Source organism: Phyllostomus discolor, chromosome 5 (genome assembly GCF_004126475.2).
Source record: "Phyllostomus discolor isolate MPI-MPIP mPhyDis1 chromosome 5, mPhyDis1.pri.v3, whole genome shotgun sequence".
Taxonomy (NCBI): domain Eukaryota; kingdom Metazoa; phylum Chordata; class Mammalia; order Chiroptera; family Phyllostomidae; genus Phyllostomus; species Phyllostomus discolor.
This window is the reverse complement of record NC_040907.2, coordinates 42,223,413-42,288,032: the sequence shown is the minus strand read 5'-3', so window position 1 is coordinate 42,288,032 and position 64,620 is coordinate 42,223,413. Positions and strand designations below refer to the sequence as shown.

The window sequence follows — 64,620 nt, the reverse complement described above, 5'->3', positions numbered from 1 at the left end:
GGGTTATTTGGGGGAAATTTAATGAAAGGACCACCATTCAAGCATGCATGAAGCAAACCAATATGGAATAATACAAAGGAACCCTTGGGGCTTGAGACAGAAAGGAGCTACCACCATCACTAGGTGTTAAAGGGGCAAGAAGAGGGAGCAGTTACTGGAACAAAAAGAGGATAGCTGCAGGGAGCAGGCTTCCTGAGAAGAGGCCACCTTTGATAGAGGAAATCAGCCAAGCTCCAGAAACCCTGAAAGGTGGGAGCTGGGGAGTACAAATACCCCAATCTTACTCTCCTTTCATTCCCCAGGTCTCCCATAGGCTGGACTCAGTTGGAAACTGGAGGGAAAGGGAGCTCATTGTCTAGTCCATGCAGACTAGCCTCTTGGGATGCAGGGTGCAGAAGGGTAAGAGTGATCTGAAGGGACGTGGATACTTACAATGGTTATGGCTGGTTGAGAATAACTACATATAGAGCGGCAATTTTGGTAGGTAGCTGCCATTGACTACTGGGTATACACCTGGCCCTTTGAAAGCATGTATGTGGACTAGCATACATTTGACCCACACAGCAAGCCCATGATATAAGCATCACTCTGGTCCTACTTTACAAGTTGGGATTATAGAGGTTAAATACTAGCTGAAAAATGGACGAGTGTGGACTTGAACCCAGATGGCCACGATTACATATCCAAAGTTCTCTGTCTACTGGATCACCTCATCTTACCAAAAATAAAATTTGATGAGTTAGATCATAAAGCATTGCTAAAATGGAGGGAGTGTCTAAAACATAACTTGAGAGACAAGGACAAGATATTCCCATAAGCATCAGCTTTATTTGCATAACTGAGATTGAACCAACATATTCCATTTAAAAAAATATTAAAGTGTAAACCTACACACACACACACACACAGAGAGAGAGAGAGAGAGAGAGAGAGAGAGAAAGAGAGAGAGAGAGAGAGAGAGGGGAGAAAAGAGAGAGAGAACCAACTGCATATAGATGACAAGCCAAATATCTAATCATAGCTGATAAGGCCCCTATGATCTGTACCTTGACCAACTCATCTTTCCCCATTCCCCATGGGGCACTATGCCTCAGCCAAACTAATTTTATTTAGGTCTCTAAATAGTCCTCAGGTCCTTGCCCATACTGTCCCTTCTGTCCAGAACACTTTCCCCTGCTTTCTGTTCACCCAGCTTAAATCTTATTTATCTATCAGACCCTAGTTTTGACCTTTCTTTTAACTTTCTTTCCTCCTTCCCTCCTTCACATATGTATTAGGAACCCAGTAGATGTTGCTGACACTGGTCAGCTTTTGTTCCTGCCTTCATGGAGTTTCCATAAAGAAACCTTCCTTTCATGCCTAAGGCTGGGTGGAGGGTTTCTCCTGGGTGTTTGCTCAGCAGTCTGGACTACTTCTATAGCATTCCAGCACCTGTTCCTGTGTCTGTCTCCTCTACTATGCCACAGGCTCTATGGCAGTGGGACTATATCAGTCTCTGTGGGTATTAGTTTCCTATTACTGCTGAAACAAATTACCACACACAGTGACTTAAAACAACCCAAATGAATGACCTTACAGGTTCTAGAAGTCAGAAGTCTGACACTGGTCTCATTGGTCAAAAATCAAGGTATGGGAAGGCTTCATTCCTTTCTGGAGTCTTCTATCCAAAAGGCAAAAATCCATTTGGCTGCCTTTTCCTACTACAGGCTGCCTGTGTTCCATGTCTGGTGGTCCCTTTCTTCATCTTCAAAGCCATAATGGCTGGTGGAATCTTTCTCATATTGTATCCCTTTGACAATGACACTTTTGCCTCCTCTTCCATGTTCTAAGGGCCCTTGCGATTATATGGGCCCACCTGGATGGTCCAGGCTACCATTCCCATGTTAATGTCAGTTAATTAGCAACCTTAATTCCCTTTGCCATGGAACACAATGTGCTCACAGGTTCTAGGGATTAATACATGGACACCTTTAGAGGTCCATTATCCTGCCAACTACACTGTGCCTAATAGCAAAAATAGAATATCTGAATATGCAACACACATAGATTTATATGTATGTAGAACATATAACATCTCTATAGGTATATAAAGCATATGTCTCTATGTGCGACACATATATGCATGCTGGATGTCCACATGGGTGAATGTGTTTATGTGTGGTTTAGGGGTCATATACCCCTGATCAAATTAGCTGTATGCACGTATATATTGGGAGGTGGAAGGACTCCCCAAAGGAGGAAATATAAATATGAACTAGGCAACCAAGTGCTATGTCACTGACAATTCAAGTTCTGGAATATTTAGTTTATCCCCCATGCGGATACTTATGCTTCAGAGACCTCGATTTCTGTGCTCTACATTTACATGTGCTTATTACCACATTTAACGTGAAGGTGACATCCTGCCTGGCCCAGGCAGCCCTTCTAGAAGGGCCTGCATGAATTAGCATACAGCTCAGAGGCACATTCATGGTTGCCAGAAGTAAGCATATCAATCAAATAATAGTTTTCCATTTTTCCTGCGAGTGTAAAAGCTTCTGACTGGGAATTCTGCTCAAATGCCCAGGCCATCCCTTACCTAATTTTATAAATGCAAGAACAGCAGAGCCTAACAGAGCCCTTGGGGATCATCTGGTTCACACCCTTCACATTAGGAGCAAGCAACTTGTGCAGGTTCACACAGCCATCCTGAGACAGGACAGGGATGGGAACCCCTACTACAATTAAGATCTTTATGTGGTGACTGTCAGCTCCTTGAGAGCAGGGACTCTACATGAGATGCTCCTGTAGCATCAGACTTTGTTAGGGCTTTTTGTTCCCAGATCCCCATTATTGTAAGAGATAAAACACAGGGATGTTTCTAGACATGGCCTCTTTACCCCTAAGGGATTTGTCTCAGAATCTGTCAGATTTCTCATGTAAGAAACTACATAAAAATCTCAAACAATGTTTTCCTGTTTTTTCGCTTAAAGCTTAGGCTAAAACCAGACTGTAGCTTCCTTGTTCAGGGTTTACAGGTCCGGTCCTGACCCTTCTCAGCCTTCCCAAACAAATGTGCATTCTTCATCTGTTTAATCAACAATATTTGGGGGATCCTACTGTGCATAGTCACTATACTACCTCTCAGTTACCCTGTGGTGAACAAACAGATATGGATCTCTGTCCCGAAAGGGCATATGATCATAGAACTTCCAGGTTAAAAGCAAACTCAGTCAATCCCAAAGTTACTTTGTTTTGAAAAAAGAGAGGAAAGGGAGAGAGAGAGAGCGCACCATCTCCAATCAGAGTCGGGATGGACAGAGAGAAAAGAGATCATAACAGCAAGAAAAGGCAGTCCGAGGCACACCAAGATCCTGAGGGAGAACAGTGTGGTAGAGGACCTAGAAACTTAGATCTTTAGAACATACAATATAATCCCCATGTGTCTCCCTGATATGCTCAAAAAGAAGGAGGCTAAGATGAGATGAGACCCTCATTGGAAGCTCCATTGTCCTCCAAAGAGTCTGGAGAGAGATTCAAGAGTGTATGGTGCAGCTCTCATGAGCAACCCTCACCATGCCACTCCCAAAAGCAGCCCTGGCAGAGGCAGTGGGCAAGCAGTACTGCCACACCTGCTCCTGTAATCCCACCAGAGCCGGCAGGCATGCACAGCACCAGGGGACACTCCTTGAGCACCAGCCTTTGGTAGCTGAAGGGATTGTGTTTCTAGGCCCTACAAATCTAAAATAATTGAACAAACAGTTTCAAAGACAACCAAGAATTAGGGAAAGGTTAAATTATAAGGTTTATTTGCTACACAGAGCTACTCCTTCAAAACTGGGAGAGATGGCTGTTTTGCTTAATACATAGAAGCAAACACAGAGTCAAGCAAAATAGGATAAAAGTAATACATTCCAAATGAAAAAAAATAAGCTAAACCCTAGAAAAGTACCTTAATGAAATGGAGTTAAGTAACTTACCTGATAAAAAGTTCAAAGTAGATGTCATAAAGATGCTCACTGAACTAGGAAAAAGAATGCATAAACACAGTGAGAACTTTAACAAAGAAATTAAAAAATATAAGAAAGTACCAAACAAAAGTCATAGAGCCAAAAACACACAAACTGAACTAAAAAATACATTGGAGGGGGGGAGTTCAACAGCAGACTAGATAAAGCAGAAGAGAAAATTGGTGATCTGGAAAACAAGGCAGCGGAATTTGCCCACATACAGCAGAAAAAAAGAAAAAAAGTTCAAAAAGTAAAGATAGCTTAATGGACCTACAGGATAACATTAAGCAGAATAACATTTGCATTTTAGGGATTCTAAAAGGAGAAAAGAGAGAGAAAGTTCAGAAAACTTATTTGAAGAAACAATGGCTGAAAATTTTCCTAACTGGCTAAGTAAGAAACAGATGTTCAGATCCAGGAAGCCCATAGAGATCCAAGCCAAAGGAACCCAAAGAGATACACATTGAGACACAATATAATTAAAATGTCAAAAGTTAAAAACACAGTCTTAAAAGCAGCAAGAGAAAAACAATTTGTTACATTAAATGTATCCCCATAAAACCATCAGCAGATTTCTCAGCAGAAACCTTGTAGGCCAGTATGGAATAGCATAATACTACTCAAAGTGCTGAAAGGAAAAAACTTTCAACCAAGAATACTCTATTTGCATGGTTGTCATTAAGAATTGAGGATGAGATAGTTTTTCAGATAAGCAAAATCTAAAGGAAGTTCATCATCACTAAGCCTGTCTTATAAGAGATATTAAACGTTAAATGTATCTTTAAGCTGAAAAGGCACTAACTAGTAACTAGAAAAAATATAAAAATAAACAGCTCACTGGTAAAGGTAAAGATATAGTAAATCAAGTAGATTAATCACCTATAAAGCTAGTATGAAGGTTAAAAGACAAATATAAATAATTGTAAGTACAGTAATTAGTTAAGGGATATACAAAATAAAAAGATTATTACAATACATGATATCAAAAATATGAAATGTGGGAGGGGGAGTTAAGATGTAAAGTTTTAAAATGTATTAGAATGTAATGTGCTCTAAATTTAAAAATGGATTGTGATACACACACACTCACATAGGCATACATAAGTCTCAAGATAACCACAAAGCAAAACCTACAATACCCAGTTTTTCAGCTGAAACTGCCATCTTCCAGTAATTTGTCAAAATGACTAACACAAAGGAGAAGAGGAGAGGTACCCACTCTATGTTCTCTACGCCTTTTAGGAAACATGAAGTTGTTCCTTTAGCCACATACATGTGAATCTACAAGAAAGGTAACATTGCAGACATTCAGAAGGGAATGCCCCAGGATTGTTCCCATGGTAAAACTAGAAGAGTCTACAGTGTCACTCGGCATGCAGTAGACATTGTTGTGAATAAACAAGTTCAGGTCAAGATTCTTGCCAAGGGAATTAATGTACTTATTGAACATATTAAGCACTCTACTAGCCAAGATAGCTTCCTGAAATGTGTGAAGGAAAGTGATCAAAACAGAAGGAAGCAAAAGAGAAAGGTACCTGGGTTCAACTGAGGCGTCAGCCTGCCCCACCCAGAGAAGCACACTGTGTGAGAACTAACGGAAAGGAGCCTGAGCTGCTGGAAGCCTTTCCCTATGAATTTATGGCATGGTAAATATAATAAAAAAAGCAAAAGATCTCATTACTGATAAAAAAACCCTATGACACCCAAAAGATAATGAGAAAGGAATCTAAGCAACATTACAGAAAGTCATCAAACCTCAAGGGAGAAAAGCAAGAAAAGAAAAAAGGAAAAGCGAAACTACAAAAGATCCAGAAAACAATTCACAACATGGAAATAAATATATACCTATTAGTAATTACCTTAAATGTAAATGAACTGAATTCTCCCATCAAAAGACTTACAGTGGCTAAATGAATAAATAAGACACATTTATATGCTCTGTATAGGAGACTGTTCTGCATGGCGTGAGCCCAGACAGGACCCATGCCCATGGACAGGTTCCCCCGTGGGGAATCAGGCCTGCATTGTACCTAGACTGCCATGAGACTTGCTTTTGCTAAAACTTCCTTACCCTGAATTGAGGCTGAAAATGTTTACTGCATATCTTTAAAGTAACTCCCATAATGAGGTGAATCCAACAAGAAAATACAACACTTGTAAATATCTATAAAACCAACATATACATGCACATGTAAAACTAACAGAATATTGTATGTCAATTATACTTCAATAATATTAGTAAAAGAGTATATGGTCCAACATTTCCTAAGCTCTCTCTGAGCTCTCTTTCTCCAGCATCCCTGAACAGAAACCACTTTCCCTCAGTGGAGATGAAAAGCAAACCACCTGCCCCACAGCAGCCTCAGCTCATGTTACATAGTCCTGTTCGCTGTGGTTGTATATGCCATGTTGTGATACAGGTAAAGTACAGCCGGCACTGTAGAAATTGCCTATGCCTATAAGGCTGGAGCAGAACCATTCATTTATTCTCATTTATTCAACCAATACTTATTGAGCACCTATAATATGATAGACATTATATTGAGTGAATGTCTGCATCCCTAGCCTTGACCTAGGGCTCCACATAGCAGGTGCTCATAGCCAAGAGAATGAGAATCACTACTTTAAAGAGAGGGGAATGGAGAACCAGAGGAAGTAAAGACCCTGGATAATGGCAAGATTTCTTTGGGATTAACCTTTAGCTGTCTCTCTTCCCTATCCCAGCCCAGCCCTACCCATCCTGTAGGTGTACCCTGACTTTGAGCACAGGAGATTTCCTGGCCCTCAGGGTGGGGCTTAGACCAGCAGACCCCAGAGGGGAACCTCCCATACTGAATCAAGAGTTCTTCTAAAACAAGAATACTGTTTTAGTTCATCTTTGTATCTTCATCACCTAGCTCTAATCCCTGGGATACAGTAGGTTTTCTGAAAAGTGAGTTGAATAGGTGAATATAGCTCTGTAGTTTAGGCCTCAGATCTAGAGTCTTTCCTGTGTTATTCAAGTCTTAGCAGAGGGGACGCTGCCCTTTTGCTGCCCTATTCCTGCATAAAACGTGCCAATAGGCAAAAGAAAGATCATCCTTCAGGCATGCTGGGATGTCCTCATGTGCAACAGCAGCTGGGGCAGAGGGGTACCAGAGCTGAGGGAGGAAGGACCCTGAGTGAGGTGGCCCCCAGTTCAATTCCTAAACTCAAGCTTGGAACCTGGGTGGAGGGACCAAGATGGTAGAGGGCACGACAGCAGGAGGTTACAGGCAGTGCATGGAACCTGAAGTTAGATGAGGTCCAAGACTACTTCTCCTTTATTCTGACAGAAGGACTCCAAAGGGGGCATATTGTAGCCTATGACAGCAGCCTCTGGCCCATGCCAGTCAGAGTTTCGGTCTCCCCTAGACTTGGATCAAAGCATTGTGAATGGTCATCCAAACCAGGATGAAAGCCATGTTTCCCCCCTACTCATCACAGGCACATCCCAGGGTGTGGGGGTGAGGGGAGGTCTCTAGATATAGACATGGTAACATTTGCTGTCTTAGGCAGCTTGGACTGCCATGACAGAATACCGTAGACTGAGTGGCTTAAACAGCAGGCATTATTTCTCACAGTTCTGATAACTAGGAGTCTAAGATCAAAGTGCTGGCTGATTTGGTTCCCCGGTGAGGACTTGCTTCCTGGCTTGCAGACAGCTGTCTTCTCCCTATGTCCTCGTGTGTTGGGAAAAAAAGAGTGCAAGCAAGCTTTCTTGTGTCTTCTCTTAAAAGCATACTAATCCTCTCACGAGGGCCCCATCATTATGACCTCGTTTAAATTTCATTACGTTCCAATGGCCCCATCTTCAGTACTATCACATTGTGGGGCTAGGGCTTTAGCATATAAGTTTGAATGAGTAGAACATAATTCAGTCCATAGTCCCTCCCAAAGGCCAGACTCTGCTATATAGAGGGGAGATCAAGGTAAGAACCGAATCCTGTACTCCTTACTTTGGGTAAGGATAGGCCAAGGCAAAAGAGTAAAGACACGTACAAGCTGCTTTGGAAACACAGAGAGCAAAAGACACGACTTAGGGGGATTTGGAAAAGTTACATAGTTACGTAGAGGAGCTAATTTTTGATGTGGGCCTTCAGGATTAAGCGGATTTTTTCCAGCTGTAGAAGGGACAGAAGAGCACTCCATGTCAAGGAGCAGCATGAAGCATGGAAGGGCATGGTGTGTACTGGGGGAGAATTGTCAGCCACGGGATGTGTGTGTGTAGGTGTGTATTGAGCAGCAGAACAGGCCTGGAGGGAAGGCTGAAACTGGCTCACATAGAGCACTGAATGCCATGCTCCAGGGCCTGGGCCAGCCTGTGTGGACAATGGGGCAAGAGGGACATAAGTGATCTCTAAGCAGGGAAGTAATGAATGATCCTATGCTCTGAAAATTCTTAAAGTTCAGGAGGTGATCCTCATAATGGAGGTTTGGGGGTGGGATTTTCAGGCAGACTGTCTTAGTCCATTTGAACTGCTATAAAAAAACATGCCACAGACAGGGTAGCTGATAAACAACAAAGTTTATTCCTCATGTTTCTAGAGGCTGGAAACCCAAGATCAAGGTGGCAACATGACAGGATTCTGGTGACGGCGCTCCAGGAAGCAGACTGTGGGCTTCTTACTGTGTCTTCAGGTGATGGAAGGTGCTATGGAGCTCTCTGGAGCCCTTTCTGTAAAGGCACTAATCCCATTCATGAGGGTTCTTCTTCCTAATACTATCACATTGTGTGTTAGGGTTTCAACATATGCTTTTGAGAGGACACAAATGTTTAGACCATAATAGACACCAACAAGGAGGTTGTAGCAGTGGTCTAGGTGTGAGGCACTAAAAGTCTGAATGAGGCAAGTGCCTGTGGAAAAGGAGAGACGTGAACTAATGCAAGAGCTATTGAGGAAGTAGAATGGACGGAACTCAAGGCCTAATCTGATAAGAGAGAGAGAATTCTGGATGACTCCAGGCTTCCTGCAAGTCACCTTAGTGGATGCCAGTACCCCTCACTGAGGTGGAGGATTTGAAGGGGAGTGCAATTGAGGGAAAGATCACAAGTTCCATTTCAGACCGTTGGGTTTGAGGTCCTTGTCATATATGACAGCTGACTAAACAGGTGGACCTGGGACTTTGGGGCCATAGGCAGTAATGTTATCGGGGGAGAATGAAAGTGAGAGGTTGCACTGAAACAAGCAAGACACTGAAGGTTGCATAGGATGGGAGAAACAAAAAGTACACCATCCTTTTGAGCCTCAATTTCACCTAGAACCAACAACTGATATTGTTAGAAAAAAAATTCATTCTTCAGACTGAATATGGAAACATCAAGATTAGACTTACACCTTTTGGCTAGAACAAGCCAGTACCTATCCCATAATCCAAGATTTTGCTGGGATATAATGAAAATTCAGTCATCAAGGCAGCCTTTTTTTTCTCAGCTGAGTCTTGCATATACAGTGTTGTCCAATGCTCCTTGTACAAGATTAGCACAATTTCCTTGTTTTACCAGTTTCCATATCCCGCCCCCCCACCCCCAGCCCCAGCCATCCACAGAAGCACTTCAGGATGTTCGATTTTCCTTCTGACATGTTACACAATAAGAAAAGGCAACATGGCCCCTAGTCACCGTGGCTCCCGTGTGCCTAGGAGAAAATGTTTACCGGTACAATTTAGCCCAGAGCAAATCCACCATCAGCATTTTTATAAACCTCTGAGAAGGAAGAAGAAACAAAAGCTGTTGAAATGTGAAAATAATTAGAGAAGAGACTTTCCCAGGGAACAAACATGGCCCGCTCTGTACGGAGGGAAGAACAAACAAACTCTGAGGAGGTTATGGAGCTGTAAAATCCTTGTTTACTTCTGAAGAAAGAAATAAAGTTGGAGGAAAGCCACCGGGTCTGCACGATAATAAATCAAGTTCTAGGGGGTGGGGAAGGAGGGTTGGACTGTAAATCCAAAGTCCAAAACAAAGCAGCATTCCAGCAGTCCCTCGGGGCGTGTGAACCTGTGTGGTTCAGTTTCTGAGGAGACCTGGCTGCTGCCCAGTGTCACTGTCTTCGAGAAGTCAAAACGCCCTGTGCACCCCACAGAGTGGGTCCCCTGTCAGAAACGCATGTGGTTTGGGTTAAGATTTCTGAAATCAAGTCTAAGGATGTTTGATGTTCAAAAAGAAAGGGAGAAATAATCAACACACCCCAGTTCCCTCTTCTTCTCAAGCTGAACTTTCCGCAGCAGTTTCAGCGACAACAGAAACCACGGGGGCTCAGTCAAGCACGGCCAGGGCCAGCCCAGGAAGGCCAGGGAGGAAATTCCCACCGTGCTGGGCTCCTAGGAAGGGGGGCTCCCAGGCCTCTTCCCACCCAGGTTTGGGGTAAATTTGCCTGTAAAAGGTCACGGCTTTACAGCTTCCTGGCAAAGGGATTTTTCTCTAGGCTAACACCTCAGGTTTCTGGGAGAGAGAACCCTAGGCCTTTTCATGTGACTCAAATGCCAGGTGTTTGAAGCTGCCTGCAGTTCTCACATTCCATTAACAGCCTGATAACATTCATTGCCTCAGACCCTCAGATCTGTGTTTTCCTCTATTTTAAAATGGAAATTAAATCAAGGGGATTTAATTCATTGAATATTAAGTGCCTGCTATATGCCAGCTATGCTGAGCCCTTTAAATGCATTGTCCTGTATAACCCTCATAAGAATTCTATGAGAAAAATACCACTATCACTTCATATTATACAGGAGAAAAGTGAGGGTCAGAAAGTTCACGACTGGCTCAATATCACACAGCCAGTGATATGAACAGGATGCAAACTTCGGTCTACCTCTAACTTTATCCCTCTCCCTTACTAAGTTCTCCTGTTCTGATGACACAAGGTTCCTGCTTATTGGAGATGTAGCTAGTTGGTTAAAGAATACAGGACACTAAATTTTACTAAAGTTAATTAGCTCAATTAAGAGCTAGGTAACAATAATAACAAATAATAATACCACTTAAGGAGACACCAATTATTGAGCCCTTACCATTCCCTGACAAGGCACTTTACACAGATGATTTCAACCACTCTGCAAACATGGCCTTTCAGGAAGGTGTTAGCCCTACTTTACAGAGGAAGCAACTGAGTCAGAGGCAGGGGAGGAGCTTCCCTCAGGGCCCTAGAAGTAAGTGGAAGAATGACCTCAGGGGATCAGCGAGCTGTGTTGTAGCAGTGGTTCAAAGACTGGCTCTGATGTAGAGTCTCAGGGTCTTGGTGATCTTGGCAGAATACCAAGAATACTACCTAAAGACAGAATGTATTTTTTATGCCTTAAAATGACTAAATGTATAATCTGCACTGTCTGATGCCATTTTAACTAACATTGGGTATGGGCAAGGACCAAAGGCCTAAATGAAAGTATGGGAACAAAACATAACATTAATAGAAATATCCCTTTGTTTCCCTGTAATATGAGTAAAGGGGGCTCCCATTCAACTTCATCCACACTTTGCATCAGTCTAGCTCTTGTGTTCCATGAAAGCAGAGTTGGAACCTACTGCCACCACTTAGCCATGGAATTTTATCATTCTTTAATATTAAGTTAATAGCAGCTGCCCTTTATGAGCATCTGCATGTGACAGGTAGGTTGTCCCATTTTCCAGACAAGGAAATCTGGGACTCAAAGAGGTTAAGTGGTGTGCCCAAGCTTGAAGAGCCATATGATGAAAACAACTGGACGAGCACTCAAGTCTTTTGACATTTTCTGAAGGGCTATTTCAAGCACTCCACATTAGTTCCACACCTCATCCTTTTTACTTTATTTCTGCTCCTTCTTTCTCCTACTTGCTACATGTTTCCTATTGCTGCTATAACAAATTACTACAAATTTGGTGGCCTAAAACAACACACATCGAGTCTCTTACAGTTCTCCAGGCCAGAAGTTGGAAATCAGTATCACTGGCTGAAATCAAGGTGTTGGCAGCATCATGCTCCCTCCAGAAGCTCGAAGAGAGAATCCATTTTCTTGCCTTTTCCAGCATCTGCAGCTGCTTGCCCATATTCCTTGGCTCACGACTGCTTCCTAATCTTCAGGGCCAGTAGTGCAGCATCTTCTCTCTGATTCTGCTCCCCTCTCCTTCCAACACATGGCTCTTCTCTTCTGTTGTAGTCAGATCTCCTTCCCCATTTCCATCCACACAAGTCCTTCTTTTTCTTCTTTTTTGCCTCTGTCAAATCTCCCTCTGCCTCTCTCCTTATGAAACTTGGGACTCCATTTAGTGCCCACCAGGATTATCCAAGATAATCTCTCCAACACAAGATCCTTACCTTAACTACATCTTTCTCCATGTCAGGAGTAGTCACAGCTTCTGGGAATTAGGACCTGATATCTTTGGGGAACATCTTTCAGCCCACTTTGCTTGCTTATCCTCTGAAAATTTGCACTTTGCATTATTTTTCCAGGAGTGGAAGTGGGGTTGAGTTTGATCATCCAAACCCTCTTGCCTGGTCTCCTTGGTGACCATAAACACTGTATATTTGCTTTGTTCTTTCCAGTCTTCCAACTTTGTGTGCCAGCTGCCCCGTTAGAGTATCTAGTCCATGGGGCTCTTGTCCTTATGCAGTTGTTATGAGAAAGCATGGCACATGGCAGTGCCTAGTCAAAGGTAAAGGGCAAGGAATCAAGCTTGTGAAAAGGACAAAAGAAGTGTTTGGGGGCATTGATGGTCAAACTGAAGCACAGCATCATGTACATATAAAAAGTTACCTGGTAATTGCCAAGAATTGTCATTACCAGGTATTGACAGATGTCCTATAAACAGGAGAGGTCATAAAAGCCTTTCTGGAATAGTTGTACTCTGCGATGAGTTTTGAACATTAGCTAAGATTTGTAAGAAGAGAAAGGAGATACCATACTCGAGCCCCTTCTGTGGGCTAAGCCTTTCATACCTGCCATCCTCACTTACTCCTTTCACAACATAGGTGTGGTGGGTATAGACATTTACAAATGAGAAAACTGAAGCTTGATAAGAGAGATCATGTCCCTTACTCAGCTAGCTGGCAGATGACAGAGCTGAGATCCAACCTTAGGTCACCTGCCTGGAGACTGCACATTCCACACTCTGACGCCCTTGGCCAGCAACCTGGCCTCAGGTGCAAGTAATGGCAACAGGATCGTGGTGACCAGTTGCGTTGGAGAAGAAGATGCCCATATTACAATAAGCAGAGGAACGGAAACCACACAACATTAACCTGAACCAGCAGAGGTTATACTCTGGTGGTCCGCATCTGGTTTTAGTCTCACAGATATATTTTTTGAAGGACTCAACCAAGGTTAAAAAATATCTGAAGCCTATCCCTAAAGCTAAATGTAAAAAAATAGCCATCAGCATGGTGAAGGGGATAAATTTTCATTCCTACCTGGCAAAAATTAGCTAGCATTAGAAAGGACAGGAGCTCATCACCTACTTTAAGGCAGTAATATCCAGAATTCTAAGGGCAAGTGTGTTTGAGAATCTTGGTAGAACAGTATCTTTCACCATCTCACCATTCACAAACATTTTTTTTATCCTCTACCTGAGGACATTCTGTCATTGCTTTGAGAGAGAGAGAGAAACATCGATGTGAGAAGGAAGAGTCGGTTGGTTGTTTCCTGTACATGCGTACTGAGGATCATAGGAGCTGAAACTGGGGATCAAACCCACCACCTTTTGGTTATGGGATGATGCTCCAACCAGCTGAGCCATACTGATCAGGGCTCACAAACACATTTGAGAAACAAAATCAGATACTGTCTACCTTCAAATGATAATTACAATTTCTAAGTGATGCCAATATGCTAACTGAAAACAAATCAAAGCTCAATTATGTATTCAAGCAAGACCTCCCCAGAAGCCCCAATCACATACTGAAGGCGGCATCTTAGAATGACTTTATCTGTGATTAGTGATAAGTCTGGTTGAATGCATGCTGCTTTGGTGCATAAACATCCTCGTATTCCTCAATTATTATTACCCTCAGAAAAATGCTGTGGGTTAACAGATACTATTCCTGTATGCAGATAATTCTTTAAAGTGGCAGTAAGACCTATTGGGAAAAGCACTAATGTGTGGGCTCAAGTGCTTGTGAGGCTCAACCCAGGACCTCCCTTCCTTGGACCTGAATCTCTGTACCAGGAGGGGCTTCTCAGATAAGATGGCTGGTATGGACCCATCTACTCTGAAATTCTGTGAAAGAAGAGCAGAATTTTACAACTCTAAATACATGCACTATTCTTTGTAATGACTTAAAAATACCAAAATTTAAAATAAACTGAATTTTTAGCATACACTGTGTTCTTCAGCACCAGTTCCATCTCATGTCTCTGTGGGCCCAGAACCCTGGGCGGGGTGTCCTCACAGTCAGTCAGATTTTTGGAAGGAATGAACTGACTGCGAAAAATGAAATCAGCCTTCTGAGGAAAGCAAGCCTCAGAGAGGTTCAGTGACTTGCTTGGGGACACACAGAGAGTGAGTGGCAGTAAATCAAGAGTGCAAGGTGCCAGGCACACAGGACAGCAAGAATGTGTGGAGAGGTGTTCCAGGCAAGAGGTTTTTCTCTAGTTCTGATTCCTCTTGGGCTTGGATGTGAGTAAATTTAGATCTATCTTAGAGACTGGACTATTTTATATCAGATTCAAGCATTACCACCCATCGGTAGACGGAGATCTGAGGCCTCTACTTTAAAACTGTATGTAAGAACTGATGGTATCACAAGGCACAGCTGTGGATATATCTGATCATATGTAGGGGCTGGTTTGGGTCTGAAATGTAAGTTTGTGATTGGCTGATATGGCCCAGAAGGTGGTGGTCGGTGCATCCTAACTGCTGGTACCCAGGAACCACTGCCATGTGCCTGCGGGCAAGGGCCTGCCTGGGAGGCATCCTAGTTTTGCCCTCAGTCCAAGTTCATCCCTAACTTACCCAGTGGTCTGGAGCATCTTGCTCTGCTTTGGTTTCCTCTTTGGAAAATAGGAAGACAAGGCTAATTTCCAGAACTGTTTTCAAGCACACGACCAGTAGCTGTGCAAAGAGCCTGGGTTTAGATCTTGGCTTGGTTCCTTCTGGCCATGTGATTTAGGGCGTGGCATTTAATCTCCAGAGCTTCAGTTTCCTCATTTGTCAAATGAGGATAATGAGAATGTTTCCAAAGAGCTGTTGTTAAAATGAAATAAAATCATAAGGAGAAGGAGCCAGGCACTTAGCATAAAGGCAGCCATTTTTGTTAAAATATGAGTTTTGTGAAACAGAGAGAGCTACTAAAATTTAAGGTGGAGGCTGCACCATTGCTGTGCTATTATCACCATCCTTTGCAGATGGGCCTGGACAAAGGGCAGTTGAGGTTTAGGGCAGGCATGAGCCATGTAAGGCGAGCTCTGGAAACGCTCGGTTTGAGGGGCACTACATTTTTGGCCTGTTGTAGAACCATCCCACTGCCTTCTTCAGCCCCCAAGACACCAGCAAGAAAAAAAAATAAAACATTAACCACAGCATTTTAAAACCTCCCTTGGTTTCGCCTTTCCTTCCCCCACGTATTGTTTTTGGGAAGGGCTGTTTCAGCCACAGCGCTGCCAAGAAAACAGGGTGGTTTCCCTTGACCACTCACCACGAGTATGTGCCTTTTCCTAAGCTTTGGTGCAGAAGCCCACAAGTGATTTCAAAAAATAATAAAATCTTTCTCTATAAATAAACCCTTATGCCATGGGTCTGGGAGGGATGAGCGAACCCATCACGGGCCAAGATCTTCCCCCACAGAGAAACTGCACATGGTGAAGTGAGAGAGATTCTGGGTAAGTCATTCTCCATTGAGTTTCCCATCAATGCAGGAATGGTTACATTCTGGAACTTTCCCGTAAAGATCCACCACTTCTCAACAGAGACACCTCCCTCCATGGAACACCCCTTCCTCACTGCCCCTAGAGACTTTATAATTACAGCCCTTTCTGATTTCCCAGAGTCTGACATATTAAGCATCTACAAGGATTTATTCAGTGACATGGAACAGTGAAATGAGGGTAAGTTTTGGAGTCCAGAGACCAGGATTGAGTTTTGACTTTGTGTCTCACTAGAGGACAACAGACAAGAGGTTCACATGGTCTTGGGCAAGGTACTTAACATCTCTTTGCCTGCCTCAGTTTCCTCATCTAGAAAATGGATATAAATGACACATACCTCATGAACTCAGTGAAACTTAAATTAAAAACTGCATTTAAATCTCAAGCACACAGTAGGTATTCAATAAATGATCATTGTTATCAAGTTCTCAGCATGATTCATTATTGGCAAGAAAAAGGTGGCTTCCTCTGCTGGGATTTCAAAGAGGAATTAATGAAAGAATAATTTATTAGGAAGAGGGAGGCTAAGGGAACCAATAAAGAATACTGAGATACCTAGAGACATGCAACAGTGGGGAGCGTGACCACCTCCGACTTGAAAGGTCAAGGGGAAGGCCAGGTGTTGCTGGAGCCCAGTTGGAAGTGGAGTCCTGGAAGAGGGGCCACTGTCAGGAGCTACAGTTTTAGAGGAACATGGCCACTGACAGATCCAGGCGCGGAAGCAGGGAAGGAGCTGGGGGAACCATCCCAACCTCTCCTTCTCTTACCTTCCTGTCTCTTGCTGATGCCTATCACTGGCCAAGCCCAGCTGGAAGGCAGGAGCAAGGGAGTCCCCTGATGTGAGCATAGGAGTCAGACTGCCCAGGGCCCAATGCAGACCAAAGAATAAATCTCAGTGGGAAGAGGGTACAAATGGTGAATCATCAGGCTGGTCAGAGAGGAATTCCTTGTCATTTGCATATTGGCTAGTATTAGTCAACCAAAACCATAAACAAAACTACTGCAAAAGTCCTCAAGTGGTGATTGTAGCCACATCACTTCAGGCCTAAAAGCCCTACAACGGTTCCCCGGTGTTTAAAGAAAGGAGCCCCCTACCCCCATTCCCTGGGATCCTGTCCCAGGCCCTATCCTCTAGCTCATCATCTGCCTCTCTCCTCCTGGCACTTTCTAGAACACACGTCTCTGTTTTGCATTTACAGTTCCATTTGAAATTTTTGATGGGTGGAAGTCCTCACCCATTCTCTGGCCCTGTCTTCTCTGCTTGGCCAAGTTCTTGCCATCCTCCAACACTCAGTCATGTACCGCCTCCTCTAGGCAACGTACCCATCCTCCTGTGAGTTCTCATAGAGGGGCAGCAGAGTGTCATGAGGGAGGCTCTGAGCCAGATTGCCTAGCTTGCTATTCCTGGCTGCAACACTTCCTAGCAGCATTGTGCCCTTGTTGCTTAACGTCTCTGTGCCTCAGCATCAACGTCTGTAAAATGGGTTATGACTGTACCCACTTCATAGGGTTTTCCTAAGGATTAAACAAGTCATTGTATGCAAAACATTTAGAAAAGTGCCTGCCTTATAGTAAGCACTTAATAAATATTAGGCAGTTTATTTTTAATTACTGGTATAATTTAATTAAGTATCATAATACTTAATACATTCCTACATTGATTCTTTGTGCAACTCAGTAATAGGGTCTTTGCACTCCAATGCCTAGAATAGTGCTTGGCACATAGTAGGTACTTGATAAAAGATCAATGAGTGAATAAATGAATGAGTGAATACATGAGTAATGTGAAGACTCATAAGTTTTTGGAATCTGGTTTGGGCTTTCATGTGAAGCACACTATAGGCCTTTTCTCAAGAATATGAACAGCTAAAGAAGTCAGATCCAGAAAATTCAAACCCCTTCAGAGCAAAACTGGGCCACCCAGCAAGGCAACAGGCCCAGTTTGGGTAGATCCCTTCCCAGAGCAACCAGCCACTTTCTAATCTAATTGTGCGATAAAAGAAATACCTTCTCCACCCTTCTCACTTCCTCCTCCCTGTCACAAACCAAGAGCACTGATCTGCACACATTTGTGTCAGAGCCCCAGGAGTGTCTGGGAAGACACACACTTCCCCTTGCCCAGGCAAAATCACCATCAGGACAGTCAAGGTGGAGGGGTCTGATCAGGGAATGCCATGAATTCCCAGAATGCCTGCTTGCTCCCCGGGCCACTCGGTCCTGGGAGCAGGTGTGTGCTGGTGGAGGAGGGACACAGAAGCTCTCCTACAGGCCCACAGGGCCCCGACCCTCTTCTAGGCTTCCAGGACTCCCTCCCTCCTTCCAGTTCCTCATTTATGTTCCCTCCATGGCTTCCCATCATATTCAGTTAAAATAAAATGCAAGGGCCTACAAAGCCCACATGGTCTGCTTCCTGGCTGTCCCCACTCCCCACCCAGCCCTCATTCCCTCTCCTCTCCCTTCAATCACCCCACAGCAGGCAGGCAGGCAGGCAGGCAGGCAGGCCAGCCTCTTGGGTGTTGCTCCACAGTGAACACAATGGCTAGCTCCTTGCTTGAAAGGCTCTTGCTTTAGGTACCCTTGTGGCTCTGTCCTTCTCCTTATTCCTTTATTAGTTCCTTCATTTAACAGACAATTTTTAAAGTTTAAAATTTTTATTTTAATTATGGTTCAAAAACATGCAAAATTTATCATCTTAACCATTTTATGTGTACAGTTCAGTGGCATCAAGCTCACATATTTACATTTTGTGCAACCATTATCATTAACCATCTACATAACTCTTTTCATTGTGTAAAACTGAAACTCTGTACCCATTGAACAGGAACTCCCTATGCTCGCTCTCCCCAGCCCCAGCCCAGGGTAACCACCATTCTACTTTCTGTCTCTATAAATTTGACTACTCTACGAACCTCATGTAAATGGATTCTACCACAGTTGTCCTTTTGTGACTGGTTTATTTTACTTAGTATAACGTCCTCAAGAGTCATCCATGTTGTAGCCTGTGTCATAATTTCATTTCTTTTTAAGGCTGTGCATTATTTCATACATATATATACCACATTTTGTTTATCAATTCATCTTCTGATGGACATGAGTTACTTCCATCTTATAACTATTGCAAATAATGCTGCTATAAACGTGGGTGCACAAATATCTATTCAATTCCCTGCTTTTATTTTTTTTTTTTTTGAAGGGGTTGGGGCATATACCCACAGGTGGAATTGCTGGATCACATGGTAAATTTTTGTTTAATTTCTTGATGTCTTCCACAGTGTCTAGACTACTTAGCAATGCACAAAGATTCCAAATTCTCCACATCCTCACCAACACTTATTTTCTGCTTTGAACTTAAAAAAAAAAAAAAGCTATCCTAATGAATATGAGGTGGCATCTCATTGTGATTTTTAACAGACAAGTTTTGGGCACCTCCCATGCTCCAGGTCTAAGCTGCATGGTTCTCAGAACATACAAATAAAGTCCAATGGCTGCTCCCCAGAGAGAAGAGCTACACCTGGAACTAAACCCTCACAGATATTATCTCATTTAATCCTCACAATCTCCTTAAGATTAATATAAACGAGTATTTCATTTTAGTGAAGAAACCAAGATTCACTCAAGTTCAGTGATCTGCCTCCTGGTTACAGACTCAACCCACAAGTCTCAGAGACTCAAAAGCCTATGCTCTTTTCTCTGTGACAGTTTTTCTCAGAATTTTTTAAATTTTGATTTAACTGAGCAGAAAGACATAAAAATAACTTTGAGGCGCTGACAGAGTGTTGCCAGCTTTTTATTTGGCAAAGAGAAAAAAAAAACATTGGAAAGCAATTAATTTACCATCTAATGTCACTATTCTTGTATAAGAAAAAATTTTAACCGCATACCCTTTGGAAAAAAACACACACGATAAAGTTTATTCAACTGAATAAATTTGGCTTTATGAGAACTTTACTCCACTGTCCGGACTTTTCTCCTTCCCCTGCCCCAAGAATGCAGATCATGGCTCAGATGGGGACTAGCTTCTGGGTGTCGAGGGCGCCAGCCCAGCAGGCCCTCAACTAGGTGCTATGGGGGATGCAGGCCAAGGGTGAGTTGGCCTTGGGGGGAGTTTAGAAATGCACAGGACAGAGAGCATTAGGCACCCCCCACAGGTTGGCTGGCCTGCTCTCCAAGTGATGAGGAGGTAGGAAGCTTTACCAAATGCTGCCATTTCTGCTGCCTTCATGACCTCTCTTAAACTTGTCTCCTCTTTACTCTCACCACTAATTCAGGTCTCGTTTTCCAGAGGAAATTAAAAACTTTCCTACAAGAGCCACCATAAATAGAAGGAAGAAATGAAATGTGGGTGGGGAAAGCAGTTGCTAACTATATGAAATAAAGGTTTGTATTAAGGATATATAAAAATTCAGTAAGAAACAAGAAAAGGGCTTAGACAATAATAACTGACTTTCTCCCTTTAACTGGCCGCACCTAAGTCTGAGTCTCTGTATAAAAGCAGAGAAATTAAAGTGGAGATTGGATCAATTCACCACCCTGCTCAGCAGTGCAATGGGCTGTTCTCAGGGGGACCAGCTCAGGATTTGGGACCAGACTGCCTGCTTCCATTCCCAGCTTCTCATTTACTAGCTTTCTGATTTAGAGCAAATGTTATTACATTGTTTAACCTCTCTGGCTTCAGTGGCTTCTTCTGTAAATGAGGATAGTTGTGACTACCTCCTAAAAATGCTATGCGAAATAAGTTACTGCTTCTAGAAGTTAATATATTTTAGCACATTACTTGGCACATGGTGAATGTTCAAGAATTATTAGCATCATCTGCAGGAGTCCTCCAAGACCCAACCTTCTTCCCTTCTTCCCAAGGCTTTTTTACTTCCATAAGATCCTGAGGGCCTCTGAGGGCCTTTTATTGCAGTATTTTACTGCATTTTTTTAAATTACTTTACTGTTGTTCAATTACAGTTGTCTGCATTTCCCCCCCCCACCCTAGCCAGTCCCACCTCCCTCCCTTGCTCCCACCCTTCCCCTTGGTTTTCTCCATGTGTCTTTTATAGTAGTTCCTGAAAACCCTTCTCCCCACTGTCCCTACCCCCCTCCCCTCTGGCTATTGTTAGATTGTTCCTAATTTCAATGTCTCTGGTTATATTTTGTTTGCTTTTTCTTTTGTTGATTATGTTATTGCATTTTTTAAAAATTGTAAGATCTTCACCATGCAGGAAAATATAGAGGGTAATATAATGAATTGTCATGTTTCTTCCATTCTGCTCTTCAAATCTTAGCATTTTACCATGTTTGATTCAGATTTTTTAAAAAGTTCAAACATTACAGTAAAACTGAGGTACCTCGTGAGTCAATCTTTAGTCCTATCCTCTTCTCTCACTCCCCAGATGTGGCCACTGTTCTGATTTTTAATGTTTTCTATTTTCTTGACAGCATTTATACTTTACCTATAAGCAACACATAATAGTTTTTCTGTAGCAAAACTTTGTATTAAATGATATCATACTATAAACACCCCCTGCAATTTTCTTTCCCACTCTACATATCTCGAGATTTATTTATGTAGAAATATATAGCTCTGGATTTTTGTAGATGTTCTTTATCAAATTAAGGAAGTTTCCTTTTATTTCTAGGTTGTTGAGAGTTCCTCTGGATTGGATTTGTTTTTTATTGCATCTATTTTCCTGTACTTTTTCTGCATCTATTACTGTCACTTTTTATTTAGTCTATTAATATGGTATACTATATTCTTTGACTTTTAAAAGATGAACCACTCTTGCCCTGGCCAATGTGGCTCAGCTGAGTGAAGCATTGTCCCATAAACCAAAAGTTCACTGGTTTGATTCCCAGTCAGGGCACATGCCTATGTTGCAGGTTTGGTGCCTGGTTGAGGTGTGTACAAGAGGCAGTTGATTGATGTTTCTCTCCCACATCAATGTTTCTCTCCTTCTCCCATGCTTCCTGTCTCTCTAAAATTAATAAGCATATCCTTGGGTGAGGATTAAAAAAAAAGATGAACCATTCTTCCATTCCTTGGATTAATCCCACTTAGTTATAAACTACTATTCTTTTTATATTGTATGATATCATATAATATGATATATAAACAAGTTTGATTTGCTAATATTTTGTCTAACTTTGTTTATTTTCTTTCACTGTGTTGTCTGGTTTCAGTATGATGATAACACTGGTCATATAACAAGTTGGGAATTCCTCTACTTTCTGAAAAAGATTGTGTATAATTAATATTATTTCTTCCTTTAATGTTTGGTATATTTCACTATCAAAATCATGGGGCCCCAAACTTTTCTATGTTTGAAGGTTTTAACTATAAACTCATTTATTTAATAGATATGGGTCTATGTATGTCATGTTTTTTTTTCAGGAGGGAGTTTTGATAGTCTGTGTCTTTCAAGGAATTGATCTATTTCATCTAAGTTGTTAAAATTATGGGTATAGAATTGTTTGTAGTATTTCCTACTATCCTTTTAATGTTTGTGGGTTCTGTAGTGACAGTCATCTTTTCTTCCTGATGTTGGTAATTTGTGTCTTTTCTTTTTTTCTATCTTCTTTCTTCATTCATGAAATTCCAAGTTTCTCTTTGTTATCATTTTTTTCTACCCAAAGAATTTACTTAGCAACTGTTTTAGAGAGGTCTATTAATAACACATCTTGTTATTTTTCCTTTATTTGATAATACCTTAATTTCACCTTTGTTCCTTAAGGATGTTTCACTGGCTATAGAATGTGAAATTTGACAGTTCTTTTCTCACAGCCCTTTAAAAGTGTTCCACTACCTTTTAGTCTGCATGGTTTCTGATTAGATGTATGCAGATATTGTTACCCAACTTACCCTGGTTATTTTCAAGATGTTTTCCAATATCTTTGGTTATAATGCATCTGGGCATGCTTTACATTGAGTTTTGCTTATATGAAATTCATTAAGCATTTTGAATCTATAAATTCATGTTTTTCCATAAACAAATTTGGAAAGTTTTCAACCATTATGACTTCAAATATTTTCTTGCTACTAATCTCTTTTTCTTTCCTCTGGGACTTCAATGACATAAATGCAAAATATTTTAATATTTTTCCACTGGTCTCTGACACTGTTTTTTCTAAATCACTTTCTCTGTGTCTTTCAAATTAAAAAAACTTTTATTGATCTAGATCAGTAGCCAGAAAACTGTTGTCCACCAGACAAATCCAGCTGCCTGATTTGGTAAATAAAAATTATTGGGATATATCTATACTAAATCATTTATGTATTGTCTGTGGCTATTTTTTTTTAAGATTTTATTTATTTATTTTTAGAGAGAGAAGGGAGGGAGATAGAGAGAGAGAGAAACATCAATGTGCGGTTGCTGGGGGTCATGGCCTGCAACCCAGGCATGTACCCTGACTGGGAATTGAACCTGCGACACTTTGGTTTGAAGCCCGTGCTCAATCCAGTAAGCTACGCCAGCCAGGGCTGTCTGTGGCTATTTTCATGCTACAACTGCAGAGCTGAAGAGGTGCAACAGTGACTGTCTGACCAGAAAGGTATAAAACATTTACTATCTTTCCCTTTACAGAAAAAAAAAAAAAAAACAAAAACAAACAAAAAAAAACCCAGGCAATCCAATCCTTAATCTAGCTTCAAGTTCACTGACTCTATCTTCATTATGTTACTAATCTCTCCAGTAAATTTTAAAATATCTCTTATTGTATTTTTCAGCTATAAAATTTCTATGTTTTAAATAACATGTTTTCTTTACTAAAAACTCCTATCTTTCCATTTGTGTCAATAGTGTTTGCTCTTACTTCATAAAGCATGGTAGAATAACTACTTTTAAGGCTTTGTCTGAGTAGTTCAACATCTGGGTCAGCTTGGCATTGGTGTCCATTAATTGTCTTTTATTTTTAGAGTTGTTGAGTTTCCTAGTTCTTTGTAAGTTGATTAATTTTAATTACATCTTGGACACTTTGAATATTATGTTATGAGACTCTGGATCCTGTTAAGAGTCTCTAAAGAATCTTGATTATTTTTTTTTAAGCAAGCAATCAACATAGCTAGGTTTAGACCACAAGTCCCAGCATAGCTTCTATGGGCTATGGTACTAATGCCAGCTTAGTTTTCATGGCCTTTGCTGTGCTATTAAAGTCTTCCTCAAATGTGCACCGTCCAGGGGCCAGGATGGTACCTGAAAAGTGATCTACACTGTAGCTTAGACACAAAGTTTTGTTGTGCAGCTTTGGGTTAGTGCCTTACATGTGCAGCTCAGGAGTGAGCTCAGGATTTCATACACAAATTTCAGGAACACCTTTCTTAAGCTCTGATTTCTCCATGATTTCCTCTGCTTCCTTGTACCCAGGGTCCCATTTTCCCAGTGTACTAGATAGAAAGCCATGGTTTTACCTTCTTCATGCTGTCACACATTTCTTCACAACTGAGGGAACCTTGAGAATGAAGCAGTGAGAAAAATAAATAACAGAAATACCTACCCCCCACAGTTTTTAGACCACAAGGAGCCCTTTACCCAGTTCTTCTAATCATGGAGAAGGATTTTTTTTTTCTGAGAGTTTTTGGTGCCTAGGAAGCTGCAGGAGTATAATTCATGACAAGGATTTGTCTAAGGACCAATCTAAACAAGTAAATAGAGTAAAATCCAGTGAGATCCCTCCCAGCCCTCCCCCTAACACACACTTTTATCCTGTAGGAACCGTTATTTCTAGTCCTCTAGCCAGAAAGTGAAAGTTTGCTTTGAAGTTTCTGTTGTCCATGCTTACTGCACAGTTCTGTGTTCAGGCTGCCCTATGAGATACAGAAGGAAAAAGAAATCCAGGAAATTCAATGTCTGTCATGGTTAATTTTATGTGTCACCTTAATTAGACCAGAGGGTACCCAGACATTTAATCAAAAATTATTCTGTGTGTGTCTGTGAGGGTGTTTCTGGATGAGATTAGCATTTGAATCTGTAGACTGAGTAAAGCAGATTACTCTCTGTAATGTGGGTGGGCCACATCCAATCAGTTGAACAAAAGGCTGATCCTCCAGTGACTAAAAAGAAATTCCTCCTGCCTGACTGCCTTTGAGCTAGAGCAACAGTTTTCTCTGTCTTTGAACTCAAACTGAAGCATTGGCTCTTCCTAGGTCTTGAGCCTGCCAACGTTGGACTGAAATTATGCCATCAGCTCTTCCAGTTCACCAGTTGCTGACTCTAAGTCTTAGGACTTGTTAGCCTCCATAATTGCATGAGCCAGTTCTTTATAATAAATCTCCTTATTTATTTAGACACATTCTATTGGTTCTGTTTCTCTGGAGAATTCTAATAAAACCAATATCAATTGTTCTTTGAGTTTTTATTTCTCTCCCCAACCCAACTTGTGATTGTTTGCTTCTCAGAATTCTTGAACAGTTGCTTTATGTATACTCTCAGGGTTGTTAGCTGTGATTAGCGAGAGAGACAGGTGAGAGGATGCTCACTCCGTCTTAGCTGAGACCAGAAATGTCTAGCTTTTTAAATTTATCATTGTTGTATAGTATCCCATTGGATGGACATATAATTTCTTTATTCTTTCTCTATTGATAAGTGTTAGGGTTCTTTATGATCTTTATAAATATGTGCAGAACTTTTCCAGAATATATGCTTATATGTAAAATTGCTAAGATGTAAGGTATACTGATCATCAAATTTACCAGATAGTGCCAAAATGCATGCCGAGTGGTGCTAACAATTTAGATTTGTACTAGCAATATATAAGTTTTTTCATTGTTTCATTTTTAAGTTTTTGACACTCTAATATTAATGGAATGGTACTTCAGTGTTTTAATTTATTTCTGGTTACTAGTGAGATTGAGCTGCTTTTCAAAAGTTTACTGCCTATTCATATTTCCTCTCCTGTGATTTCTTTGTTCATATTGGTTCTCTGTTTTTCTTTTGGACTTTTAAAAATCTTTTTGTTGTTGATAATCTTATTTAATCTCATATACAGTTCACTGCCTTTCTCACTTTGATTGTAGTGGCTTTTGGTGGGTAGAAGTTTCCATGTTTTGATGCCAGAAGCATCATTATAGGTGCCCCCTCCTCCCTTGTTCTCTGCATTAAATTAGAGTCTGAGCCCTGTTGATTTTTCTCTCCTGTCTCTGCTGTCTATCCATGTCAGCAGCTCCCAGGGCAGACATTCCTCCATGACCTTCTCCAGGACAATTGCACTCATTTCTTAATGAGTCCCCCATTTCTACTCTCATCTAGATGCAACATCCTTGTAGAAGACTTTAAAGAACAAAAGTTAGACCATGATATTCGCCTGAGTTGAAAACTTTCTCTTCACCTATAAGATTTTTGTATAAGCTACCCTGCATGACAAACAAACAGACAAGAACCACCCCCACCCCTGGCCTTTGCTGGCTCCTCCAGCTTCATGTATTATTCTGCTCACATCTGTGCTCCAGACACTGCTCCTCTAGCCTCATATATTATTCTGCTCACATCTGTGCTCCTCCCCCCAGCACTCCACACACCCCACCCTAGACATACCAGGGATCTTCACACACTGACTTTCTGACACCTTTATATTTAACATAATCCTGACAACTCCCTCTCTCCCCTGCCTCAACATATCATCGAGGCTTTGAGGTAGGATGGAGGAGGCTCTGGCCTGGAAATTAGCTACTACACACCAGATACTTCCAACTATGTTATAGTCTCATTTAAATCTTACAACATTCTGAACATAGACCAGTGATCTCCTTTACAGACAAGGAGATCAGTGTTCAGAGATGCTAAGTGACTTGCTAAAGACACTCAGCAAGAAAGCAGCAGAATCAGAGGCTGAACCCAAGTGTCTAATGCTCTAATTATTGACCCTCAGCTGTTCCCAGTTCACAAGGACTTGGTTTGAATCCTGTCTCTGCCATTCACTAGCTTTATGTGCTTGGGCAAATTCCTTCCTCTCTGAGAGCCTCAGTTTCCTCACTTCTAAAAGAAGGAGGGTATATTTGATGGTCTGTAAGCCCCCTTTCCTCCTGGAGGCATGCTATTCTGTGCAGTGCTCACTTAGTCCTACACATTCCTTCAGGCTAAGGCTGCCCACTGAGAAGAGTCAACTCTTCAATGATGATCCCAAGTCAGCAGAGGCCTGATGATCCTCCCACACTCCTTTACGTTTTTACACCAGTCTCTGTACTGGTACTGCAATGCTTGCCACAAGTCTGCATGTCTAGGCTTGTGCTTGGCTCACTGCATCTCTTCCTGAAGCCAAAAATTTGTTAAAACAGCAGAGATGGTGAATCCAAACACAACATTGTCATGAAATTGCACTAATTTCTGCTCACTCCCGAAGTGCCCATGTGCAAGCCACTGTCCCACTCTGACCCCCAACGACCTCACTTGTAAAACAATGGGGGTTAGTTTCTAGTAGTCTGAGAACCAGATCTAACCTTCTACCATGCTTGGCTATCACACACCACCTGTTGCAAGAACTTAGTAGTAGAAGGAGGAACCATCAAACAGAGGCCCATTCTCCTAAGGAGAGCTTGACCTCGGCAAATTCACGTGTCTCTTTTAAAATAAATGGCTACTATCCCAACCTCAAGGTCAGACTAGAGGGAAAGTTCCCAAAAGAACAGGGATTTAAAACTGAAGAGAGGAAGAAAAGATGAGAATAAAGCAAAGTTCTCTCCAGCCAAGTCAAGACATTTAGGATGGCAGAAGACTTCACACAGACTTCAGAGTAAGGCAGTCTTAGGTTCAACTCCCCTTTCTGTCACTCACTAGCTGGGTAACCTTAGGCATGCCATTTAACCTCTTGGAGTCTGTTTCTTCATCTGTTTTTTAAAAATAGGCTAATCATTTTTACTCACAATTACTTGTGAGGCTTTAAGGGAATGGCGTAGGAAAAGAGCTGTAGGTGTTCCAAATTGCTCATTTTTATTCTTGTGTGTTTTCTATTTAAAGAGAATTGGGGACTGCCAAGAAAACACAAAGAAACTTAAGGCCAGATGTTTTCAGGCAAACACATCTATGTAAAACATGCTCTGTGAGCAGCCTGAATCACAGTTATCTCAGAACTGGAAGTGGCACTAGCAATTATCAATTACAGGATAATTACACCAGATTTAATACTGTACATCTCCCACCGCCCATCACTGCTTGAGTGCTGGCACTGATTGGGAGTTCACTGCTTTCCAGAGCAATTTATTCATAGACAGAGGTGGGTTGAGGCAAATCACTGAAACTTCAAATGTCAGACCCAACGGCCCTTCCAGTAGTGAGCCCTCTCCATCTCTTCCTCTACAATCCATCACCAAACTATTTGCCGTTTTTGATCCATTCCAAGTTGTAACACTATTCCATTGACCCTGTCTTGCCGTTCCCTTTATTTTGGATCGTCCCCCTTCCTCGCCCTCCTCTTCACATGAGGAGACTCCTTTTCATCCTTTATGGTGCAGCTCAAACATCACGACCTCTGAGAAGTCCTCAGTGAGTGCCCACCCCAAGCCAGGTTAGGGGTTCCTCGATACCCAGGTCCTTTTACTGAGCACCTTCCTAAAGAACTGAAAAAACCTATGTATGCATTGGTCTCCCCACCAAACTGTGGTTCTTCAAGGGCCTTCTAAACCTTACCTTATACATCTCTTGATCCCAGCTCCTCCCACAGGACCTGGCTCAATAAACAGAAGCTGTCTGAAGATCTGAGCCCCACAAGGGACCAAGAGGGCCACGTAGAACAGGCAATGGCTGTGCTACACAGGGAGAAGCTGCCCAGGGTTGGGTGGGCGGTGTGTGTGGCAATAATTAGACTTTGGGTCTGGTCTCCTAAATAAGAGGAAATGGAGAAGAAAGGTTTTCATTTTAAAAAATGCTCTGGGTTTTTGTTTTTGTTTTGTGTGTGTGTATGTGTGTGTGTGTTTTGTTTGTTTGTTTTGTGTCTGTCTGCCACCAGCTGACTCCACGAAGTCTGTTGAAAGCATCATACAGACATTACTTTTTTTTTTCTCCCATAAACTGTTAACAAATTGGTAGAATGCTGGACATGTGTCTCAACCAAACTGTGCTCCAAGAACAAGATGGAATTCTCCTTTGTGTTTTGTTTTGTTTTGTTTTAACAAGATAATGGGCTGCAATGCCATGAAGTTGCAATAAAGCTATCCAATCACTTGGGAGAAGGAAAGATGGACATTTTTCCAATACAGGTATTTGACATTAGCTAGGTGCTGTCCATAGACTAGTTTGTAATAAATCTGTGAGATTAGGGATTGTTGTCTATTTTACATATGGAGAAACTAAAAATCTAGCGGTTAAATAACTCTCAATTAGTCCTATGTCTAGGAAGGGATTGATCCAGGTAATACCCAAATGTATGCTTTTTTAAAATTCCATAACCAACGAGATAAAGATCGTAAATTGCCTACCAAATATCCCTGTTCCCCTTTGTGCTCAGACACAGATTCGCCACTCTCTGCTTGATGAATGGCCATCTAGAATAAAGGCAGCATTTCCCAGCCTCCCTTACAGTAGGAGAAGTCATGGGACCAAGTTCTATCCTCCTGTATATAGTCAGAGGGCAAGTGGGACTTCAGAGAAGGCTCCTGAGAAGAGGAGGTGCCCTTTTGCTTCCCCTGATTTCTCCTGCTGCTAAGCTAGAATCAGGTATAAAAACATGGAATTCCAGAAGCCATGTGTTAGAATGGGGGTCTCTGACAACTATGGAACCTGAGGCCCCTCTAGACCTGCAGACTTCTCTGATATGACAGAGGAAATCCTCATGTGTTTAAGCCTGTTTCTGAAGCTGAAATGATATGTATGATATCTTAGCTCAATCACAAATTCACTGTGGGACGTTATTGTTTCAACAGTTTGACCCTTAGTTTTCTCATCTGGAAAATAAGTAGATTGAATTAGAAGGGCATTCTCAAAGGTTCTTTCTAATAAGGTATTATATATATAGCATAATGCCAGGCAACCAGGACTGCTGGGGCTGAAAAGACCACAGACTCGAAGAGCTTTTTTTTTTTGGTGAAGGATTTTTAAAGTAGTTTAAAAGGCAAGCAGAACATTCATTCATTCATTCATTCAGTGTGACGGATGCTGGGGTGTATTGCTCAAATGCCCCCTGAAGACCATTTTCCCAACTGCCAGGAGTATTGGCTGCTGACAGTTCACAGCTGACTTCCTCTCCCAGAATTACCATTATTTAAAAGGCACTGCCTCAAGCAAAGCTCTGCCTGCTCTCTAGGGGCAGCCCATATCCGTCAGTGGATTGACATGGAAGGCACAAGAGCCTGGCTCCCTTGCCTCAATTTGTGACAACGTAAGGGAGCAACCCAACTGCAGAGCCCCTGGCAACAGCATCCCAGCCAGCATCTCCCTCCACTCAATCCTGCTCTGCTTCCTCCTTCATGGGTGATGTTTACAAAGGCACTTACTGATAATCTTTCTGTATGCAGATATCTGCTCCAGAGTCTGTTTCCCAGGGCATCCCACCTAAGGCAGTTGGTAGCAGGAGTGGTTTTATATTGGGATTTTGGCCCTGGGCCACCTGCCAGCTGGCTGGCAATGAGGATCCCATCACTGGGGCAGGGAAAGTCCCGACAGCACCTGGCTTGCTGAAGCCCTGAAATTGGGAAGAGTTTTATTGTTGGCAAGCCGGGGTGGGATTATAGTAAAAGGAATAGCACTGGCATGTGCAATATATCAAATATTTGAGAGATTTGGGGGAAAGCAGTAATTACTAAGACTGTGAAATGAGATGACTCTACTGAGTGCTATCAATGTACTGAAGAAAGTCAATGAAAGGCTGGAAGCGATTAATCACTAATTTAAGACAAAGTGTGAAAGTCAGCGGGCCTCCCTGGCAGCATATCAAGAGATTCTCATCTCCTGCAGCTGGAGTGCAGAAGTTGCAGCCTGAGCCCAGGACTTAATTAGAAGAGTAGCAGAGTGTCAGTGAAAGTCTAATTTTCCACCCTGGTGTGACTAAGGTCAGGGCTCTGTTTGAGAAGTGGGACTTTCAAATATGGGGTGAGGACATCTGGGTGGATGCACTTGAGAACCTTGGCACTCCAGCTGTGTCTGGGCCTTCTGGGCTGCAGAACTGGCCTGATCCTCCCAGTTATGGGCTAACTCTTCCCCCTTGCTTGAAGATGACTCAAAAGACTTTGCCTGGCAAGCTAGCATATCTCTGCTTCAGGACTTCCTCTCCAGGCCACCAGACTGACAACTAGGATTAAATTACCCCAGGGGTGTGCTGGGCCTCCAAGAAAGGGGCTGAACCTTGAAGGAGCTGCTAGGTCCAGCCAACCTACATGAGCAGGTGCCAGAAACATGGGTATGGGGACTGGGTCCAAGAGCAATAGACGATGGGGTAAGAGTTCATTGATATGGGAGCACTCGCCTCTGACACAGGGTTGAACACGTGGGAAGGATAGTGTTATCTGAGGAAATACTAAAAACAATGGCCTCCCATGACCCTTATGAAAGTCCACCCTGAGAGACAGTCCCAATAGGCTGCAAGGTTGGCTGTGGAGATCTTACAGAAGGTCACACGAAGTGCCCACATGAAGTGAAGTAGAAACACCGGGACAAAGAAGAGAGGAAGAGATCAAAAGGCTCAGAGGAGTGGGCCCGCTGGGATGATTGGCCACAGAAAGCCAGGGGACTGATCTAAGGCATTTAGTAACTATTACTGAGAAGCCCCTGTGGGACAGGCATTGTGACAATTTCTAGGGATATTATGACAAATAAGACATGGCCTTCTCCTAAGGTCATCTATAATCTGAGATTATGAAGTAAGGAGACAGAATTTTAAAAACAAAATCACTCAGAACAGAAGCTTTCAAATGGGTGTGACTCTTGTAAAAAGCCCTGTTGGGAGACTCTCTACTTCCCACTGATGTGTGGGAAAGTCAGGGCAAGTGGAGTCTCATCAACCTGGGTTAAAGTCTAGTCTTGACATAAATTTCAAGTTTAAACCTGTGTGACTCTGGAGAAATGTGTTGACTTCTCTGGGCCCTAATTTTCTCATCTGTAAAGCCCAGGTGATAATATCTTTTCTGATGGGGTGTTGTGCCATGCAAATCAAAGCGAGATTGCATCAACCAAATACCTGGTCCTTAAGTGCAATACAAACATTCAACAAAAGCTGGCTCCTCTTCTTCTCTTATGATTCTGCCTACTATTCTGTCAACTCCCTTTTTTAAAGTTCTATTTAAATTTAGTTTGAAAGCCAGGTCTCGTTTGCTTTCTGTCCCTTCCTCCATTTTTTTCTTTCACTCATTTATTTGGCAAGCATGAACTAACATCTGTGTTTTGGGTACCTGTGGCCACAGGGTACAGAGGTAAGAACAGAGTTCTAGAGTATAGGGTTCAAGCTTCAGCATTAGCACTTGCTCCCCATGTGACCTTGGGCAAGTCATTCAACCCTCGAAAGCCTCTATTTTCTCTCTTTTCAATTGATCAGCCAGCACTATCGGGTGCCTTCTCTGCTCCATGCCCCTGAACTGTAAGGGAACATGGTGCTAGCCTTAGGAGCCTATAGTAGAGTGAGAGGGACAGACCCTTCCTGAGCCCCCTATGCACATGAAAAGGCTCCCAGTGCTGTACTCAAAGTGGTCTGGGAAGACACACGTTAATATACTGCCCCACATACTTCCCAGGGACGTGGATGGATTCTGGAAAAATAACAGAAAAGCAAATGCGTGTAAGCTCCTCCTGTAATTGAGTGACAGCTGTGGCTGCTGACATGTTACATAAGGGTTCTTAGGAGGTATTCTCATGGTATTCCATGATTATTTCTACCTTTGTACCTGGGTTCACACCACGCCCATCCCATGCGTCTCTGATTATTTAAATCCAATCACCATTTAAGGTCAAAGTTCAGATCTACTCTCTCCAGGAATCCAGCCCAGAGCACCACAGGCCACATGTGAATTTGGGGATTCATGATTCAGCCCATAACAGGTGTTAAAGCCTCCTCACTGTTGTGAGTCCATGTGTGCTAGTCCCTAACCCTGCCCACATCTCTCCAATAGTATCTTCACAAATGCAGTTTAATTTGAACCCCCTTATAAGTGTACTGTCTGTTTTCTGGTAGGCCTCTCACAGATACAGATATTGATGACAATGGTGGTAATCTACAACCACTATAAAGTTCCTTGAGAAGGACAAAGTTTAGTACTAAAATCTATGAGGAATTCAAGCCAAATAATGGGCCCTTTCCAATTTGTGCCTAATTCTCCACATCAGCCAAATGGGGATACTAAAAACAGCTCCCTCACATGATCCTTATGACAGCCCACTGTGATAAAGGGAGCTGAACAGAGCAGGGAATGGGGAGGTGTATTAAGTCCACAGGGTGGACCCACTTTTCCAGGAGCAGAAAACAGCTCTATAGCTCTGGATTTCCAGATCAGAAGCCTGAAAATCAAAATTATGAAAAGGGGAGGGACCATCCAAAATGATAAGATCCAGCTCCTAGCAACAGAGAAGGAGTAGGGCATTTATAGTGGTCCCCAGTCAAGTGGGCCTCTTGTCAGAATAAGTTCTAGACATGAGGAAGGAGCCTCTCTTCACCTCCTTGGTAAGAATGACCAACCTCATGGGCTTGCTGAGTATCTATGGAAAACAGTCCAGGCGGAGATCCTGGATACATCTATTTATGATGGTGTTGACATAGAGAAGACCAGTACATTCATGCAAAGGCCATGTTTCCTGTTTCTATAAACATCTCCAATGTGAGAAAAGGCTTCAGTGGGTCCATGGGCACAATTTATAGCTTGCTCTGCCAACATAAATCAAGCATGCATACCATCCCAATGAAATAACGCAGATCGTTGATTTAGGGTGGTGATGACCTACAAATGGCATGGATTCCAAGGCAACTCATTCTTGTACCCTTGTGATTAGATTAGCTTTCCTCTCTGGGAGGGTCCATCTGGCCATACAGTACAGTGGGGAGGGCACAGGCTTTGGCATTAGACAGTCTGGGTTCACAGCCAGTGTGGGCTCATGTTGTTTCATGCTTTAAGCTTTACTTTCCTCCTCTGTAAAACTAGGTTAACAGAGCTGCCTCAATTAAATGAGAACAGAACCTTAGTAGGTGCTACTTTGGTGATAAAGTCAACTCCTTTTCTCTAAACTCCTGTGGTTTTGATTGCTCTTATTGTTTTGTTTCTAACATCTTGCAGTTTTAAGTTGGTCTCCAAATTGGCAGAAGTTCATCCAGTCATGAGGCATGACCTAGAAAGGCACTTTGAAGCACTTCCTATGTGCTTGGGGGCAATGATCCAATCAGGAGTCCCATCCAACCAAGCCTTGAAGACCACAGAACCCTTTCACTTATACTATCTCCTTTGGATGCTAATTCACATAACTATCTTTGCATGAGGAAAGGTGGCTTTTACCCATATCTTAAATAATAATTTTAAAGTAATAAAATAAGAAGAATAACTTAGCATCAAGAGAAGTCAAGCTGCAACCCCTCTCACTGTGCCTCTTGGGGATTACCATATTTTTCAGACCATAAGATGTATCTAGGTTTTAGAGGAGGAAAATATGGGAAAAATTTAAGCAAAAAATGTGGTAAAAATATTTAATAACATAAATAACATAATATTTTACAAATGTAAATGTAAATCTTCATTCAGAGTATAAGACACACCCCCATTTCCTTCCAAATTTGGGGATGTGTGTTTTATAGTCTGAAAAATACAGTAAATTGGTTCATGGGCAATTGGGGACTGGGGATTCTTGACAGTTTCTAAGAAAGTGTTGTTGTCTCATTCACCCTGAGACAATCTGTCAAGGTTTATGGAGGATGCTTATGTGCATCCTCCATGGACCAATTTTGTTTGGCCAGCCTGTTCAATGCTCAATGTTTAAGCAATGCTAGAAGCAGCAGAAAATATATGCTTTGGGAGTGCTGTGTTTGGTGAATTCAGAAGACCAGACTTGGCCTCTAACTCTGTTATTGGCTCACCATGAGACCCTGTGCAATCATTTCCCCGCTCTTGACCTCAGTTTCTTCATTAGTACAAAAGAAATATCATCCCAACCCTAACTAACTCACAGGCATACAGGGGAAGACCCAATGAGTAGATGAATGCATTAGTAGTGTATAAATTGTGACTATCAGGCATCTCAATTGAACAGGGCCAAAAAAGAATGCTGATTTTTTTCCCCTAAACCTCAGCCTCACCCACTGCAGTCAAAGGCACCAGCATCTACCTGCCCTTGGATTCCTCACCCACCGTGTCATCCATCAGCAAGCCCTGTTGACTACTTTCTTAGGTATAGAGCAATCATTCTTATTTTTAATATATTTATTTCAACATATTTATAAACTTTTATTTTAAAAATTAAAAAAATTACTGTATCCTTTACCCAGATTCCCCAAATGTTAACACATTACTGGGTTCTCTGTCTCTCTTTCTCTTTTTCTCTCTCTCTGGCTCAGCTGAAATGCCTCCTCTGAAAGGTCACCTTCCCTGACCATTCAATCCCTTAAGCCCAAAGTCCCACGCTATCATATCATTCTAACTGCAGTTCTGAAAGCACTAAACTCCAGCAGATATTTTTCTTGGTCATTTATTTACTAGTCACCTCCCAGCCTCCCCTATTAGGATGTGAATTTTATGAGGGAATTCGCTTCTGTGCCTTGCCTTGTCCACTGTCAAACCCTCAGAACCTAGAACAGGGCCTGGGTGCTGTCTGTATTCAAGGGGCTGGTGTGTTCTAGTGCCTGCACTGGCCGCAATGCTCACTCTTCACTCACATCATGGACATGTCTGTGGCATCTTGTCCTAGGAGGGGGCTACTTGAAACATGGCTCACATTTTGGTATAAATCCTCTGAGGAAGAGAGAGAAAACTATACAAATGCTTGCATGTGCATGCACACACGCAGAGAGAGAGCTCACCATCTTAGTAGTTTACATATGGGCTCTGGAGTCAGACGGTCTTATTCACTTTTGGACTCTGCCACTGTCCACTATGTGGCCTTAGACAAAATACTTCAGAACTCTGTGTCTCCATCTCCTTTTGTGTAAAATGGAGATTAAAAAACCTTCATAAGCTTGTATGATTAAATGCATTAATAATATATTTGAAATGCTGAGAGCCACACCTGACACATAGTAGTTAATAAATGTCAGCATCATATATTACATAATTGAGCACAGATGGTACATACTACTTTATAACCTTTCATTGTTTGACAAAATATCCTGAATATTCCATATCAACAACTATTCCTTTATCACATAATTACTAATGCTAATATTTTTCAACATATAGATGCACTATAAGTTTTCCAACTTACTCTCATTGTTAGGTAGTTAAATTGCTTCCAAGCTTTCTCTATTATACACAACATTATGTTGAACATCCTTGTACAAATGTCTCTATACATCAGCAACTATTCTTTCTTATTGTATTTTTAAGTGTAGTTTTTGGGTCAAAGGCTATGCATATTTTCTGACCTGAGATATTGATCTTAAGTTCCTGAGACAGATTGTTCCAACAGAGGCATTTCCTTAGTGACCCAAGTCCAGAGGTTGGGGCAGCTCCTTGTTCCAGCCCCTTCCCTACTGCCCTCTCTCCCAGAACCAGCCAGACAGCAGCCATATGTCCAGCCACCACAGGCTCCGATAATCCTGTGTACTCTGTTCTGGGCAGGACACAACCTGGAATGTTCTCTCTTTAGGGGATATGAGAGACCTTTGCTTTGAACTTCAGGTAAGAGAATTAAAAACAACCACCTCCAACATTCCTGCTATTTCACTGCTGAACTTTCCTCTGTTCTTTGACTGTGACACTGTGTTTACAGAAGCATCTGTACTTCTGGACACTTTTCACTCATGGCTTCCCCACTCAGCAGAAACTCATCCGTTCCTTGTGGATCAACTCAAAAGCCAGTTCTTTCAGGAAGCCCTCTTCCCTTCTTACCATGCATCCTGATGTAAGTACCCCCTCACCACCACCCCCCCCCACACACACACACAAAAGTCTAGTTTTTGGCTTGTTTGGTCACACAGTGTGGAATACTCTTTCTCACAAGAGGAGGGGAGGCCACTCTTGTCTTTCAGAAGGTCTAAGCAGTCCACACCCATCCTGTCCCCTATTTCCCTAGTTAAATAGGAATCAATCATCCCAGAAAAGGAAGGGGACCACACTGGTATTCAAATTGAAAAGGGGGAATGATTTGACCTGGAAGGGTTTTCTAAGATAGCAAGATAACGATGGTAGCTGCTATTTTTAAAACTGGGAACATACATCCCCTCCCCCCATATAGCAGCCCGCACCCAGGAGAAGCAGAACCTCTGAAAGAGTAAAAGGAAGAGCTGAAGACCAAAGACTTAACATGAAGAATCATGGCTCTAGGAACCACAAGGACAGCTGCCCATGGCTTGTGTGGGAGGGGAATTGCCTCCTTGAATAGAACATAGCAGGAGCAGGTCTAGAGTTTGTGGAGTCTGAAGCACATACAATTTGGGAAGCTTTCTTTTAGAAAATAAACCTGCAAATATAAAAAGCCACAGCCACTCTAGGGTACCCAGTGGGAGGGGAAGTGTGATGGAGGAGATGGGGGTGGGTGGAGGCAGCAATCTCTTAACTTCACCAGTTGAAGCTAAAATATCATACTTTTGCAAATTTTGCAATATCTGACCTATGGACACCTTCCAGGGTCCCTCTCAGAAGGGGCCTGTGCAAATGAGGGGATCTAAAGCTGAAGTTTCATTAATGTCACTCTTGTAGTTGGGGCATCTTGAAGCTGAAGACCAGAAGCAGAATCTCCTCTAAACTATGTTTCTTCTAGACCACCCCCCGCCCCCGCCCCGGGGCTGGGGCAACTGCCACCATATACAACTGAGATGGAATTTGCTACTGAATTCAGGGAGTGTGACAAGCCAGATTTGATTTAGAAATACAAATAAATATGATGCTTCTGGCTTAGAAGTGTCCTAAAAGATCTTATCTCTGCCATGCTCAGGAAATACCTTTATTTTTAAAAGACAGCTGGAAAATATCCTGAGAAACTGACTTCCCTTCATGAGTCTCAGCTTTCCTCTCCCAAATGTGGGGGTGATAAAACTACCTCATTGGTTTGGTGTGAGAATGAAATGAGCTCACACATGGAAAGATCCTGACACGGGGGAGCCAGCATTCCTAAACATCTCCTGGCTGGTCCTTGGGTGGGTACTGGGAAGACAGAGATGACTTAAACCAGGCCCTGTCCTCAGGCACTCAGAGTCTAATCTCCCTGGGGGACACTGAAAGGGGTTAGCTATGCAAAACTGAGCTTTTGCAAAGCAGGGAAGGGGACTGGCCTGGGAAAAGTGGGTCCTCAGACTAGAGAAACTCACTTTGACTGAGGCCTGAAGTATGCAGGGACCAGCTGCCAGCTGTGGGAGCACACTTTAAGCAAGCAGCCTGAGGATGTGGATCTGAGCACCAGCCCTGACTTGTGGTGTCTGCGGCAAATCACTTCCTTCTGGAAGCCTGAGTTTCCACCAGGATTTGGGAAAAATGTCAGGAGGACTATCTGAGAAAAGTACAAATACAGAACAGCACAGCATAGTGCTCAATGGGCAGAAACATGTTCTGTTCCATCCATTCTTACCCTGGTTGAGGTTCTTTGATAAAATCTTCCCTCTGGTTCCCAGGGAGGCTATTTCTGAATAGATCTTCAAAAAGCAGGCATCGAGGTTCACGTAGAAGGCTTAGGGTACTTCCCCTTATATTAAATTCTACTGAATTCTATTTAAATGTAGCATCCTCCTTCAAGCAGGAAACTCAAACCACTTCCTCCTACTAGATAGAGATTTTTTTGCAGTGTCCCTTTTTCCAAGTGTCTGGCTGGATGCCCAGCTGCCAGGAGCCAGAAGCTTTTGATTTGGGAGTGGCCCCGTGGCACTTTTTCTTGGTTCCTGTGCTGATTCAGACCAATGGGTCTGGCCTGAAAAACCTAAGTCTGCATCCCAGAGCTCCTCCGCATCTCCCTTCCATTGACTTTCTTCCTATTAGCATCCTCTAGTCTGCCAGGCAGCCTGCTGCCAAGATGGCTGGTCAAACTATAGTGATTTTTGCTCCCTCCCAGTGTCTCCTTCCCTACTCCACCAGCTGTGTCTCTGCTGCAGCTTATTCTCATGAGATTGAGAGCATCCTCATACCACAGGCTGAACACTAGACTGAGAATCTGGAGATCTCAACTCTGCTGCCAATGCTTGAAACCTCAGGGGTGCCCCTGAACTCCCATTTTTCTCACGCGCATAATGAAGGCTGAACCAGATTGCCCAAGGGGTCTCCTAAGGCTCAGTCCACACATCCCTGATCCTACTGCTCTTTCAATTAAGAGCCCAGCTCTCTGTTCATTTCAGCACGAGGTGCAGACTTCAGTACTTCTCTTTAGATTTATCATTCACTGAGCACTTGCTATAGACCAGGCCCTATTCCAGGGCCTAAAGATATTTAAATAAATAGCATCGCCCCTACTCTGGAGGAGCTCACAGATGAAAAAACAAGAACATTTAAAGGTGGTAAGAAAGGGACTAATTACTAGAAAAAAGCACAGAACTGTCAACCACAGGCCCCTCAGAGGCATTGTTCCAGAAGAGCAACCAAGAGGTAGAAGATCTCTGAGCTCAGAGGAGGTAAGAGAACAGTGCTCCAAGAAGAGGGAACAGTATGTGCCAAACCAGTTCAGAGATTTAGAATTACTGCCATGTGGCTGCTGTGCACTGTTCATGTTGTGATCAGCAGGAAGTTCTGAGAAAGATAACAGAGCATCCTGGAACTTCATGGAATTTGGACATGCCCACGGAGAAGGACACACCTCTGTCTGATGGCAGCCTGCGGAAGTTTCCAGTGCGATCTGATGTCAACACACTCCCCAAATCCAGAAAAAGCAGAAGCAACTTCCAAGCACCACAACCCAATTTAGCGTGAGCCCGGGACTCTTGGTTGATTTCACAGCAGAGTCTTACTAAGGCTTGAAGAAAACAGTCTTAAAAGTAAGACAAATATTTAGAGTTTTAAAAGCTCAGCCTACAAATTAGGAAGAATGAGAAACTTGAATGTCAGATGTACAACTTTGTTCTCTGTAATTTAAAACAGACTTTGTTTTCTGGTGGGAGATAGATTGAAATCCTCCTGCCTGCTCAATAAGATGGTAGAAACCACTTCTGAAAAGCAGTGTTTTATGTTATAGGCAAACAAATTTAATAAGGTAACAGTAGAAAAAAGTGACGTCAATATGGCTTTATCTGAGAATCAAAAGAAATAAATATATTGTTGATTCAACTAAAGTGGTTCCAGTCTTAATTGCAGTAGAAAGGAAAAGTGAAAAATTTCCATTTTCTGGTCCTTTTTGCTTTCCCCAAACCTTGACCCTAATATATTCATTCTGAACAAATAAGAGCTTGCTCAGCGAAGGGAAGATGGCATTTCATTTCCCTTTCCTCCATCCCTTCCCAAAGCAGGAGGGAGCTCATATTTACTAAGTACTTGCTCTATGCCTGGCCATTTATCTACATTTAACTTCCACCATAATGCTTAATCCTACAAGGAATCCACTATTTTCTTTATTTTAAAGAGAAAGCAATCAAGGCTCAGAGAGGTTAGGTAAATTTGTTAAGGTCACACAGTTCAGGTAACATCATATGTGAGTGACTGAGTTAGGATTTTGATCCTCATTCTTTTCTAACATTAAAACCCATGCTCTTTCCACCTGCCCTACTGCCTTCCTATGTAAATCAGAGATTCGGTTCATGGACAATGACTGTCTATGCACAGTATCTGTGAATGAAGGGCTTCTGAAGCAATGAAAGAGTAAAAGCTCCATTTAACCACTCATTCATCCAACAAAACATGGTGGGGAATACAGTACACCAGGCACTATCCTAGGCACTGGGATCAAACAGGCAAAGCCTGTTCTTGTGTAATTTACGTCCTATGAATGGAACAGCGTGGTGGGTGTGAACAAGGATTCCAGAGCCAGACTCCTGGAATTCCATCTTAACCCTACCACCTGCAACCTGTTGACCGTGGACACATCACCTAATCTCTCTATACCTAGTTTCCTTCATGGGATAGAGAGACAAATAGTAGTGTCTCCTTTTACAATTGTTATAAGGACTAAATGAGCTAATATGTACAAAGTATTTAGAGCATACAAGTATTATTATGTAAATAGTGAGGAACATAGGCATTAACAAAGTAAGATATGTAGTGTATTGTACCATACTAAGTACAGAGATGAACAATAAATTAGGGAATGGGGACAGAGTGTGTGGTGGTGGGTTTCAGATTTTGGTTACAGTCCCCAAGGAAGGCTGTGGTGAGGTGTCATTTGGGCAAAGACCTGAAGGTCAGTGAGCTAACAGGAGCCATGCTGGAGCCTTTCGTCGATGGTTCAGAAGTCCTGAAGGATTCTGTGGCCCTACCTTTGACTCTTATGAATATCAATTCCCTGGAATAATCGATTTAGGGATATGCTTAACAAATTGTACCTTTACACTGTGATGTGATGAAAATTTATCAATGTGTTTGTAAGGGGCTCATCCTCTAACACAGTCTCAGAGACCAGTGAAAAGGCCCCAGGCCTTGAGGGATAAGGTCACTCTGGAATACTCCTTTATAATAAGGACAAACTTGCTGAAGCTCACTCATGGTTTATAAACACATTCACAGCCCTTATCTCACAGATAAGGCTGTCACAGCTGGACCCAGAGACGGTACACAACGTACCGTATTCTGTTTTTGAGTTTCTGTCAGACCACACCTGTCTGAAATCCTTTGGCCTTGGGAGTGGAGGTGTGGAGGTGGTATGAAGACACTTTGCTGAGTTTAAATGTCCCTTGACTAAAAAGGATCAAGTCTGGCCACATGCTTACTGCCCTGACCACACTGGAATGATACTTCAAAGGGACTTGGACATGCTAGAATGTCCAAAAACCAGTTTCCTTTTAGTGTGCTCCCCATATGCTGTCCAAGTATTATCTTTTTTATACAATCAAGGGTTAGAATTTATGGACATGCCTAACATATCTCACTCTTACTATTGTAATGTGAAATAAAGAACCCTGGCCTGGGAGGCTGGGGACTGGGTTTCACTGTCAGCTCAGTCTTCAACTCGCATGTATCTGTGTACATTCCAGCTTCTATCTCTAGGTCTCACTGCTTTGTCCATAAAATAAAGAGACAATATGGGAAAGTACTCACACACACACACACACACTGCTCTTTATTTATGGCTTGGTGTCTCTGGACCAGGCACATCACACATAATTTTTCATTTTAAAATTACAATGATCCTACGTCGGTGTAGGTATAACATGTAGTGGGAAAAGGCAGAGCAGGATAGGAACCCAGACCTGACTCCAGCTAATAAGCTGCAACTGCTTAGGCTTTCTAAGAAATTTTCCAAGACTGTGATTCCCTTATTTTAGAGACTGTTAGGGACTATTCAATCTGGCTTCCTGGGGAAGCCATCCCATCCCCTTAACTACTCCTTTTCTTCAGCTTGAGTTGTAGATAATCTCTCTGTTTCTCCAATATCTACTTTACAGGTTTTAGACCAGCTATGAAGACCCTCTGGCAACAAACAAACAAACAAACAAAAACAATGAGAGATTGGCATGCAAGTGACAGACACTGTCCAAGGCAAATTCTCTGTTTCATCATCTTGCTCCTGGAGACAGACCAGACTAAACACAGAAACAGTACTTCTAAGGAGGAGCCAGAGGCCTCCCCAAAGTGACTCACTCACTCAGCTTCATAAGAAGTCTGGGCCTCCCAGGGATCAAAGCAGTCAGCTTTGAGACTGTTCTCTGGAAGCCCCTTCCCATAGCAATGCAGAAGAAGACAGGTGGTATGGTCTCAGGGAGAGACATTGCATTTTGTGGCACAGCCTGTAACTCTCGGTGTGAGTTCATCCAATCACTTCCTCAATCAGAGAGGTAGATTGGAGCTGGTGTAGGGGAAGCAGGCATCTGAGAGTAAGGGAGTGAGGCTGACCAGGTTTGAATCCCAATTCCACCATTCAGTAGGGGATAGTCGATGTGGTGGTCAGCCATAACTCTTAGCATTTAAGCTAGAGTTCTCCAGCTCTAAAATTGAATCTAGACTGGAAGATCAAACATCAGGCTCTGCTGCTGACTAGCTGAGGGGCAGTGGGGACATACTTAACTCCTCCAGGCCTCAGCTTCCTCATCTGTAAAATGCATAGTGTCATAGAGGTCATCAGGAGAATTCAAGGTCATGTATACAGTATCTCACAGATAAGGCCTTAATAACTATGAGGACCAACTCACTGCCCCTCTCCACTCAGCCTGCATTGAACTATCCAAGAAATGCTTCAGGCCCACGCCTGACCCCATACCATTTAGAAAGCAGGTCTAGTAAGAACCAGACTGTAGTCAAAGATTGTTTTGTAAATCCCATCACTATAGGCATTCATCCAAGGCTAGAAAGGAAGGGCATAAGACAAGGTTCCATGCCCACTGAGTAGGGGTGCAGAGGGGTTCTGCATCACCATGGACATGTCACAGAAGAATGATGTGGACATAACAATGTCATGGCCCAAATGGACAAGGGGACTTACTTTCATAAAAGGCAGAAATCAGACTCACTCTGAGTCTAGGAATTGAATGGCTTCTCCCAGGATGACATGAAGCCTTTGCATATTCACACAGCAGGAAGACAGTTCTCTCTACCTCTTTCCGGTTCACTTTTTTTTCTTCTTTTAATACCTGGCTCAGGCAGAGAAAAGCAAACAGGAGTGCAGAAAGTCATGCCTACTATTGCCCTATCTCATGGAGCTTAGATTCAAGGGAAAGGCCAAATTCAAGTGTATCCCATGGGTGATTCTAATACATTCCCTTACTGACATTACTACATATCCAGTAAATTTATGTCAGGACTTGCATTGGCTTCCCACCTGCCAAAAGGGAAGGAGACCCCCATCCAAGTGTCAAATCCTGCTTCAGGGTGTCAAAGGGGCTCTGATTAGATATTCGGGTGGGGTTCTGTCAGGGTACAGAGGATGGAAAGGATCAGGAAAGTTTACTGAGAGTTTTGAAAGATGAGTAGATACTTTACAGGCAGTCAAAGGTGAAAGAATGGCAATGTGGACAAAGGTACCTCATGAACAAAGACCTGGAGGTGAGAACCAGGCTGATGTATTCAGAGAAATTATAAGAAGATCAATCATGGTTAAGGCTCAGGGTGTAAGGGCTAGGATGGTAGAAGGGGTTTCCTAACATCTACCAAGGATCTGAATTATGCCCAACTCTGTCTCTCACAGGGTTTTATGTGATCCTCACCACCTCTGTGAGTTTTGTGGTTATCCCCACTTTATAGATACTGAAACTGAGGCTCATGGTGGCTAAGTGAGAATTGCCAAAGGTCATGCAATTGAAACAGGATCTCAAAGTCAAGTCTATCATATGGCAAAGTCCATGCTTCCTCTATTCTGTGTCATTACTTTTGATTCCATGATCCCACTTCACACCTTCAACGGGTTTTGCTGAGCCTTGCAATGTGCCAGGCACCAATTTCGTGTGAGGATACAGCAGCTAACCAGACAAGGACCCTACCCTCAAAGATCTTCTACTCTGATAGAGGGAGAGAATGGGGGACAAAGCATCTGAACAAATGCCCATGAAAATTTTGGATAAAACCAGTGCTATGAAAAAATAAATAAATAAAATGATGGGAATGAGAGTGACTGTTGGTTGGGGGTACAGAAGAGAGAAGATGATTTTTCCTAGGATGGCTGGAGAAAAGATCTCTGAGGAGCTCACATTAAAATGAGACCTGAATGATGAGAAAAAGGCAAACATAAGAAGATCTAGGGAGACATGCTGTAGGCGGAAGGAAATGCAAAGGTCCTGGGGTGGGCACCAGCTTGTACATAAGGGGCAGAAGGCAGGCCACTGTGGTTAGAACAGACAGAACCATGGGCAAACATAGTAAGAAATGAGGTTGGAGGATGGTGAAGGGCCGATTAACCTGTTTCAGAGAATGTTGTTGGTCCCGCATGAAGAGAATTTAAGAACAGAGTGTGAAATAAGGCTGAGGTTTTACTGTCAGAGTTAGAAGCCTACTCCCTTGGGAGAATCAGCCTCGTAAAAAGGAAACATCCCCACTTTGCTTCTTCCCCACCACAGAAAGATCACAAAGCACTAGTCTGCTTTTGGTGACTTATTGTTGAAGTCACTGGACATATGTTCATAGAGAGCCTGCTAGGTACGAGACACCATTTGGGAAAGTAGGATTTCAGTGGAAACATGAGTCAGGGCCTGCTCTTCCAGAGCATTTGTCCTAGTAGCAGAGAGTCAATTAAGCAAACAATTAGGGTAGCCTAAAAGCAGGGCCTGGGATATCTGGGGAGTTAAGGGAGCACAGAGCTGGAGAGGGGTGGGGAAGACGCCTTGGATCCAGTGACATTTAGGCAGAGAGCTGGTCCTGAGAAGGGAGGGTGCTGCAGGCAGAGGGAACAGCATCATCAGGGGCCAGGCCACCCTGCCAGCCAAAGGTACAGCCTTGATCCAGATCAGGGCTATCTGGTCCAAAAGTTTGCTGTTGCTAGTATCTTCCATGCTTCGTGAAACAAGTCTTGCAAAAGACAGGCTGCCAGCTGTCCCTCCCCAGTGATGTCAGAGCAGCTGGTCCCAGAGTGGAAAGATCTCTGGGAGCAGAGGCCTCTGCATCACCTGACAATCATGGGAATTACAAAATACTCGTGTGTCTTCTCACCAAACATGCTGCACCACCAACACCATCCAGGCGTCCTTCCTCCTGAAGACTTGTGACTGGGAAGTGTGACTATCTTCAGATCACTGCTAAGAATAGCCCTTACTCTTTTTTTTTTCAAGCAACAATGAACTTTTAAGCCTGGGTGGTAGCAGTTACAGCAGCTGGTCATACCTTGGGTGAAGTTCATCAGAAAGCAGGAGTCCAGAGACCTAAAGGATTTCAGGACTCTTTAAGGGGAAAGGAGACAGAAATTCACTTGAAACAAGGATCTTCTACGTGGCAGATAGCGCACACACACCTGCTTTCAGTTAGAGAGGTGGCACGCATGGACCTGGAATGAAACTGAATGCAGTCATTTGACTTTAGGCAAGTCACTGCTCTCCCTCAATCTCAGTTTCCTCATCTATTACCTGGGAGCTGAATACTTACCTTACCTATCTTACACACAGCAATGTTCATAAAATGCTGAGCTTGGCACCTGGCCCATTGTAAGCACCCAGGAAATGAGGGGGAAACATTCAGAAGGGTTAAGAAAGCAGGTGAAAGATAATTCAAATTTGAAATCAAGTCTAGCTCTGAAGCTCTGTACCTTTCTCCATTCTTCATGCTTTTCTCATATTAGAATTATACTCTGTCATTTGATTGTACAGGGCTTCCCACTAGGGTGGGCAAATGCATTTCCCTACCAAGTAATATTACGCTTGTCAATTGACTTCTCATGGGCAAAGGAATGTGGGTGGAAATGCAACATGGAAGCTTTGGGCTGAGATCTCAAAAGGTATCATCTGTTCCATCACGTTCTTATCTCTTCATTTACTCATTTACCACAAGAAAAATAATCAGAGGCTACTTTTCAGCCTGGACCCCACACTGAGATATATAGAGCAGACCCAAACTGGCCTAAAGCCCCACCAAAGCAGTACCCTTAACCTGAGCTGAACAGCTAAACCTCAAATTCATGAATGAGAAAAAATCCTCGTAAGCAACTGAGTATGGGTTGTTTGTTACCCAGCATTATTGTGGTAATATCTGACTGATACACCTTCACAAAAGAGTGCAGCCAAGCCAGCCCAACTCTGCAAGTATTTATAACCTACTATGAGTGATGGGAAATAAAAATGAATTTAAAATCATCTCTGCCTTCCAAGACAGTTCCATTTCTCCTTTGCCAAGCACAGTCACAACACAGAAATCACAAATCCTTATTTTATAATAAGTAAATAAATAAATAGGTAAATGTATGCATGTGTTTCTGTTATTGAAGAGAAGAGCATAGCTCTGTTAAATGATACCTAACCATATCAATGCATATCTTTCCTGGAACTCAGCAGTGGGTTTGAAAGGAGCCTTTCCAGGGCATGTAAAACTCAGGTAGTTTTTAAGGGATGGGAAGGACTTAAAGATTCTGGACATAGTCCTCTAGCCAAATCACAAAGCTTTAATATTCAGATTTGTTTTCTTGGCTGGAGAGGAATCAGAGAGATCTGGGTTCAGTCCTCAGGCTGCTGCTTGCTGGCCGTATGGCCTTGGGCAAGTCATGCATCTCTGACCTTCAGAGGACTCCTCCCAGGTCTCTTCCCTTGGCCTGGAACTGACCTCCTCTGCCTTTGTCTGCCTCTGAGGACCCTTCCTGATGCCCTCTCCTCTACGAACTAAGACCTCCCCCCTTTTCAGTCCCAACCACACCCCTCTGAAATGATCTTGGCCCTCAGGGAACTCCAGGACCATTGTTGGTGCATGTGTCTTTTTGCAGAGGGGTACACTGAGCTGCTGCAATATGGGGCAGCTCCTTCTACATCTCTGGGTCCCTAGCACCTCGCACAGAATAGGCTGTCAGCAAATACTGACTGATTTTAACTAAACTAAATGGAATTGCCCCAAATATCTTCCAGGGAAAAATTGTATCAAAGGAGAGTTTCTACATTGTTTTTAAAAAGGGTCCCAGGGCTAAATTCAAAAAGAAAAAGGAGACACACACACTTTGAAAAACAAATCCACACAAATACACATGTATGCAAACAAACATACGTCAAAAACAACCCTAGGAGGATTCTGGAGACTTGTCTGCCATTTAAGGCCTGTAATTTCCCTCTTGGCCAGCCAGCACTGGTTTGGGCCTGAACCATGTTTCACAGAGACTCCTGGCAGGAAGCCTGCTGGGTTTGGGTTTAGGTTGTTTGTTTTTGTTTTTGTTTTTTTCATCAGACCTGAAACTGAAGCCACAGACCTTTCTAAAACCTCTTCTCAGCTGTAACTGCCATGCTTCACGTCACCTGCTTACCTCCCCAGGCCATGTGGATCCATAAATGTGTCCAAGTCCCATAACAAGCTGGTAAACAGTGAATTCCTTCTATAAGAAAACAAAGGGACTCTCAGACTAACCAATCTGGGGACAGTCTGTGACCCAGACCAGGTCTCCATGCTCCCAGAGCAGGCTGTGTCTGGTGGCTGAGACTGCCAGCCAGCCTTCAGCATTGGTGAGGTAGGGACACTGGGGGGAAACTGAGGCATGTGAAAATAAACCAAAACAAACCGACTTGTGCTGGTGACATGGGTGAAGCTTGTATGATCCTAAATTCTGGGGCCAAAGAGTGGCAGCTGGCTTCTTAGGGTCAGACACAGCTTGTGTTCAAATCTTGTCTGACCATGTTTCCTGGGAAATTTACCTAACTTTGCTGAGCTGCATCACACCTACCTTGCAAAGCTAATGTCAACATTAAGTGTGTTCACGAGTGTGATGGGCCAAGGTCTTTGTAGGAAGAGAGCAAAGGGTTGGGGGGTTTTTGTTATCCTAACAGTCTGTGGTCTCAGAACTGAAAGAGCCTGTCTGGATGCGAGAAGTCCCACCCACTCCCCATGCCCTCTAAAGGGCCGGGTCCTCTGTGGCTGCCTCCCAGGCCGGCTTAAAAGTTCTGTGCTTAAAATTTCTCAGGGTGGCCTGCCACGGCCTGGAGAAATTCTCATGGCTAAGGAAGCTCTTCCTTAGGCTGACTCACAATTGTCTCTCTGGAGCATTGGCCCTTCCCACTCAGGACCATAAAAACAAGTGTGTACTCCCATGCCAATGGCAATCTTCACTACAACAAAGACAGCTCCAAGGCTCTCCTACAGCTGCCTCCAAAATTCTCCAGGCTCTCTCTATATATACATATGTGTATATGTGTGTGTAAGTGTACCCTTGTAATTGCCCACATAAGAGGTGTCCATCCAAGACTTGGAAGGTGCAGAATGGCTTCTTAGAGGGAAGATGTTGGCGCTGAGTTGGGTCTGCCAAGTGGTGGTGCAAGATCCTACAGCTCACAGTGAGGGAACTGAGGACCAGGAATGTGCCTTCTCTGCTGTGGCAGTGGGTGGTAGCTGATGTCTCTAAAGTGTGTGAAGTTAAATGTCATTGTTGCTGAATTTTTATTGTTTTGTTACTATTAAAAGTCACCTTTCTAGGCCCAGATACCTCAGCAGGCTTGGCCCAGTTCTTACGCCAGCATGTTTTTCTGTTCACCTTTTTAGTAGACATGGAGACCTAGGCTGGTGTCCAGACTCTGTCACTCATAAGCTAGGTGACCCAATCTGAGTTAGACCACTTCTCTGAGCCTCAGTTTCCACATTATAACATGGGATAGTACTGCCCACTCCCTGGGCTGCTGTGTGGACTGAACGAGGCATGCACGGGAAGTTGCCTAGCCCATAGTAGATATTTGGCAAACGCTTACTTTCCTTCCTTGCTGGACAAGATGGTGCAGGCTGATCTGGTATTAGACTTCCATTAATGTTACAGTAGGATATACCTGAAATTGATAATGTTACAATAGGATGTCTATTCCCTTCAAGGGCACTGCTTTTGAACTAGAGGGTACTAGCCAGTTCAGTGATGTGCCAGGACCTTGGCCAGGCTTAGGACCCCGGGAATGAGTGGGCACTGAGGTCAAGGAACTCACCCTGAAGGGGAGGAGAAAGTCACAGAAGCCAACTGTGACAGTTGCTGTAGCAAAATTTTGTGCACACAACAGGGAAAAAACCCTTTATTCATCATGGGGTAATTGGCTGAGTCTTCATGGTTGAGGTGGCAGACAACTCTAATGGTGGCAGTGCCATAATGTCACAGAGGAAGGACTGCACTAGCCTCCCAAATATCGTCCCTGGGTCTGTACTTGATCCTCTAGAACCCCTCAGAAGATTGAAGGATACTTCTACAGTTATAAATCAGATTATCTCATTCCCCAGCCGCCAAATCTATCATGACTTCTCAGTGTTCTTATAAGAATGCCCCCTGTCATCCCCCATGGCCCCTGAGACCCTCCAAGATGGGGCCCTGGCTTCCTCTGCAGCCCCACAGGCAGGGCTTCTGGGAGCCAGGCAGCTTTGATCCCTCCCAGGCAGGTGCCCATGTGAATCTTTAGCCCACCTTCTTGGAAGATACCAAGGGCATGAGAGGTCAGGGAGAGAACTGGGATTACTGACCTGCTCTTGGCCAGGACAGATCTCTCTGAGGGACTCTGGAGAGCCTCTCTGGGGGTGTCAATCCACATCACAGCAGGAAAGAAAGAGCATGCAAATGGGCAAAGATGCAGAGAAGGGAGGGCAGGGTTAAGGAAACCAGTGAGAGAGGTCGAGGCAGACCTGGGCCAGGACAGCCAGAAGTCTGTATCCCTCTAGGGGTCAAGGGGAAGAGAAGGAACATACCCTGGGAGGCCTGAGAGCAGGAGCCAAGGAGGAGCAGCCACCTCAAGGGCTATAGCTATCCTAGTAAAGCCAATGGCAAAAGAAGAAGAAAGGATGGAGCTGAGAGAAAGGTAGATACCTGATTTCTCTCTCTTCCTCCCTCCTCTCTCCTGCTTCAGCGTCCCTTTGGCCTGATCGAGCTAGAATTTAGAGCCTAGGGGAGTCTGCATGATGCAGTTGTCAGGGGGTAGCCCTCTGGGGCTCTGAGCAAGCAGAAAATTGATCGGATGGGAATGACCGCAAAACACAAAATGCCCACACAGTGGGCGTCCTGGCATCCCACAGGGAAGATGGGAATAAGCAACCCTAAGAAAGTCAACTTTTCCCCAAGAAAGAGAGTGCCATGTAAGAGAAAGATGGAGCCTGGCTGACAGGCAGTGTTCCCAGCCAGGCCAGAGTGCTTACACAGCATCCTGGGTCTACGTCCAGAGCGTCTGCCAGAATAGTCCACACAGCCACAGACATCTCATGCCTTGGCCCATGCCCAGCTGTGGAGGGCAAATGGGTTGTTCTATGATCTTGGACCATCTTCCCTGCTCCTTCCCCAGGACCAAGACCTGGGCAGGCACCAGAAGACTTTGGTGCCACCCATGAGAGAAGCAGAGATGACTCAGATCCAATGACAGAAAGAATGGTAAGAATAATAGTGATACAATAATGTGTTATATAATATGTCACAATGCTATTGTTTTCACTATAATATTCACACAATTGAGTTCTTCCTATGTGCCAGAGACTGTGTTCATTTTATTAATTTATACAGTTTTCTCCCAAACCCTAGGAGGTGGTAGCTATTATTACTCCAATTTCAAAGATGAGAGTCAGGCCTAGATCAGGTAAGCAGCTTGCCAAGATTACTCAAGTCAAACCCTGCATGCATGACCAGGCTATTAACTACTGTGCCAGACTGTCCTCAGAGTTACCTGGAGGCCAGAGACAAATGGGAGAAAGAGGCTGGATTCCTGTGATCCTTCATGGTTAAAAGGTCAAAGTTTGCTTTTCCAGAGCAGGCTTGCAACATTGGCCCTGCCCACTCTATTTTCCAGCGTTCCACTCTGTGTGGCATCCTGAGTACTCCTGGGCCTTTGCTCAGGCTATTCCCTTTGCCCAGGACATTGCCTTCCCTCTTAATCCCCTCATGGTTTCACTAACTCCACTTTGGTTTACTATTTCTTGCTCCACGAAGCCCTGCTGCATGTCCCAAGTGCTGGATAGCTGCTTCTTCTGGGAGCCCTCACAGCCAGCCCCTGGTCATGCCACACCACGGGACTCAGCCCTCCTCATGGTCCTGTCACCCTCACCAGACTGCTAGCTGCACAAAGGCTAAGGCACACCTGTCTGGCCTACCCCCGTGTCCCTAGGGCCCAGCCCAGTGCCGGACACATATAACAAGTGCCCAGTTAACATGTGGCAAAGGCAACTGGATGCTGGCACAGACTTGGCCACCAGAACCTGGGACATGCTGTGGCCCACACACAGAGAACCATGCTGAGTGCTGCAGGAGCAAGGGAAGTGGGGGAGGATATCTCTCCAATGATCTGAGGCCAGAGCAGCCAGGGCCTTGAGGAGGAGCTCCCAGAGCAAAAGCTGCTGAGCTGAGATCCATGCACAAAACAGGCTTTTGATGGCACAAATGAAAGGGAAAGATGTTCCGGGTAAGAAGAATAGCACATGCAAAGGCTCAGAGAAATAAAAATGCATGGTGAATCACTTGGCATGAAAAGTAAGAGGAACTGTGGGAGCTGAGACCTGGAAAGGAGTCAGGGCCAGTCTGGTGAGAGGCATCTGGGCTGGGGAGCAGAAGGCTGATGAACACTTGGATTTGGGTCCATATTTTGCCATTTCCTGGCTCTGTGACCTTAAGTAAGTTACCTAACTTTACTAAGCCCCAGTTTCCTGATCTCTGAAATGGGACAATAATACCTGCCCCCTAAGAGAATTAAATGAAATAATACATGTAAAATGCTTTGCACAGTAAACAGCATGTGGCAAGCATCACAAATGCCAACCCAAATAACCATGCTGTCCTTTCTGGCAACATGGGTGAGGGAAGGCGGGAGGTGGTGGCTATTAAAGGTCTTGTCCAGGAGGGAAACAGAAGCTGCTCAGGAAGTGTTTGTGGAAGAGGGGAAGGGAAAAGGGGAGTTTTGAACAGAACCTTAAATAAAGGGCTTAGAGAAGTGAGACAAGGGTGGGGGATATGTGCTGAGGGAGAGGTGACAAAGCACAGGGGCTCTCTGGGGTCAGCACAGAGGCTGGCCAGCAGCAGGGGAGGGGAGGGGAGTGGGATGGGACAGGAGGGATGCAGCCAGATGGATGGCCCAGTCTCTGAAGCCAGTGGGTCAGGGTGTGTTGTTCTGAACAAACTGAGAAACCACTGTGGGCTCCCACTTCCTTCCTGGTGACAAGGGCTAGTCATCCCTGTCTTAGCATCCCGCTGGAGCTGCCAAGTGGAATCCTATCAGGTGCCTTGAACATGGTCATTATGGGAGGGCACAGTCATTCACCAGCTGTTTCCATGCTGCGTGAGAGTGAAGCGGGAGAGAAGAAAAGAGGGAAGGCTCTGCCCACATCTCCTGGCAGGCAGGGCTTCCCTTGGCTCCTCCCCCCATGCTGTTGGTCAGGAGCCCACCCCTGACCGTTGTGCCAGCCCTGAGGGGCAGACCCCAGCTGAGTTCCTTCCAAGTCTCACTGCTCCACCTCCACCCATACAAGTGTGAGAGGCAGGTGGACTGGATGTGACCAAATTCTGTCTGTATGATCCAGAATTCCTATGCAAACTCTGAGGAGAAGGACTGAGAAGAGGAAAAGAGAACTGAAATGGGTTCAGTATCAGATTCAAGCCCATCCAGGGTCCCCGTTCTGGGAATGTTGGGCATTGTCATTAGTGTCTTTCTGCCTTCCTCACCCCCTTCAGCAGGAAAAGGTACCAGGGTCCTGTGGGGTCAGGCACCTTAGATTGCTCAGTCAGAGCCAGAAGGCTTATTGTTCACAAGGGGCAGGTACTATTAATCCCTTCTTCAACTGAAAAAACTAGAAGTCAGAGGTTAAGTAACACTTCCACAGCTACCAGCTAGTGGTAGAGCCCAGATGCACACTCAGGTCACCTGGCCCCAGAGACCAGAAACTTACCTAATTTCAGTCTAAGTTGTAGGACCTAAACCAGGGATTCTCAGCCTCAGCAATGTTGGTATTGGGACCAGCTATTTTGTGCTTTGTAGGGTGTTTAACAGCACTCTTGGCCTCTATCCACCCATGCCAGTAGCCCCCCCCTTCCCCCTACGCCCCCCAACACACGTGCACATGCACACACACCAGACAACCAAAAATGTCTGAGACACTACCAATGCTGCCTGGGGACAGCATCTCCCCACTGATCCCCTCTGCAGTACTGTGATGCTAGAGGCACTTCTCCTTTCTGAGCCCCAGTTTCCCAATCAGTTAAATGGAGACAGAAAAGAGCCTACCTCATAAAGTTATTGTGTGAACCAATGAAATAATGCATTCACGATGCTTAGCACAATATATAGTAATATTCTGAAATGTTCTTATTTTTATATACTAGTGAGCGAACTGAAGCTCTAGAATGTCCCAAAATTGCCCTTAGGTCTTATACTCTTGGGTGGTAAAGACCACATCCAAACCCAGTGGACTCACTCCAGTGCACCTTACTCCCCATCCCCCAATACTTATGTCCACAGTAGCCCAGAGTATTCACTGACGACAGAGATCATCACTTTTTTGCCCTTACAACACTAGTTTCCCTAATACCTGGCACACAGCAGCACATGGCAAGAATCTCTTGAGTTTGGTTGAATAAATCAACTGGTTCTCAGTCCCATTTCATGCTATATCTTTCTGTCGGCCTTATTGTATACTTTCCTTGGGGAATGCCAAGCACAAACTACTGCCCCAAAAGATAAGTGTTCATTAAAATTTGTTGAAGGAATGAATCCATGAATGAGTGAACAATGAACAAAGAAGATTTCTGTCTGGGGGTCAAGTCTCGGTCGGAATTCACCAAAATTACAGAAGTGCTCAGGAAAGGGTGCTCTCACGGTACCCCAGCATGTTCCTTCAGAGCTTGTATCACGATTTACAGCTGGATGACTGTCAGCCTCTTCCCCTGCCCCCGCCATATGCTGCAATCTCCACAAAATCAAGATGTGTCTTTGTGCTCATTGTCACATCTCTAGTGCCCTGTACTTGTCTGGCACACAGTTGTGCTCAGCACACGTGTGCTGATGGAGCACCAGTCCATAAAGTAAGATCTCATTTTAGCCTCTCCTGCTTTTTACAGATGAGGCCCAGTGGGCATATATGACCTGGCCCCAGTCTACCAGCCTGCTGGCAACAGAACCAGGTCTGTTACCCCCTCAATTTCTTCCTTCTTCCCTCCCCTTCCCTGCATCAGAAGACTGAGGATTTCGACACTCTGGGTGCTCATAATTGCAGGGGTGTCTAAAGAAAAAGGAGAGGAAATGTCTTGATAATTCCTTGGGAGAATCGGTGGAAGCTACATGGCAGTGGGGAGGACTCCATCCTTCAGACTGCACCAGGGCCAAGCTGGGAACTTGAACAGGCCCCACCCTCTGCCTACCTTGGCTCCTGACTCAGTAGGTAATGACTGCAAAGTGCTTTGCAAATGAACAGGTGTCTCTGAAGGAGAAACCAATTAGTACACACCAGCTCTGGGCTTCACCAAAACTTTGCCCACCCGCCCACTTAGCTGTCAACCCTCCATTTATACTGATACACAGAAACCAGTCATCAGCCAGGCTCTGCCACTTGCCACTTGTGCAACTTTCAGCAAAATTCTCAGTGTCTCTATGCCTCAGTACTCTTCATGTAAAATGGGCACAATAACAGTATTCCTCACAGGGCTGTTATGAGAATTTAAAGTTAATATATGTAAATGGCTCAAAGTAGTGCCTGGCACCAGTATGCGCTATGAAGCGTAGGTTTCTATTACTCTGTGCTTGATACCAAGACTGCACCTCCCTGTCTCTTTGCCCCTCTATGGTGACCTCTCTTTTGTTCTTGTGGATGCGTGCCTGTGGTCCTAGCAAATACCCATCCCCCATTAGGTACTCCTCTCATCCACTCAAGGTCATGTCTCCAGCAATGCTCTTCTTTTGCCCACATCTTCAATTTTGCCTCCATACTTGAAAATTCCCATCAGAATACAAAAGTGTATGTTAGCGCTCTCTCTCTCTCTCTCTCTCTCTCTCTCTCTCTCACACACACACACACACACACACACACCACATACTCACATACCCTTCTCTTAAGCCCACATCCTTGTCCAGCTACCCCCTGCACCATTGCAGCTCTTTATGGCAAATCTCCTCCAAAGAGCTGAATACATGGCCTACATCAAAAAAGAAGTCCTTTCTATTGCTCTTGGAGATACTCTGGTCAGTCTCATGTCCCCACCCCTCCACCAACAGTGACCCCTCACCATATAAGTCCAGTGGTCAAGTCTCAGGCTGGATCTTAACAAGCCAGGCAGCAGCATTGGGCACAACTGTTCACTTCTGCCTCCATGAAGCTCTTTCTACACTTGGCTTCCAGGACCAACAGCCTTCGACACCACTCCTGTCTCGGTGACTTCTCCTGTGACTCCTCCTCAGTCTTCTTTGCTGGTTCTTCCCTGCCTTCCCAAACGCTTCCCACTGGAGGCCCAGAGCTCAGTCCTCCATTTTCTTCTCTTCGGTAACTAGCCTCCCTCCTCATTGAGCGCCTGCAGCCTCCTGGCTTCAAACACCATCTGCACACTGTTGGCTCCCAAATGCCTCTCTCCAGCCCAGACTCACCCTACCTGCTCAGCACCTCCACGTAGATGACTTCAGGCATCTCACAGTGGACATGCTTACAAGAACCAGTCACCTGACTCCTTATGTCACCAAACACCCCAAATTGCAGCTCTTACTGTCTTTCCCTTTCACTTAACAACAGTTCAGTCCTCCAGTTTGCTCAGACCCAGAATCCTTGGAGTCATGCTTAATCTCACTATCTTACTGCCTTTGCAATCTGTCAGCGAATATTGCTGGCTCTTCTTGCAAAAGAGGTTTTGAGTCGGAGCACATCCTATCCCCTGTAGCACCCAAGTCTGAGCACCACCACCTCTCACCTGGATTGTCTCACCAAGTCTTCTTAAGGGGTCTCCCTACTTCCATCATCTTCCCCCTTTGCAGTTTTCAACACAGTCTCCAGAGAAATCCTGTGAAAACATGAGGCAGATCCTGTTTCTTTTCTGCTCAAAACCCTCCAAAGGCTCCCACCACAATCGGAATAAAAGCCAGAGTCAGCCCTCTAGGATCCTGTTTCCCTACTGCCCTTCCCCTTGGGTACCCTGCACACTGCTCCCTCAGCTTCCCAGACTCCCCTGGGCCTGGCAAGCTCCTCCATGAAGGCTGCACCAGCTCCACCTTCACAGTTTTGCTCTAGGCCACCTTCCTGGCCACCCACTTCATTTGTACCTCTTCACCCCACAACTCCTCTCCCCAGCTCCATTCTGTTGATTGTCTCCAGCTCTACCATCATCCTGACACTTAGGGTGAGTTCTTTATTTGCCTTCCCTCTGTACTTGCTGGAATGTGGTGTCCCCACCTCCATGGGATTGAGACAGTTTTACTTACTGCCAGCCATACAGAGTCAGCACACAGTCAGAATTTAACAAGTGAGTGAATCTCTTATTGGCTTCTCTTCCTCTTTGGATGTGAGGGAAGAAGCTGGAATAAGCTGTCCCGTTTTCATGTAGTGCCCCACCCACCCACCCCATGCCCAGCAGAGAGTCTTGCTGCAGCCTCTGGTGAGAATCTGTCAGAGGACAAGAAAATGCAAGAAGAGTTCGGTCATAGCAGGAGTCTGGCTGGGCTGCATCGACCATGTCCTTCCAGGACCATCGTCCTTCTCAATGTACCTTTCAGTGACCACCTTCTAGGTCAGGTCCTGTATGCAGGCCCCAGCTTTGGAAGGTATGGCCTCTACCCACCTCCCTATGGGAGCTACCTGCCCACAAACCCAGACCCCACTGACTTTCAATGTCCATCTAGATGCCTCCCGCTCCCCAATGAACCCCCACCCACACCCATACACCCTTCCTTGCCAGGCTCTCGCTGACTCTCAGTAACCTTTCCCTCTCCAGGCTCACCCAAACAGAAGCCCAGTGAGTCAAAAGGAGGGACTGCCTCTCACACCTCCAGACAGGGCGGAGGCTGTTCGCTGGGTAAGGAATGTCCTTTCCCCAGCTGTGTGCACGCTGTGTGCACGCTGTGTGCCTGGAGAACGGCTCCCAAAGTCTCCCCTCAGCTTCTGCCCTGGGGCCCAGGGAGGCCACCTCCCCAGGGAGCCATCACTGTGGAAGGGATGTGATGGAAGCACACAGAACTTTCCTGTTGTCCTCTCTTTCCTCAGTGAGGTGGGAAGCAGGGTTTTCAGCTGAAAGTGATGATGGGGAAGGAGGTGTTGGAGTTTGGAGGTTAAAGGAGAAAGTTCAAAATAGTTGAGAATATGAGAGGAAAAAATCTATGGTAGGAAAAAATCTATGGTAGTAAAAAATCTATGGTAGCTGGACAGGCAACAATCAGCACGTTTGGTTGTTTTTCTCTAGCTGTGAAGTGCAGCAGAGTAGGTGGAGAGTCACCTTTAACTGGGGTTGGGGTTTTGCCCAGTGGTGAAATGAGCCAAGTGGGAAACAGAAATCGTATGTCAGGGAGTGACTATAATGAAAACAACAACATGAAATTTAGAGAGAGTGCAGCCCGGGGGCCCAAAGGTCTAAGCTTGGTAGATAAAGTCCAATAACGGGCTTGAAATTGGGACTGCCCCAGAACAGCTTTTCCAGAAAGTTTTCTGGCCTACCCCATCCAGCGTGAGTCAGTCAGTCCCCCGGTCTGTCCCCACAGTGCCCTATGCTGACCTGTACTATATTGTAGTGCTCGGTTTGCCAGTACAGGGTGGGGCAAAAGTAGGTTTACAGTTGTGAGTACACAGAACAAAGAGTTTGTTCTGAATTATTCTTTATCAATTGTTTGTGTTATTTCCCCTGTTAACAACTGTGAGCACTTGCAGGGAGGAACCAGAGCTCATGTGTGTTTGTGTTCTAAAGCCAGACCCAAGGAAAAGCTCACTAAGCCATCTCTGACTGACTGAATGAATAAATGTATTTGATAGAACCCAGATCATGTTCTGTGAAATAATAAATCCTCAAGTTTGTTTCACAATTTGCAGTTCATAAAACAATTTCACATTGATCTTATTTCAATCTTACAAAAACCCTACAAGATAGCAACTCATTCATTCACCTACTCATTCATTCACTCTCATTCATTTAACTGAGCAAGAACACTTAATCTGTGTCAGGCACCAGAATGCAGGGACAGCCCAGCTTCTGCAGAGCTTACATTCCTGCAAAAGTTATTACCCACCTTACAGATGGGCTGACTGAGCTTAGCTCAGGGAGGATGAGCAACCTGGCCAAGGTCACAGAGCCTGCAGGTAAAAGAACCCCAAGTAGGAGGCAGAACTGTCTGACTCCAAGTACAGGAAATGCATTTTTTCACCCCACCCCACTTACCTCAGGGGATCATGGGCCCATCCATGAGATGTCTTTTTTTTCCCCCTAAGTTAACAACAAATTAAAAAAGACTTGGCAGAAATCCACGCCCTGGAACTTCCTTGGAACTTCTTCCCTTGTCTGGTGTGTGTGTTTAACAAAGACATGAGAAATACCTGCCAGGCCTCTTCTTGCCAGAGCCAACGACAGAAGCCACACAGCACTGTGAGCACAGCGTCTGCTTGTGTGCAAACCCGCAGGCATTTTTAGCAACTTTGGGGAACACAAAGAAAGCTGTTGGCTTTGTTTGCACATATTTTTCGCCTCTGCACAAGGCTTCTCACCAAGCAGCAGCCTAAGAGTTGCCTTTTATTTGATCTTAAGACACTCAATGTCTTTATAACTCACTGAGCTTACCTTCAGTGTAACATAACGTCAGCTGAGCTACATTTTGCAAATTACTCTGCGTGCTCTTGGTTCCCTCACTTGGAACATGGGTCTGATAATAAAGGTTCTACGCCCTTTCTGGGGGTGGTTGTGCAGATTCAGTGTGGTGCTATGGAAATGCCAGCCCTCTGGAAAGCCTTGTGTCCTGGAGGAAGACTGTGGTTAAGCACAACGGAGGCAGCCTGGAAGGAGAAGTCTTCCTTAGACTCTGGACCTGGGCTGGAATCTCAGCTCTACTGCTTATGGCTGCAGAGCCTTTGACAAGTAACTTTGTCACCCTCACTCCCCCAGCCTCAGTCTCCCTCATCGATGAGAACAGTAACACACATCCCAAAGGATTGTTATGAGTGTTAGAAATAAGGTATATATAGTGTCGGTGCTGAGCCTGCATATGATAACTGTCTGATAAATGCACACCATGTTCATTATTATCATTATTGTTATCAGTATATGAGGGTAAGGTCAACAAGGATTTAAGGAATTACAGACTGTGGGCTCTATGAGGCGGGAATTGTGCCTTACATATCTCTGTATATCCGGCAGTCATCAACTGCTAGGAAAGTTTGGAGAACAGGATGAGAGGAAGGAAGAAGAGACTAGACCTCCCACAGGGGCAAGCTCTGGCTTGAACAAGAGCACGTGCTCACTGTGCATTTACACGGGGCAGACCTTTGTCTTTACATGTGTTTACTTCTTGTACAGACCTAGGGGCAGGTGGTATTGTCAGTGTCCAGACTTTAAAAATTAGGGAACTGACCCTCATCAGTCAAATGCCTTGCCCAAGTTCACACAGTTGGTGGGTGACAGAAGGAGGACGGGAACCCGAGAGTGTGGGACTTCTGAACTCACACTTGTCACCTCTGCCCTGCACTTCCAGGAAGGGCTCTGGTTTTGAGGTTTCCTTTCTCCTGACCTGGTTGAGTTCCTGACCTTCTGCTTGTTTCTTCTGATGGTCTCAGTGGAAACAGTCAATCACCTCTCTGTAGAGACGTAAGCAACAGACCTGCACGGCCAGCCTATGTTAGGTTTTGCGGTGTTGGTTGTGTTTTAGGGTTCCCTCCGTAATAGCGGGCACTGGGAATAAAGGGGAGGCAACACCACATGCCTGTGGCCATCCCCTCCCATGGTGCAGTGCCCACCCCTCTCAAAGCAGATGTTACCTCCTGTCAAGGGGGACTCACCCATCTCCAGAGAAGTATGTGCAAGCACCCAAGGCTAGAGGGGAGAAGGTGGGATGACCCAGCCCCAGGAATTCCTGCTAATAGGGCCAAAGTCCAACAGCTGGGAAAGAGGAGACACCAAATTCCTCTTTTGCTCCCAGCTTGTCAGCTGCTTCTGTCAGGACATCACAGTGGTTATTCTCAACAGCCTGGCGTGCAGTCCACACCTCCACATGGAAGCATAGCTCCTCAGTCCAGAGACAGGAAAAGCTTGCCCAAGGTCACACCGCCATCAGCGGCAGAGCCAGGACTGCCATTGCCCTCATTCCCAGACCTGTGGTCTTTCTACAGGGTGATGTCAGGGGACGGGGATCACATCCCAGAGGAATCGTTTAAAGAACTGTGTCAGTTGTTTCTGAGTGGCACAGTAACATAGCAGGTCAGAGTTTCGTTCTAAAGTAAGAGTTGCCTGAGTCTGGATTCTAGACCTGCCACTAGTTTAGTGACCTCGGACAAGTCCTGCAGCTTCTGTGAACCTCCACATGGTGCCTTGTCTCACAGGCTGCCATGGGCAATCAATGACCTAGTGCACACAAAGCCTCAGCCCACCTCCAGGCAAGCAGTGAGAGCTCAAAGCATATTAGCTTTATTTCTTCCTTATTCTCCAAACACCTCTTGGGCATTTAAATGATACTTGCAGACAACATTTCACTAATACTGACAACAATGCTCTCAGGAAGGAATTAAGATCCCCAGGAAACAGATCAGTGAACACAGTGTCAAAAAGTTTAGGTGATTTGTCCAGGGTCCGTTTGCTGGTGAATGGGCCTGATTCCCTGATTCTAAGAGCCCTTGTTTCCTATGTACATTCATAGATGCATTTTGTTTTATTGTTTTTTCCTTTAATCCAAGGGCGGTATAGCTGAACTAATATTTTCTTGCAAACTGTGACATGAAATGCCCACATGTGAGATTCCTGTTGTTGTTATTAGCTGCCATAGTGCCTATCTTTCTTCAGCTCCCATACCTACCTTCCTGGGTGTCTATGAAAATTTACTATACCTGTGAATGAGCTAGACCGCACATTTCCTGAATCCATTACCTTGCCAAGGTTCTATCGGATCAGCATGCACACACCTTCCTCCTAAGCCCAAGCACAAAGAGGAGGCAGGCCCTCAGTGGATTCCAACCCAGGGTTTCTCCCACTGACCAGTGTCACTCACCCTGGTCATGCCATGTGGACATTTGAGCTGCCTAGGGGACAGCAGAGCACTGCCAGGGGCATGAGCGTGCTCATCTTTTGCGAATGCAGCAACCACTGAGAAAAGAAAGGGAACGAGTGGAACAAAACAGAGGCCCCCAGCATGCACAGCACTTCTCAGTGGGGTGTGGAGAACAGGAGTGGTCCACTCAAGTGACAGGCTGGAGGAGGCAAGTCATATGGCAGCCCTTGGCTAATTTGGAAATTTAGGAAATTATGGGGGCAAACTGGTCTTCTCATTCAGAAAATGCAAAGAGGAAGAAACTAATTAACTCTGCAAAATATTTGAGACAAAGTAACACTGCAAAACACCAGCAGGAGAAAGGGGCAGAATTTTGCCTGTTGTAGCAAACTTGACTGAAACTTTAGGAAAACTTTTAAAGAGGATGGAAAAGGCAGCCTGAATGCTCAGAGAGAGAGAGAAGGAACCTTCAGATCTTGGTGTCATTGCCAAGAGAGAACCATGAGATTGAGGACACAGTAGACTCCCTGAGCTTCAGTTTCTCAAATGCAAATTTGGACATTACCTGAATTTATTAGAAAAATTGGGGACAACTGTACTATAGCTCATAGATCCTAAGATATTGATTTAGCATGTCTGAAATTAGAGTATGTCTTACAATCTATCACATTTTTAGAATCTATGAAATAATGGTATGTAAAAACCTTACCACACAAAGTGAACACTCAATAACTATGGATAAGATCATCTAGTAAGAGCTGGAAGACGTATCCTGTAACACATCCTATAATACATTTAAGGCAGTTAATCAACAACAACAGCAGGATGGCCAGGTTGCTGGAGGATGGGAACCACACCTTCTGCTCCTGGTACACTGCTAATGATGTGTTGGGTGAGTGGATATACCTTTAAGGACTTGAGGTTCATTCCAAATCCAAGGTCTCAGGTTCTTTGGACATTATATCTGCTGCCAAATGCAACCATCCACCAAAGAGTTCCCTAGTCTCTGAATCCAAAATCAGACACGCGATCTCTCATTATCTACAAAATAAAATTCAACCAATATCTGATGGGACTGAAGTCATCTGCTCATTGTAGAACCATTCAGAACAACCCAAAGTTTTTAAAAGGCACTGCTTCCCACCTCTGGCTTTTTTGTATGCACTCTTCCTTGTGCCTGGAATGCCCTCAGTCCTCACTTCCCTCCCTTTCCTTCCCCTGGTCTGAGGACACTGCACATGGCAGGGGCAAATGCTCCAGGTTCCTGCCCACAGATTACCGAAATCCTGCTGTGAAGACAGCTAAACGAGTAGTAACAAGCAGTGACAGAGAAGCAGGGAGTGCTGAGCCCGGGAAAATAGGGTGAACCTCCCCTCACACTGGTTGCCTGACAAAACCCTACACTTCTCTCGAGACCTAATTCAGCGTCCCCTCCTCTCTGAAGCTGTCCTGGACCCCTCAAATTCGCCCAACTTCCCTGTCACTCTGGGTCCATAAACCTCTGACCCCACTTCTAGACTGTGAACTCCTTGAGAGCAGAAATGTGTCTTATTCATAGCTCAGTTCCTAGGATGGTGGCATGAACACAGTAGGGTATCAGGAAATGTTTGCTGAATAGAGATGGATTAATAAAGGATTTTATTTTATGATTGAGGGTTAACCATATGAAAAGTCTTACAAAAGATAAAAAGAGCCACTTGCATTTAGCTACCCTCCTCTCTGGGCCTCAGAATCTGCCTCTATAAAATGAAGGGAAATGAGAATTATCAGTGCTTTTCTATTCTTTTAATTTTCCTCTTCCTCCTTCTCTCTCTCTCACTTTCTTCAAATGAAATCATACTCAGAAGCCCAATGTGTAAAGGAAATAAAGTAATAAAGCCTGGGCTTCTCTGAGTGAGAGGGAATTCACAGCTTCGGATCTCACCTCCGCTTCCCCTTACCCAGGAGGAGCGCAGTGCCATGCCCTCTGGAGAACCCCGCGCCTCTGACGCAGCAGCAGCTTCGGGCTGTAGTGAACTCCATCCTCAGGAGCCAGGGTCACTGGGACCAGACACATCACCACCAGAAAACGAGGCTAAGTGTTCAGTGAGTGCCTAACACGTGCCAGGGCAGCCAGGCTCTACACAATGATCTCCTTTCCTCTTTCCTTTTTCCCCCTTGCCATCCCTTTCTCTTTGTTCCAAATGCTTCATTTTCAAGTTAAAAATAATCTTTCATTGTTGTTACCTGCCTGAAATACTTTTGGAGAATGAGTTAGAGTTATAAATAGACCTAAATACAAAACAGGGTGTTTGTTTAATCCTCACAACAAACCTGTTGGGTTGGTTTTAGTAATTCTGTTTCATAACTAAGAGCAGCGAGGCTCAGACAGGAAGCGAAATTGCCCAAGATCTTTCCAGGAAGTCAGTGAGCACAATCCCAACTCCCACCTCGTGGGCGCTTCCTACACCCTAGCAAGCACCCTGCCTCACTCAGAGGTGTATGCTTACTAATTTATTTAATCCCCACAAAACCCTGTGTCATGGATACTGTTGCTATAGCCACATCACAGATGAGAACCCAGAGGATTAGAAATCAAGTAGCTTGTCCAGGACCATGCAATCAAAAAACGCTGAGCCAGGCCTTGAACCAAGTCTGCGTGATGCCCAGGCCTGGGCTGGTGCCCACTGTGGAGCCCACACTCCAGCCTCCGAAGTCCTGCTCCTGACTCCCCTGGAAGGTGTTCTCCATGCTCTCTAGGTCAGGCCTCTGGGAAATGCAGAAATGCCAGGGACAACACAACACAATGAGGAAACACAAACCTTAGTCACTAAGCAACTAAGCAAACTAGACTGCCCGAGGGCAAATCCGGTTTCCCTGAGATTTGGCTGTGTGACCTTTGGCAAGCTCTTTAACCTTTCTGTGTCTTAGTTTTCTCAGCCACAAAATGGGAATT

General features: G+C 44.2%; 1 pseudogene; it reads left to right on the top strand.

Moving 5' to 3' along the window:
• Positions 1-5,123: 5,123 nt before the first annotated feature.
• LOC114496949 lies at positions 5,124-63,774 on the top strand (annotated as a pseudogene).
• The last annotated feature ends 846 nt before the right edge of the window (positions 63,775-64,620 follow it).